We start from the raw sequence: 72,089 nt of genomic DNA on the forward strand, positions 1-72,089 counted from the left end.
GCTGGACTGTTCCCAAGAGGCACAGGGTCAAGGCTGATTTGCATATGGCCATGTCTGAACTGGGGTGGTCTGGAATGCAAAAAAACTATGGATTTAGGCCCAGATCTCTGTACTAGGGTGAATATATGACATTGTTCTGCGTTCTGTATATCAACTGTTGTTTTTACATTCCGCCCTTCATGCCATGTCTTATATCGTGTGTGCGCTGGGCGCGGGATTACGGGAAAAAAAGCAATCGTTGTGCCAAATATTTCATTGTTTTTTCTTCCCAGGTTCTGTACATTCCAGCTCCGGGTGTCCACCCTGCTCCCTTTAAATACCCCTGCATCCCATAATCATAACCCACCCTTACTCCTTAAAATACCCCAACACCCTTAAACACTAACCCATCTTAACCCTATAAATATACCCTGTACCCCAAAACCCAAACCTATCCCTAAGCCCTAAAAACACCCCTGTACCCCAAGACCCAAACCTAGCCCTGAACCCTATAAATACCCCTGTACCTCAAAACCCAAACCTACCCCTGAACCCTAAACATACCCCTGTACCCCAAAACCCAAACCTAGCCCTGAACCATAAAAATAACCATGTACCCCAAAACCCAATCCTACCCCTGAACCCTAAAATACCCCTGTACCCCAAAACCCAAACCTAGCCCTGAACCCTAAAAATACCCCTGTACCCCAAACCCTAAACCTAGCCCTGAACCCTTAAAATACCCCTGTACCCCAAAACCCAAACCTACCCCTGAACCCTACAAATACCCCTATACCCCAAAACCCAAACCTAGCCCTGAACCCTAAAAATACCCCTGTACCCCAAAACCCATACCTATCCCTAAACCCTAAAACGTTCCCTGCACCCCATAACCAAAACTATATCTGAACCCTTAAAATACCCAAACACCCCAAAACATATACCTCAGTACCCCAAAACATATACCCCTATACCCATACTTACCTTATCCAAACATTAAAAAAAATGCTATTGCCATTCATGCATTTACAACGAATTTCGTTGTAAATTTATGCGTGGTAAAAGCATGTAAAATGTAATGCCAATCGTTATAATGGCATTGCGGAGTCATGGTACTTTTGTAATGAAAGTATGCAGAGTGATGGTATGCGTAAAGAAAGTTGCCGAATAATGGGTGTTTACCCTCCCCCGGTAAGTACATTGGTGGCACGGCGGCCCACATCTCCAGCAACATACTCATATTTTTTCACCACCGATTTGAAAAATGCACAGGTCTCTCTCATTGATGGCCAGCACCGACATACACTTTTAGGCACACCTCACGCCACAAGTTCTAGAATTGCGAACTTTAGAGCTGGGGAGCTACGTTCGAATCTCGGAATCAGCCCAACATCTTGTGATTCCAGGCAAATCACTTTGTCTCTCCGTGCCTACCACAAATGAATGTGTTCTTCTGTAATGTAAATTGTGCTCATGCCATGTTCTCGAGTTCGCGCTATATAATATTTCAAGGAAAAATAAAGTAGGGCAACTCGAGTTCACACACTACTGAACGCGCACTCTTAAGTGCTTCAGCAGTGCACTGTGAATCGGTGCGTTTCACAGGCCTGTCACAGATAAGAAATGCTATCAAAACGAAATCCTACAAAACAATATACTACTGGCTGGCAGCAATTCATACCCGGACAACGTCGGGACGGGCTGCTAGCATAATACATAATTAAATAACGAACCAAACCACATTCACTGATGTCATCAGTGATGTCATTTGAGATGTCATCAGTGATGTCACTGACCATGTCATGAATGATGTAATATGTGGCATCATCAGCAGTGGATTGCGGGCGCGCGAGATGTAGTTAATACAACTAACTATATTGGAGGAATTTCAATTGTTTTGTATGAGTGAAATGTCCAGCTAACTATAACACCCCTAAAACCTATGTTTTTTTCAGTGAATTTCTATGGTTTTTTAAATGCTAATTCCTAACTATATCAGGCCTGAAACCTATGTTTTTTTCAGTGAATTTCAAAGGTTTTTTAAATGCTAATTCCTAACTATATCAAGCCTGAAACCTATATATATATATATATGTATATACACACACACACAGACACACACACAAACCCTCACACACAACCACACACAACCACAACCACACCCAAAACCACACCCACAACCACACCCACAACCACACCCATAACCACACCCATAACCACACCCACTACCACACCCACAACCACACCCACACACCCACAACCACACACACCCATAACCACACAACCAAACACACAACCACAACCACACACAACCACACACACACACAACCATACACACACAACCACACACACAACCACAAACACACAACCACACCCACACATTGCCGCTCAATGGTTAGAGCGGCAGACCCTGATGCAGAGGTCTAGCCCGGGACCAGGGTTCAATTCCCCACCTCGGCGGGTCTTGGGCTCAAAAATTCCACGGACCTGATAATTCTCGCCTCGGTGCCTATTCAAATCATGGAGTCCCACTCTGCAACTCTGGGCAATAGCTTGCTTAATCTCCACAACGGCCCCCACAACGCTAAGGATGCCTGGCCTCCACCTTGGGGGTGCCCAGGAGTGGACACCTCACAGGGAAAGCCAGGATGGGTTCCACAGCGGTATTCGTACAAGCGCCTTGAGACCCTTGCGGGTGAGTAGTGCGCTATACAAGTATCAATTTACAATTACAATTTACAATTTACAACCACAACCACACACACAACCACGCACATACAACCACACACACAACCACACACAACCAAAACCACACACACAGCCCCACTCACAACCACACACAGACAACCACACACCTAACTACACAACCACACCCACAATCACACACACAACCACACACAACCACGCCCACAACCACACAAAACCACACACAACCACACCCACGCACACACACCCACAACAACAACCACACAACCACATACACAACCACAACCACACACAACCACACACCACACCCACCACCACACCCAACCACACAAAACCAACCACAACTAACCACAACCACACACACAACCACACACACACAACCACAACCACACACAAACCACACATTCAACCACAAAACCACACACACACCCACAACCACACAGCCAACCAAACACACACACACACAACCACATAACCACACACCCTCAATCACACACCCACAATCACACACCCACAATCACACACACACAACCACACACACAAACACACTCACACAACCACCACACACACAACCCCAACCAGCCAGACAACCACACACACAACCACACACACAACCACAACCACACACACAACCACACACGCCACCACAACCACACACAACACACAACCACACACACAAAACCACACACACCACCACAACCACACACAACACACAACCACACACACACAACCACAACCACACATACACACAACCACACACACAACCACACACACACACAAAACCACACACACACAACCACACAAACACAACCACAAACACAACCACACACACAGAACCACACACACACAACCACCCACAAACATAACCACACACAACCACAACCACACAAAACCACATATAACACCACACACACACCTGCCCACAACCACACACACAACCACACACACAACCACACACACACAATGACACACAACCACACACACAACCACAAACACAACCACACACACAACCACACACACAACCACACACACAACCATAGCACCACCCACAAACATAACCACACACAACCACACAAAACCACATATACAACCACACACACACACACAACCACACACACAAGCACAGACACACACCACACACACACAACCACACACAAACCCACACACACACACAACCACACAACCTCACACCCTCCCACACAACCACACACACAAGCACAGACACACACCACCACAGACACACACAACCACACACAAGACCACACACACACACCACATACACAACCACACCCAAACACACACACAACCACAACCACACACACAACCACACACACAACCACACCCAGCCACACACAGAACCACAACCACACACATAACCACACACAACCACATACACAACCACACACACACAACCACAACCACACACACAACCATGGCCAACCACACAACCACATACACAACCACACCCACAACCACACCCACAAACACACCCATTCCCACAACCACAACCACACCCACAGCCAACCACACACCCAACCACACACGCACAACCACACACTCAACCACAACCATACACACAACGACAACCACACACACAATCATACACAACCAGAATCACAACCAGACACACACAACCACATACACAACCACACACAACCACACACACACAACCAAATATACACACAACCACACACATAACCACACACACAAGTACACCCACACACACAACCACACACACACAACCACACATATACACAACCAGACACACACAGCCACACACACACAACCACCCACAACCACACACACAACCACACACATAATCACACACACACAACTACACACACACACAACCACACCCTCACACACACCCACACACAAACCACAACCACACACACACAACCACACACACACACCAACCACTAACACAACCACACACACACAACCACATGCACACACAACCACATACACAACCACAACTACACCCACCCACACCCACAACCACACCCACACTCAACCACACATACAACCACACACACACAACCACACACACAACCACAACCACACACAGAACCACGCACACAACCACAACCACACACAACAAAACACACACAACCACACACACACACCCTGCCCCCGGCTGCTCACTGCCTATCCGCCTAGGTAGCGCGATCACAATCAGTTTCACTTTCACGCAATCGTGATCAGTATCACTTTCACGGCCACGTTTGCTGTGAAAGTGTTCCCGTTTCTAGTTTTAATCAGCATTCACTCTTGTTTCCCAGTGCTTGACAAGCCAAACTCTACAATATTTAATCAGCCTGCAAGTCTCCTGTCACCCATACCACAACCACACACAAACACACACAACCACACACACCACCACAACCACACACAACACACAACCACACACACACAACCACACACACCACCACAACCACACACAACACACAACCACACACACACAACCACAACCACACACACACACAACCACACACACAACCACACACACACACAAAACCACACACACACAACCACACAAACACAAACACAAACACAACCACACACACAGAACCGCACACACACACAACCACACACACACACAACTACACACACAACAAACACCCACAACCATAGCACCACCCACAAACATAACCACACACAACCACAACCACACAAAACCACATATAACACCACACACACACCCACCCAGAACCACACACACAACCACACACACAACCACACACACACTGACACACAACCACACACACAACCACAAACACAACCACACACACAACCACACACACACACAACCACACACACAACCACACACACAACCATAGCACCACCCACAAACATAACCACACACAACCACACAAAACCACATATACAACCACACACACACACCCACAACCACACACACAAGCACAGACACACACCACACACACACACAACCACACACAAACCCACACACACACACCACATACACAACTACACCCAACCACACACACAACCACAACCACACACACAACCACACAACCTCACACCCTACCACACAACCACACACACAAGCACAGACACATACCACCACAGACACACACAACCACACACAAAACCACACACACACACCACATACACAACCACACCCAAACACACACACAACCACAACCACACACACAACCACACACACAACCACACACAGCCACACACACAACCGCACACACACAACCACAACCACACACAGAACCACAACCACAACCACACACACAACCACACACACTACCACAACCACACACACAAACACAACCACACACAACCACACACACACAACCACACACACAACCAAACACACACCACAAACACACAACCGCACACACAACCCCAACCACACAACCACACAATCAGACAACCACACTCACAAGCACACACACACACACACACAAACACACACACACAACTACACACAGAAAACCACTCACACACAACCACACACATAACCACACACAACCACACACAACCACACACACAACCACAAACACACACACACAACCACAACCACACAGACAACCACACACACAACCATGGCCAACCACACAACCACATACACAACCACACCCACAACCACACCCACAAACACACCCATACCCACAACCACAACCACACCCACAACCAACCACACACCCAACCACACACGCACAACCACACACTCAACCACAACCATACACACAACCACAACCACACACACAATCATACACAACCAGAACCACAACCAGACACACACAACCACATACACAAACACACAACCACACACACACAACCAAATATACACACAACCACACACACAAGTACACCCACACACACAACCACACATATACACAACCAGACACACACAGCCACACACACACAACCACCCACAACCACACACACAACCACACACATAATCACACACACACACAACCACACCCTCACACACAACCGCACACAAACCACAACCACACACACACAACCACACACACACACACAACCACTAACACAACCACACACACACAACCACATGCACACACAACCACATACACAACCACAACTACACCCACCCACACCCACAACCACACCCACACTCAACCACACATACAACCACACACCCACAACCACACACACAACCACAACCACACACAGAACCACGCACACAACCACAACCACACACAACAAAACACACACAACCACACACACACACCCTGCCCCCGGCTACTCACTGCCTATCCGCCTAGGTAGCGCGATCACAATCAGTTTCACTTTCACGCAATCGTGATCAGTATCACTTTCACGGCCACGTTTGCCGTGAAAGTGTTCGCGTTTCTAGTTTTAATCAGCATTCACTCTTGTTTCCCAGTGCGTGACAATTTTTAGAAAGGTGACCCCGGGGGCGGCAGAAGATGTCTGACTGACCCCCCCTAGGTCCACCCCTCCTTCGAGAAGGAGCCGAGCGGTACGGAGAGGCCTCCGGAATGAGGGCCCTCTCCGAGGATCGTACAGCAGAGTAATCACAACACTACAAACGGACACCACACAAGAGGTCAAGTTCTTGAGCTTTTATAGAGAATAAAGGTTGCGGGTTCTTGGCAGTATATACAGATGGATCGAGGGATCCGTAAAGTCTCGACAAGGGGGGTAGGTAGCGGGACAGTCTAGCTTCTGGACGGAGGAAGGGATACCCTACGCACAGCTCTCAATCCTCGAGCCGGGGGGTTCCGAGAGGCTCGAGCCGCGGCAGCGCCAGCAGGCTTACAAGATGGTTCAGCAGGTAGGCCGCGGCAGCGCCAGCAGGCTCTCAGATGGTTCAGCAAGGGAGGCCGCGGCAGCGCCAGCAGGCTCTCAGATGGTTCAGCAAGGGAGGCCGCGGCAGCGCCAGCAGGCTCTCGGATGGTTCAGCAAGGTAGGCCACGGCAGCGCCAGCAGGCTCTCGGATGGTTCAGCAAGGTAGGCCGCGGCAGCGCCAGCAGGCTCTCAAGAGGGTTTCGGGTTACAGGAGGGATGAGTTCGTCTGGTGTCGGCCGTGACAGCGTCAGCAGGGCTTCCAGTCCAGGATACAACTGGCGTCCTACTCCGGGGCTGGCCCAGATATAGGACGGGGGTCCTTTGATGTCCGGACCCTCGCGCCTGGGGGCCAGAGGGGCCGGGATGATGGTGTCCAGACACCCAGCAGGGGGGTGGAGCCAGCGCCCAGGGAGGCCGGATGGCGATCGATACCAGGCGTCCGGGGACGGCTGGAGGCCCATCGAAACTCCTCTTCCTCCGGGGTCTGTCGAGTGGCCACTCGACCACCTGGGTGGATCTTGGTGCCTCGATGTCGGGGCTTCGCTGGGGGCCGAGGCTGGGGCCGAGGCCACGTGGTTGTGACGTGGTGGGCCCAAGATGGAGTCGGGCACGGCCTCGTGCTTAGGTCGTGATGGGCCTACGCTGGAGCCAGGCCGGTGATGGGGGACCGGGATGGTAGCCGGACCGGTGGTGTTGGGGCGTGCAGGATCGGGCCGAAGGGGCCGTCCGAGGCCCGGTGGAGGGCTGATGTTGTTCTGGGCCCGCCATGCGGGGGCGGTAGGACCACGCCAGGAGGCCGGGTCCAACACGCGTCCCCCCCAGCTGAAGGCAGGGGAGAGTCACCCATCTTCTTGGGGATTCTCCTCGCCGAGGCGGAAGAATCTGGAGAGGCCGTCAGCATTGGCGTGGTCGTTGCCAGGGCGATGCTCCACAGTGAAGTCCATCCCTTGGAGGGAGATGGACCAGCGCAGCAGTTTCTGGTTTTCTCCCCGCATCTGCATTAACCACCGCAGGGGCTGGTGGTCTGTCTGGACTCGGAAGTGGGTGCCGAAGAGGTAGGGCCGGAGCTTCTTGAGGGCCCACACCACAGCGAAGGCTTCTCTCTCGATGGTGCTCCATCGCTGTTCTCTTGCCAGTAGGCGTCGGCTGATGAAGGCCACAGGCCGGTCGATTCCCTCGGTGTTAACTTGTGACCGGACCGCCCCGATGCCGTGCTCTGAGGCGTCGGTTTGGACCACAAACTCCCTGCTGTAGTCGGGGGCCTGGAGCACAGGGGCGGTGCACATGGTGGTCTTTAGGGTCTCAAAGGCTGTCTGGCACTCGGGGGTCCAGTGCACCTTCTGTGGTAGCCTCTTTGAGGTCAGTTCTGTGAGGGGCCCCACAATGCTCCCGTAGTCCTTTATAAATCGCCGATAATATCCAGTGAGCCCCAGGAAGGCTCAGACGGCGGTCTGGGTGACCAGGGGCTCCCAGGCCCGGATGGCGTCTATCTTTGGTTGGAGGGGAGCCACTTGGCCGCTCCCTACTTGGTGTCCCAGATAGGTCACGGACCCTTGGCCTATCTGGCACTTACTGGCTTTGATGGTGAGTCCGGCCCGCCGCAGGGCCGTCAGGACTGTCCAGAGGTGGGTCAGGTGCTCATCCCAGTGGAGGCTGTACACGGTAATGTCATCGAGATAGGCGGCACTGTACCCCTCTAGCCCGGCCAGCACCTGGTTCACTAGTCTCTGGAAGGTTGCCGGTGCGTTCTTCATGCCGAAGGGCATCACTTTGAAGTGATAGTGGCCATCTGGTGTCGAGAAGGTCGATCGCTCTTGTGCACCCGGGGTAAGGCCAATCTGCCAATACCCTGCCGTGAGATCGAAGGTGCTGAGGTATTTGGAGGCCCCTAGGCGATCGATCAATTCATCCGCCCTGGGGATGGGATGGGCGTCGGTCCTGGTGACTGCATTCAGTCCCCTGTAGTCAACACAGAACCGGAGCTCCGGAGCTGTTCCGGGGGTGGCGGCTTTAGGGACCAGGACAACGGGACTGGCCCAGGGACTGTTGGAGGGTTCGACTACCCCCAGAGCCAACATCTTGGCCACCTCTGCTTGGATGCAGGCCCGAACCCGGTCGGGCACTCGAAAAGCTCTGTGTCTTACAGGCGGGCTGTGTCCGGTGTCCACATCGTGGACACACCACCGGGTGACCCCCGGAGTGAGGGAAAACAGATCCGCAAACTGCCCCAGCAGCTTCCGGCAGTCCTGTTGCTGCTCTGGGGTCAGGGTAGAGGAGAGCCGGACCCCTTCGAAGGAGCCGTCTTTCTCGGTGGTGCTGAGGAGATCTGGCAGGGGTTCGGAGTCGTCTTCAGCTCCGTCATCGGTTGCTAGCAGCAGGCTCAGTTCAGTGCGTGCAAAGTGTGGCTTGAGCCGGTTAGCGTGCAGAACCCGGAGGGGGTTCCTGGGGGACTCCAGGTCTACCAGATAGGTGACGGGGCTCTTGCGCTCCACCACTTTGAAGGGCCCTGTCCACTTGTCCTGGAGGGCACAAGGTTCGACCGGGGACATGACCCAGACCTGCTGGCCCGGCTCGAATTCGATGGACGAGGCGTTCTGGTCATACCAGCGTTTTATCTCCTCCTGACTAGCTTCCAGGTTGGCCTCGGCAAGTTCCCGGAACTTCCGAGTCTGATTGCGGAGGGTCAGGAGGTACCGGTAGACATGAGGTGGGGCATCTCGACCGGCTGTCTCCCAGCCTTCCTTGACCAGGCTGAGGGGGCCTCAGACCGGGTGTCCGTACAAGAGTTCGAAAGGGCTGAACCCCAGGGACTTTTGGGGTACTTCTCGGTAGGCGAACAGGAGGCAAGGTAGCAGGACATCCCATTTGCGCCGGAGTGGTTCTTCCAGGCCCTTGATCATCCCCTTCAAGGTTCTGTTAAATCGTTCCACTAGTCCATTTCCTTGGGGATGATACGGGGTGGTGAATTTATAGGTGACCCCGCACTGTTGCCATAGGGACCGCATATGCTTCGAGATAAAGTTGGAGCCCCGATCACTCACGACTTCTCGGGGGAAGCCGACTCGGGAGAAGATGCTCATGAGGGCCCGGCCCACCACGGGGGCCGTGATGGTTCGGAGGGGGATGGCTTCGGGATAGCGAGTAGCATGGTCCACCAGGACGAGGATGAAGCGGTGCCCCTGCGAGGTTCGAGGGTCCAGGGGCCCTACGATGTCTATTCCCACTCGCTCGAAGGGGGTAGTCACTACGGGGAATGGCTGGAGCGGGGCTTTGACTTTCCCCCCGCTCTTCCCGCTGGCTTGACAGGTCGGGCAGGTCCTGCAGTGGTTATGCACATCGGTGCGCATTCTGGGCCAGAAGAAACGGGTCACCAGGTGGCTGTAGGTTTTGTCCTGCCCCAGGTGCCCGGCGAGGGGCACGTCATGTGCTAAGTTCAGGAGGAAGTCTCTGAATCGGAGGGGTACGACCAGTACCCGGCCGGCCCCTAGCTCAGCAATCTTTTGCTCACTGTAGAGAAGGTCGTTGTCCCAATAAATCCAGTGGGACCCCGCGGGGTCTCCAGCTGCTTGAGTAGCGGCTTGCTGTCGGATCCCCTCGAGGGAGGGGCAGGTTTTCTGTTCCTGCCGGAACTGTTCGCGGGTGGGGCCACCTTCTTGGCGCCATTGAGCGAGTTCTGGGAGGTGTCCGAGCTCAGTGAGGTCTTCTTGGTCGAACCCTTGGGGGCCGTGTTCGGGGTCGGCGTCCTCAGGGACGACGGGTGGCGGAGGTGCGGGCCACTCTGGCTCCTCGGTCGGAGCTCCCCCCACTGGGGTGGAGGCTCGGGCGGTCATGGAGCGGGTGGTCGCACAGACCCACTCGGGAAGGCCTAGCATCCCCAGGTGCTCCCATCGCTCAACGCTAGCCCAGGGGGAACTTTCTAGGTCGTTCCCAAGGAGGCAGTCCACGGGGGCATCATCGCGGACAGTCACTTTCAGCACGCCGGACACTCCCCCCCACTCGAAGGGGATGCGGGCCATTTGGCACAAAGTCTCCGAGTTATCCGCGGACCGGACTGGGCACAGGACGTTAGGAAGGATCTGTTCCGGGGTCACCAGATGGCAGCGGACCGCTGTCACGCTGGCTCCAGTGTCGCGGAGGGCTTCGGTCCGGCGACCATTGATGGTGACCCACTGGAGGTATTTCTGGGTGTTGCCGGGGATCGGGCCTCGGGGGATCAGGTCGTGAGTTCCCAGGCAGGCTAAGGTCATGGCGGCGGGCTCCCACTCGGCCTGCTCGGGGTTGTCGTCCTCCTCTTCACTCCTTTCTTCACCCAGGGTGGCGGCCGCGATCTGGCGGGCTGGGGGACCGGTAGTGCCGGGTCGCTGATTCATCGGGCAGAGGGGGTCATTCGCATAATGACCCTGGCACTGGCATCTGTGGCATGTAACCTCCGGCCTAGGGTTGGAGACGTGGGGGTAGGGGAGGACCCCTGGGGGGCGTCTCGACCCCGGCTCTGGCCGCCTCCGCCGCCTCGTGGTCGGTGGTTCCCCGGGGATCCCCGGCCGTAGTCTCCCATCGGACTCCGGGGAACCCGGGTGCTCACCCATCTATCCGCCTCGACAGCGAGTTTTCGTGGCTCAGTCAGTTTGCTGTCGAGGAGGTGTTGTCGGAGTTCGATGAAGCAGTTATTGGAAAGGATGAGGTCGATCAACTGCTGGTAGGTGGTGACCTGGCAGCCCCGAATCCACCCTTCGAAGGCTCTACTGTAATAGTTCACGTACTCCACCCACGTGGTACCGGGGATCTTTCTGCAGTCTCGGAATCGCTGCCGGTACATCTCGGGGGTGAGTCCGTAGCGAGTGAGGAGGGCGGTCTTCATGTGCTCGTACGAGGTCATCTCGGTATCAGGGAGCTCCAGCAAGGCGTCTCTCCCTTCGTTGATAAGCTTCCCCCACAGGCCGGCGCCCCAGTCCTTGAGGGGTACTCGATGGGCGGCCATGGCGACCTCGTAGGCTTTGAACCACTGTTGGATGTCGTCGTTCTTATAGTACTCCTTGACGACATCCTTGGGTATGTGCACCTTCGTGTCCACCGGGGGGTGTGGGGTCTTACCCCCGGAGGTGGCAGTCTCGTTTGCCTTGGCTTTAAGTTCCATTTCTTTGAGGACGCGCTCGTGCTCGAGCATGAGTTTTTTTTCCTCGAGGGCTAACTTCCTTTCTGCCAGTTGGAGTTCTCCTTCTTGTCTGAGTCGGGCCAGATCCAACTCGTGGAGCCGGTTCCTCTCTCATTCTCGGGCGTCTTCGTGGGGGAGGCCCGTGTCTGGGTTTGCGGGTCTCCCTCCCGCTGGGTTTGTCTCATCCTCCGGGCCTCCGTTCGGGCCCAGGTTATCTTCACTCGGGGGTGGCGTCTCGCCGGCGTCCACCCAGGCCTGCAGGGCCGTTTTAAAGTCTTCTTTGGTGCTTAAGCCAGTGGTAGCGATGCCTAGGTCTTTGCAGAACTGCTTTAGCTCCTTGTGACTGTAATCTTCCATTTTCTCTTTCTGGAATTCTGTGCTCATGGTCGCAGTGGGTTTTTCTGGGTAGCGAGTGAATCACTCGCTGTACGATCTGCGTGGGCTCGGATCCCAGCGCTTGCCACCAATGTTAGAAAGGCGACCCCGGGGGCGGCAGAAGATGTCTGACTGACCCCCCCTAGGTCCACCCCTCCTTCGAGAAGGAGCCGAGCGGTACGGAGAGGCCTCTGGAATGAGGGCCCTCTCCGAGGATCGTACAGCAGAGTAATCACAACACTACAAACGGACACCACACAAGAGGTCAAGTTCTTGAGCTTTTATATAGAATAAAGGTTGCGGGTTCTTGGCAGTATATACAGATGGATCGAGGGATCCGTAAAGTCTCGACAAGGGGGGTAGGTAGCGGGACAGTCTAGCTTCTGGGCAGAGGAAGGGATACCCTGCGCACAGCTCTCAATCCTCGAGCCGGGGGGTTCCGAGAGGCTCGAGCCGCGGCAGCGCCAGCAGGCTTACAAGATGGTTCAGCAGGTAAGCCGCGGCAGCGCCAGCAGGCTCTCAGATGGTTCAGCAAGGGAGGCCGCGGCAGCGCCAGCAGGCTCGCAGATGGTTCAGCAAGGGAGGCCGCGGCAGCGCCAGCAGGCTCTGAGATGGTTCAGCAAGGGAGGCCGCTGTAGCGCCAGCAGGCTCTCGGATGGTTCAGCAAGGTAGGCCGCGGCAGCGCCAGCAGGCTCTCGGATGGTTCAGCAAGGTAGGCCGCGGCAGCGCCAGCAGGCTCTCAAGAGGGTTTCGGGTTACAGGAGGGATGAGTTCGTCTGGTGTCGGCCGTGACAGCGTCAGCAGGGCTTCCAGTCCAGGATACAACTGGCGTCCTACTCCGGGGCTGGCCCAGATATAGGATGGGGGTCCTTTGATGTCCGGACCCTCGCGCCTGGGGGCCAGAGGGGCCGGGATGATGGTGTCCAGAAACCCAGCAGGGGGGTGGAGCCAGCGCCCAGGGAGGCCGGAGGGCGATCGATACCAGGCGTCCGGGGCCGGCTGGAGGCCCATCGAAACTCCTCTTCCTCCGGGGTCTGTCGAGTGGCCACTCGACCACCTGGGTGGATCTTGGTGCCTCGATGTCGGGGCTTCGCTGGGGGCCGAGGCTGGGGCCGAGGCCACGTGGTTGTGACGTGGTGGGCCCAAGATGGAGTCGGGCACGGCCTCGTGCTTAGGTCGTGATGGGCCTACGCTGGAGCCAGGCCGGTGATGGGGGACCGGGATGGTAGCCGGACCGGTGGTGTTGGGGCGTGCAGGATCGGGCCGAAGGGGCCATCCGAGGCCCGGTGGAGGGCTGATGTCGTTCTGGGCCCGCCATGCGGGGGCTGTAGGACCACGCCAGAAGGCCGGGTCCAACAACAATCCAAACTCTACAATATTTAATCAGCCTGCAAGTCTCCTGTCACCCATACCACTCCATGCATTTTCTCCAATCCACGTAGATATCAGTGGTACAGACAAAGGTAACCAGGTTTCTTATCCTTCCTTCAAGCAATAACCAGAATACTAAACTGCATTTGTGCCCCACTTAGTTTTAAACAGCAAACAGTTAGTCTAATCGGTTTGTTTCACAGAGGTTGTGTCTTAGGAGAAGGGCAGTGGCACTCGCATGGCACTATTTGCTAGTGTGTCCAAAAGAGTTGTTAAAAAAAAGGTTTTATGAAAAATGGACCCTTCAGATTTCACCAGAATGCTACATTTCTGGTTTGTACATTTACCTTACCTATAAATTCCTGTAACCAGGACCTGTAAGTTAAATGTCACTAGCAAACTGCAGCTCCCATTGTGCTACTCCCAAAAATGTCATTGAAAAAATATTTACTAATTAATTCAAGCATTCCATCCGTCACTTCTTGTATACTTTTTATTGACAGTAAAAGATAGCCATACTTTGGGTGCTTTGGACCCATAACCACACGAGGCCATGGTCCCAATGCACTTGCTGCACAATTGATAGCTACACCTTTCAGAGGGGACTCTTGCCCTGCACCTTGCAGCCATGGGCCAGTGTTGCAAGGCCCAGAACAGCAGGCTTCCTCCCTTGGGCCTCTCAGCACTGGACCGTGGCTTGTTGGCCTTGGGGAGGATGGCCCTTTCCTGGGCCTTGCAGCTCTAGATCATGATTGTGCAGTGCATGGGAGAATGAACTAGTGGCCTAGTAATGTCGCCATGAGCCATGATGCAAGAAAATGATGCTGGACAGTAAAACACAGCCATCATCTGGGTGCATTGGATCCCTAACTTCCATGATCCCTGTTACCACAGCACCTGTTGCACTACTGATAGTTATCCTTCTGAGAGGGGCACCCCATGAGCCTCACAGCCTTATTCATGGGCTGGTGCCTCCTCCCCTGAGAGTCCAATCATGGCCGGCTGCGAGGCCCAGCTCTGGAAAAATGTCCTTTAGGCCCATGGAAGAGAGGCAAATTAAAAGCATCTCCTAATTCTTGTTCACTGGCTGCACGTTAAAATAAAGCCACCATTTGGAATATTGAGCACTTAGGGGCAGATTTACAAGCCCCTTGCAACACTTTTGTGACGCAACAGACGCATGAAAAAAAGACAGCAAATTTACAACGTGACGCATCTAGGGAGATGCGTCATGTTGTAAAGCCCTGCGTCACATTATACCTGCGTCAGGTAGAACGTATGCAGGTTGGGCGTTCCCATGCAGGAAAGCCTTGTAAAAGTGACGCCGTGAAATCTAAAAGATTTCACTGCGTGACTTTTAGGACGCCACTGCGTCAAAACCTTATGCCTGCTTGAAGCAGGCATAAGGAGTGATGCAGTGTATTGGGAATAGGCCGCAACTCGCGTTGCTGGAGTTGCATCGTACTTGTGACATGACTCCAGCAATGTGTGATTTTTTTATCGACAGATGCATCAGAATTTCTGACGCATCTGTCAATCCTTGCGTCATAATGCGCCGTATTGTAAATACCGCGCATCTATGGTGGTGCAAGGGTTTTTTCACACAGGCGCAGGGAAACTGACGCATCTATACAGATGCGTTAGCAGTTTCTCGTAAATCTGGCCTAGTGCCAGTGCACCTGCTGCACTACTGTTGGCTATGGCCCTGACTGACGGCTATGCCCAGGCAGAGAGGGAATATACAAGGCCCCTCTAATTTGCATAACGTGTGAAATCACAGGACATTACATCACAGGACATGGACTCTGACATGGACCCATGCACAGAGCCTTAGTACAGAGCTGTGAAGCAGCTTCAATAGGGCCCACGTTAAGTGCGCCCTCAAACATAGTGCATAGCTGAGAGGATTAGGGGAGGGAGACACTAACCTACTTACCTGCCAGCCCATAAGCATAGCTCAGAGGCTTAAGGGGAAGGGCCCTCCCCAAGGCCTTGCAATGCTATACCATTACTATGAGGCATAGGGTAGGTTCCTTCTCTCCCCTACACCTTACAACCAGGAGCGTATCCTCTATTAGGATGGAGGAGCATCGCCCCACTGCCCAAAATGCCCCCCATGGTTGAAAAATAAAATGGTAATAAAGTTAGTTTATTACCATTTTATTTTCCATCCTCGTCATTCTGAACTGAGTCTTAGGATGGGTCGGGGCCACTGCAGCTGAGTGACAGCAGGGAGCTGGGCACCTCAGTTTAAAGTGCGCATGTCTTTTTGGCCGGCTCTCTTGTGACAGCCAGCCAGACATGCGCACTTTAAACTTCTCCAACCCAGCTGTCTTAACACAGCTGGGTTAGAGAAAGCACAGGCCTCCAGTGCTCTTGAGAGCGCTGGGAGAGGGCGCTCTCGCCAATCCTGGCGCATCTCTCATGCTGGTTACCAGCATGATAGCAGCACCATGATTGCTTAAGGGAATTTACTGGAGCGCGAGGAGACCGGAGCGAGGAGGGCATCTGACATCGGTAGGTGTGCAGCTAGCAAGGTAAGTGTTTTACCTTTTTTATTTACACACCACTCACCTTGCATGCATGCACGTAAGACACCAGATATGCCCGCCCCCGCACTCTGCCTACATGCCAACTGCCGCTGCTCACAAACATGATCTAGTGCTGCGAGGCCCAGGAAAGGAAACCATAATTGGTGGGGCAGGGGGAGCTCTACAATCGGTCTAACAACAATTGAGTAGCAATGCAATCCCAGGGGAAGGGTATTCTGTCTGGTCCCCAGTCATCACAGTGTAGGCCAAAGACTGTGGCCAATTCTCCATTACCACTTCAGTGGACAAGTTGTGTATTTGTAGAAACACCACACATGTGGAACCACGTTGTGTGTGCAGAGACGTCAGGAGATATTCATTGGGAGTAGGGGAACCATGAGTCACATATCAGATTTTTGGTGCTTCATTTGAAATCTGCCATGTTAAAAGATAAGTCAGCGGGAGATCAAGTTTGTGAATGTGATTACTTTTTATACTATATTTAAGTTGGAATACCTTTACCACCTCCTGGAATAAGCCTTGACTGCTCACTATTGCACATTTTAAGCAAAAACTTTAGAAAATGAACTCTGGTATCCAATTAGAATGAAATAGTCTTCAGCTTTCAAACACCAGCGGTAAATATAAAGATCTACCATGCATAGTGTTCATTAAGTACCCCTACCTCAGGACCTGGTCCATGCGGTATGTTTTAACCTTAGATGAGTGAAACAAACAACATGTGCTAAAGCTAGGTAGGGCTCATAATAACAGAGTAGCAATTTCCTGGAGGACCAGCCCCTTCACCTTGTGATCGGTATCACTGACACCCAAGTTGTAGTCTAGTGAACTAGGTGGAATTATGGAGCTAGGAGACACATTCTTTAAATGCTGGCCTCCCAGTTGGCCAAAGTGTGTGATCTTGCGCAACCACTTTTCTGAACTGATTGCCATGGCCACTAGAATTATGAGGCTTCTGCATTTTTCACATAATTATAGATTGTCCGCATATGCCACATAATCCATCATCTCCCACATAGGGGCCGATTCCGATTCGGTAAACCAAACGTACGACCAAATCGAATCCATAGCCCTTTCCGTACGACTCGTAGAATTCCGTCCGAATCGGGTAGTACGATTTGTTTGACAAATATACGACCGAATCGTTGCGAACCTTATGAAAAGCAAGGGAAAATCCGTACGACACGGACCCTCACAATGAACCGTACAAATCGTAAACTTGATGTACGACCCAACAAGTGCGATCCGGACTGGGGAATGAGAACGCGATTCATACGGAAAACGTCGCGTATGAGCGATTTGTACGGAGAGGCACACAATCACATACACACCGCACCCCTGCAATCATGGGGTGTATGCACCGTACCCCTACGCACCGTACCCTGCAATCATTGGGTGTATGCACTGTACCTCTACGTACCGTACCCCTGCAATCATGGGGTGTATGCACTGTACCCCTGCAATCATGGGGTATACGCACCGTACCCCTGCAATCATGTGGTGTACGCACCGTACCCGGGGGGGAAATCTGCTTTTCCAGATGTTTTGAGCTCCCGTAGAAAAAGAGTCGTACGGAGTGTTGACGAGACAAATCATACTTGCTGGGTCAGGAAATGCTGCTTCGATCCGTGCAGACGTCGCAAACTACGTGTTACGAATGCGATTCATACGGATTTTTAAGTCGTATGGTCTTTCGTACGATTCGTACGGAGATCTGCTTTGGGTCTGAATCATACTTCATCGTACGTACGGGGACGTTTAAGGGTACGATTCGTACGGGAAATATGCTCCGTACGGCTATTTGTAAAGGATTTTACAGAATCGGAATCGGCCCCATAGTGTACCGATTTTAACAAAACAATATTCTAGCTGAAATTGTTCAAAAGTTACTATAAACACAGCAACATGTGAACAGTCAAAGAGCCTGTGCAAATCTTTGCCTGTGACCTTTCTGTAGCTTATTGCTACATTTGCATGTTAAGCTGGCACTAATGAGATGCAACTAATTCCTAGGCAGTGTGAACAAGTTTATAATGAAATAATACTATCATTAAATGTGCCACGGTGCACCACATAATTTTCCTTTTCTTACCACATAATTTACTCAACCTTGTCACACAATTTACCCTCCCTGGCTGCATAATTTCAATAGCCCTACTGCTCAGCTGCTCCCTTTGTGGCAAGATTGGGAGAATTTTTGTTCAACAAACTATGGGGCATATTATCAAGAATGGCGTTAAAATTATGGCTGCTCAAGCGGCGATAATGAGCTTGCTAATATGCCCTTGTAAATCCCCATAGAAGCCCAGGTTAACACCAGAACCTGGACTTCTGTTGGAATTCACAAGAGCATATTATCAAGCTCATTATCGCTGCTTTAGCGGCAGTTTCCTGCCGCTAAAGCGGCAATAATTTTAACGCCATTCTTGATAATATGCCCCTATGTGAGCTTGGGTAAATAATACTCTCTCACTCTGTGCCTCGTCCATTGAACTGACAGTATGGCAGCACATGGAAACAGTCTTAATGTGAAAGATAGACACCAAGGCGTACTTCCTGGCTCTGGCTCAGCTCGAGGTCCAATTGGAATCTCGATCCCAGAACGAGTCAAGCTTTAAAGTGGCTTCTGCCTGCCACCCTTTCTTTACTCAGGATGTGGCGTTATGGCTAGAGCTGCCAACTTTGAACTGAGGAACCGGTTCCAGTCTTGGCATCAGCTCAACATCCTGTGATTCTGGGCAAACCACTTAACCCCATGTGCCTAAGCAAAGAATGTGTCCTTGTTTATGTAACTGGTACTCATGTAAAGCGCTCCAATGCCTTCGGGTTGAGTTCACCAAATGTAAAACTGCAAAAATGGTTTTTGTTCAATAAACAACCTTTACAACGCAGTCATTACATTGCAACATCCTTTACATCACATGTCATTACAACGCAGCCATTACATTGCATGTCACTACAACGCATGTCATTACAATGCATGTCACTACAATGCAGGCATTACATCGCAAGTCATTACAACGCACACCATTACAACGCATAGTACCTTAACACTATCCGACACTTACCATACTGTTGCACTCACTGGAGTTAGAATAGTAATTATTACCCCTATACTATCCAACACTTACCTTAAATGTGATGTAATGGTATGCATTGTAATGGTATGCGTTGTAAAGGTATAATGCGATGTAATGGAATGCGTTGTAAAGGTAGTTTCTGAAAATGCGATGTAATGGCATGCTATGTAAAAGAATGCGTTGTAAAGGATGTTGCAATGTAAAAACTGCGTTGTAAAGGCATGCATTGTAAATGTATGCGTTGTAACTTCATACATTCGCAGGCTGGTACAAAAATAAACAAAATCACCTAAAGCCGTTATTTTTAGCCCTTATCTGTACATACTTCAAACAGAAAATACAAATAAAAAACACTTTTAATTGTTTTTTAAAGCAGCACAATTCCTGACTAATAATTCAATCAAACAAAGGCAAAAAAGTCATGTTACAAATGAATAAATAAAATACGATTTTCTTTAAAGTCCCATTTAGTAGCCTGTCCAGGCCTTTGCAGACACTCAAAACAACAACAAATGGAGGGCATTTTTCTCTTGAAAGGTGACAACCCTATTTGCATCCCAATAGTTAAAGGGGATCCTGAACATTCATGGCTCAGTACCCCTCCTGTGCAGAAATGCCCCCTTCCAGACGCTGACAAGCATCTCTTTCACCTCCATGGTGCAGGACCCTCCTGTGCAGCAAGGCCTCATCCCAGACACAAACAAACATCTCTTACAACTGCATGACGCAGGAGCCCTCTGGTGCAGCAAGGCCCCCTACCTGATGCTGACAAGCACCTCTTTAACCTGCGTGGCCCAGGGCCCCTCCTGTGTGGTAAGGCGCCCTCCCAGATGCCAGAGCTAGACTGGGAACCACAACCAGCCCTGGCAGATTGCTGTTCGGCCGGTCCTGGGAGCAGGGGTTGGTGCTAGCTAGAAGCACTACTCGCTCTTTTGTTACAGGAGGGCCGATATTGAAGTACTGCTGTAAAACTGGCCTCCACGAGCACAAAACTGGCCCCACCCCTCCGGCCCACCTGGTAAATGCCCAATGCCCGCTACGACCAGTCCGGCCCTGCCAGACACTGACAAGCATCGTTATCATCTGCATGGCTCAGGACCCCTGCAGTGCAGCAGTGGGTGGGGCACAAAGTGTCAGCCTGGAGAAGTGAAGCACAGAGGCAGGAGGAAAAGTCTCCCGGTGCAATCCCCTTAGAAATTAATTAGAGGAGGGCGGGGCCTGAGACAGCGGAACCTGCGATGCAGCCAACAGGCGCTGTGAAATGCAGCTCCCAGGGGGGAAAGAACAGGCAGGCACAATAGTGGAACCTGCAGAACTCAAGAAAGAGGACGGCGGTAAACAGCTGGTAGGTACCGGGCTCATCACGGACGGTACAGTGGTGGCAGAGGATACATATAACAAGAAATTGGCCTACATGAGTTTGGCGATGCCGTTGGGGTCTCATTTGTCCGAAAAAACGATTTGGAATTTGGAAGCATGACGCGAAAGGTGCACTGGGTTTTTTCAGGTGGGGGCAGGTAACCGCCCTCTGGGGGTTTCCTGGTTGGCGGGATGGTGAGTCACGTACCGGCATCTCCAGCCCTGGGGGAGGGGTGCACAGGTGACGGATGGGGGTGTGCTGGGTGCAATGAGCAGCGGAAGGAACTTCAAGGGAGAGATTGTGTTTATAGAATGAGGTCAGCGAGGGAAATGGGGAGGAGTGAGGCTAATGAGATGGTGAGTTGAAATGTCGCGGGGAGAATGAAACGGTACCTGTCATCAGGAGTTAGATTTGGAATTGTTGTTAAGTTTAATACAGTTCATTTGTATGTTTGCAGCCTTATCCTAATAAATGGCCTTTTACGCTTCTGTACAGCTTGGAGTGTGGTGATTGCACGAGCGTCTCTTCCACAGCTCTTCGGGGGCTGAAAGAGGGAGAGTTGCTTCTTCTTTGAAGGTTCCCTTCCCTTACACATGCCTGGGGGGGCCGAGGAGAGGGAGGCCCCTCCCCTGGGCCTCGCAGTGCTGCAGCATAGGCGCGAGGCACAGGCGGGGCTGGGGGGACACTGGCGCGAGGCCCATATTGGTGGGCTGAGTGCGGGCCCTGGACAGCTGCGCATGCCTAGCGCCAGCCCTGTGCTGTGAGCGTGAACATGGCCGTTGGCATCACTGCCTGTAGAGCCTGTAATGTCTCTCAGTGTATGCACTGCTGTTTGTACCACTGCCTGTATGCATGTAATGTTTGTGAGTCCGCGCCCAGCTGCTTGCCTCACTGCCTGTAGAGCTTGTAGAGTCTGTCAATGTGTGCACACTTATTTTTACCACTGCCTGTAGAGCCAGTAATGTTAGAGTGTGTTCCTAGCTGTTTGTGCCACTGCCTGTAGTCGAGCCTATAAAGCCTATAGGAGGGGGTGCTTCATCCCTTGTCCTGTGCCAGTGGGTATGTTTGCCACAGATGGGTCGTGTTAGTTCTGTTAATCTGTCACGTTGCAGAAAGGTTGTACATTTGAGCCATGACACCTTTTTAAAGCCATCTGGGTCAGAAGTCACTTGGCTGTGTTTTCTCTGAGCGGATTCCCACACCCTGGGGCAAATCTATACGAACGTGCCGCAGCGCGGCTCCACAAGCCCTTTGGCTGCGCCACGCTGCGGCACTTTCAGAGCACAGGAATGCAACATATCTACAATGATATGTGGCATTCCTGGGCTCTCCCCTGCGCCGGCGCAGAAACAGCTGCCATGCGCGGGCGCAGACACCCTTGCACCATGGTGCAAGGATGCCTGCGCCATGGGGAGATTGCTTTTGTGACAGCAACACCCATGTCCCGCGCCTAACACACAAAGGGGCAGATTTATGAAGGCCTGGTGCCGCCGGTGCGTCACTTTATTTGACGCAAAGGCGACGCAAATAATGCGCTCTATTTACAACGTGACGCATCTAGGAGATGCGTCACGTTGTAAAGCCCTGCGCCATAAGGAGGTATTCCTGCGCAGGGGGTGGCGTTCCTGCGCAGGAACGCCTCCTAAAAGTGACTGAGTGAAATCTATGAGATTTCACTCAGTCACTTTCAGGACAATGCTGCGTCAAAACCCTGCGCCTGCTTGAAGCAGGCGTAGGTCTTGACGCAGTATTGTGGAGATGGGTCATCCCCGAGCCTTGCTGGAGCTGCGTCGCGCTTGCGACGCAGCTCCAGCAATGTGCCACCTTTACGGCACAGATGCGTCACGCATCTGTGCCGTTTTTGCCCCATGGTGCGCCGCATTGTAAATGCGGCGCACCATGGGTGGCGGAGCAGCGGCGCAGGATGACTGGCGCATCCCTGGGGATGTGCCAGTCATCATAAATCTGCCCCAAAGTTTTGCGTGAACAGGTGCGATATTTACAAGCACAGGTTCAGTCATGCAGGGTGACTTTACCTGTGCTTGTAAATATCCTTTAGCAGGCTGCGCCACCTGATGCACAACGTGATGCACCAGCGGCGCATGGGGCTTGTAAATCTGCACCACTGCACTTTGATTTACTTCAATTACGTCATCATTGCGTCCCTTTTAAGTGATTCAGCTTCTGGCAATATCTTCAATATACAATCTGTGGATGTGAGACTTGAACCCCTCCTGCCTCTGCGGTCTCAGACTGGGGGCCGGTTTATGGAAACAGACTGGGGGCGCCTGGAACTCTTAAAGTGAGAGTCCAGGCGCTGGCTTCAGGGGGCTGGAGTGAGCAATGTTTGTTTAAGGAGGTTGAATTCCACGTGGCCCCAGGCTACAAAGTGTTCCTGAGATAACATGCACACTTGCACAGTATTCACATAATCAAGGATATCGGTACCTATCACACCTTTCATGAAGCCCGGATAGCTCAGTCGGTAGAGCATCAGACTTTTAATCTGAGGGTCTAGGGTTCAAGTCACTATTCGGGCGGAGGAGAATTTTTTTTTTTGTTATTCAGCAGATTTGAAATGGAGGTTTTTAACAGAAAGTGATTTTGCTTTTTACTCTTTTATTTCGATCGCTCTAACTTTTCCTCTGTTATCATTCGGGTTTCTTAAAACAAGTAGCGAATCCACCTATTATAGAAGTTTCCACTTACATTTAAGAATCAGACATTGCTTTCTGTCCACGCGGCCAACTGTGACGTCCAAAATTCTGCATTTAATACATTTATGGTCTCAGTGATTGAAAACGTAGGCAGAGCCCTCTGATCACAAGCAAACTTCTAATTTATACCAAACCACACGTCCTGTCAGTGCTGCAAGGGGACTGTGTCGAACTTTGTCACCAGTTTATATTGTATTTCCCTGACCACGATTGTCTGCTCACTTTTCGGTGGAACCCCTGATAATACTGTTTGTAACAATGTGTCAAGAAGATTTCTCCACTAGAGAGGGGAGATTTGTTTTCCATCTGATCCCACTTTTTATTTCCAGAACTTTCACTTTTTTTGCCACAACTTAGATTCAATGATAATAATAAAGTAATGAACTATTGTGAGTTACTTTTTTCCAAGGGAAAAAAAAGTGTTTCCGCCCGGTCTCGAACCGGGGACCTTTCGCGTGTTAGGCGAACGTGATAACCACTACACTACGGAAACCCATGTGAATGGCCAGGGGCACCTTTAGCTGCAATGAGAAGAGAGCCCTGCAGGCAGCTGGAGAGACGCAGAGGTATTGAAGCTTTTCTAAAGTTCTCTCACTGAATGCACAGTACTCAATGCTGCACAAGCATCGTCTCTCACTGAATGCACAGTACTCAATGCTGTACAAGCATCGTGTCTCACTGAATGCATAGTACTCAATGCTGCACAAGCATCGTGTCTCACTGAATGCACAGTACTCAATGCTGCACAAGCATCACCTCTCACTGAATGCACAGTACTCAAGCAAGCATCGTGTCTCACTGAATGCACAGTACTCAATGCTGCACAAGCATCGTCTCTCACTGAATGCACAGTACTCAATGCTGCACAAGCATCACCTCTCACTGAATGCACAGTACTCAAGGGTGCACAAGCATCGTGTCTCACTGAATGCACAGTACTCAATGCTGCACAAGCATCGTGTCTCACTGAATGCACAGTACTCAATGCTGCACAAGCATCGCCTCTCACTGAATGCACAGTACTCAATGCTGCACAAGCATCGCCTCTCACTGAATGCACAGTACTCAAGGGTGCACAAGCATCGTGTCTCACTGAATGCACAGTACTCAATGCTGCACAAGCATCGTGTCTCACTGAATGCACAGTACTCTGGGCTGCACGAGTAAGAGATCTCTCACTCAATGCACATTTCACTCATCGCTGCACAGGTGAGCAGACTCTCAGTGACTGCATGTCACTGAAAACATCAGCGCACGCGAGCTCTCACTGGATGCTCGTGCCTGAACCCTGCACAGCTGAAATACCCCTCAATGAATATGAGTGAAAGCTGCAGAGCTGTGACCTCTCTCACTGAACCCAGATCACTGACCCTGCACAGCTGAGTGCACTACACTCACATCTAATAGGAATCTCACTGAACACCAGTGACCGATGCACAGATAAGAGCTCCCTGTGCACACGGGTAGCTTTCACTGAATGCAGATCACTGAACGCCGCACACCTGAGGTCTCTCACTGAAGGGAGATCCTTGGACCTCTCCCTGTCACCCTGGCCTCGGTCTCTCTTGTAAGTGCATCTTTGTTTTGTTCGTTTCCTTACCTTGTGGTTTGCAAGACAGTTGGTTAACTTCTATATGACACTTTCCTGTGTTGTGGATTTTCTGTAAAAGCATCGGTAGGATGAATGTGAATATAAATAGCGCCTCAATGCAACATTCACACACTCACAGCTGCACCTTTGTAGTCATGAGGGGCTGAAAAGGGAATGCCCACGAGCGCTCCCTGGTGGTCTAGTGGTTAGGATTCGGCGCTCTCACCACCGCGGCCCGGGTTCGATTCCCGGTCAGGGAAAAGTGATGTTATTACTCTTTATTTCACAACTGTTCGATTGATTGTGCTTTAGGTGGATTTTTAAAATAGAATTTCCGGCTGAGGAGTCTGTTTTAATGGGAATCAAATAAAATAAAAGAATTTTTGAAATAAGATCTGGAGCTTTCGAGTACTCCCTTTGGTGCACCGTCCTTTTACACAAGAATTTCATGTTTAATCACACTGATTACTTAATGATGGGCCCAATATTCGAGGCATGGATAACACATAGTTAACATTTTTAACATCTTAGTGACACAGGGTTTTTTATTAATCTTTTGATTTCTGTTGACGCCCCCTCCCCCCTACTGAATGGGTCATTGGAAGCCCTGGACACTGACTGAAAGAGGTTAAACTAAAACAATACTCAAACTACAGAAATACATCAAATATGTATAGTAATTAAGAAATACTTTTGTTAAACCACAAACATAAATCGAAATTCTATTGAGAACGTTGCAGTTTTATTTTTCAGAGATAAACCGATAAACTGGGCTACCCCACAACTCTTTTTAGGTTTCGCCTATTATCATTCGCTTGCGAATGTAATAGGCGAAAATTCAAGGGCTCGATCGACTCGTCAAACCACTGCAGTTTTTCCACAGTGCATGTGAGGGTCACGTGAGCATGTGAGGGTCACGTGACCACACAAGCACGCGCATCTCCCTAATCCGCCTGCCACACTTCTCCTCCCCTCGCTCGCATTCCCGCCCCCCCCCCCCCACCAGGCTCTCCCGACCCCATCCGGCTTCCCTCCGGCCATTTGCCAGCATACACTCTCCTAGCGCATCGCGCTTTCGCACACAGGCATTAACTCCCACGAGCAGAAGGCAGGTATAGAGCGACATCTGGCATCCATCAATGAGGCCTGGCTACATTCTTGCTGGTGTTATCTTATCTCGAGTGCATAGCTCAGAGTCCCCCGGGGCAACCTCTGCAAATTGTAAAACAACACGAACAGGTTTCAACAGCTATCGGTTAGAAAACGGGTCTATTTTGTAAAGCACCGATCGCAATGATTTGTCGAGTGTGAACAATGAGACAACGCCTTTCACTGTAACGAGGCGGAGAGAAGGGCTTCATGGCGCCTGGGTGTGCGCCTCGAAGGTCCATGGAGCTCGCACACGCACTCTGCTGCAAGCAACGTTCTCGCGCGGTATCAAAAGGCATCCTTTCTCTTGACAGCATCTAAAAGTGATTTAGAGCTCCTTCATTTTCAGAGGCATCAGATCTCCAAACATTCTTAGTCAATCTCTAGTTTCTTTCTCTCATGCTCTCTCTCTCGCTCTCTATCCCTCCTTCTGTCTTTCTCTTACTTCACCTCCCCCTCAGCCTCCCCACTCCCTTTACATCTGCATACATGCCAACATTTTAGAACGAGAAAGTGGGAGATTTTGAGGTAAAAATAAGGTAAATATATTTTCCCAATTGACTTCTATAGAAGCAGAGACTTCAGGAGGGAGACAGTTATAATAAAGCACACGTTTTGCTTTACAAATCGGGAGTCTCCCGCGTGAAACGGGTCTATTGTCTTGTATCCATCTGGGTCTCTATGCCTTTTCTCTCTCTATCTGTCTTCATTTCCCTCGCTTAACCCTCTCTGTCTCCCTCTCCTCTTCTGTCACCCCTCTTACTCTTGCTTTGTCTGAACAGGCTCTGCCATAAGCTCACCGATCTAGGGGAGGAGATGTGGACACATGGCCAGAGCTGTATACCTTGGAAGTGGCAGAAACACTGCATACCTTGGCAGTGAGGGGAGGCGGGTCGGGGGCCAGGTTCCAGTTCCAGCATAAATCAACACACTGTAGTACTGAGCAATCATTTCATCTCCCAGTGTCTTCAAAAACATGAACCTGACCTTCTGTTACATTATACGGTGCTCATGAAAAGCGCTCAAATGCCCTCGGTCCCAGTAAGCAAAACAAATAAATAAATAAAAAAATATATATATATATAGTTCCGCTATATATAGAGTGACCCTAAACTATTGGAGCGCTTTTAGGCTCGGTGAGAATAAAGTTGTTTGCCCTCTTTCACAGGATGCTGAGCCAGCGCAGAGACTCAAACTTGATTCCCCAACTCCAAAGGCAACAACTCTTGCAGTAATGCCACACTCCACAACAAGCACTGGCGTTGCCAATAGGTCTCGCAGTAGGAAAGTTGGAGCTATTGGTTTTGTAAATGACATTTTATATTTATATATCGTTATTGGCATTGTCAATAACAATATATAAATATAAAATGTCATTTACAAAACCAATAGCTCCAACTTTCCAAATGCAAAACCTATTGGCAACGCCAGTGCTTGTTCTTTTAAGCTCCTAAACCGGCCTCTGTAATTTCCTCGGCGCAGACAGTGCCTCAGTGAGGCCAACAGCCTCCACGACACTCTGGCTCTACTTGTGCTGCTACAACTTCATTTTTAGCCTTTAATTTAAAATCCCTTCACAGAGAATTTTAATTTACATTTTAATCTCTAAGGGGCAGATTTACAACAAAGTAACGCAGCACGGTGCAGCAAGTCATTGTGCTGCGTTGTGATGCGTTAATTTGGAAAGCACAGAGATGTGACATATTTTCAAGAATATGTCGCATCTCTGTGCTTCCCTTGCGCTGGCGCACAAACTGCAGCCATGCACCGGCGCAGGCACCCTTGCACCATGGCGCAAGGATGCCTGCGTAGTGGCGAGATTGTTTTTGTGCAGGAGGGTGCCCCTTCCTGCACAAATACAATCACAAGAGGCTTTTTCCTCTTTCATTGTAAGAGGGAAAAACGACGAGAAATGAAAACATTTCTCCTTGTTGCGCCTTGCTACGCCACCTCTAGGGTGGCGTAGCATTCACACGCATCTCCAGATTTACGATTTCTCGTAAATCTGGAGATGTGCTTGTTCCATGGGTGTTGCGTGGGAACACCCACAGCAATACCCATGGAACGCCCCTTCCACGCACAGCGCTGCGAGTGAAGGGGTGATATTTACAAGGAGAGGAGAAGTCACGCAGAGGGGCTTTTCCTCTCTTTGATAATAAGCCCCTCAGTGTGATGAATGCCCAGCTGTTATTACATAATTGGTGCACAGGGTTGATGACAGCAGAACGCTCAATGAACGCCCCTATCTACAGGAAACAACATGCGCCAGCCTTATGTACCAGCCTTATGTGCCAGCCTTATGCGCCAGACGCCTCTACAGCAGCAGGTTCAATGATTCACATGAGATTATCTCATATTTTGCCAGTTCTGACAATTTACAGAAATCTTTAATAAAACGCGACCTGCCGTATTGTGCACAGAAAACCCTTACAAAGCAGCACCCTGCAGAGGCGAGTTTAAAGAGCACTAAGGATGAGTGAGGTGAACCGGGAGTAAATGTGATGTGTGGCGAAGACCCCCGTTCTGCCACCCGTGGGCACAACAGGGTCACTCCGATGAATGCCAGACTACTATGATGTAACTGGGGCAGGGGCTGGTGTCTACATGAAACCATGCACAAGCACACGACAAGCACGAGCACACGACATGCACGAGCACAAGGCATGCACGAGCACACGACATGCACGAGCGCATGACATGCACGAGCACATGACATGCACGAGCACATGACATGCACGAGCACACGACATGCACACGAGCACATGACATGCACGAGCACACGACATGCACGAGCGCAAGACATGCACGAGCACACGACATGCACGAGCGCATGACATGCACGAGCACACGACATGCACGAGCACAAGGCATGCACGAGCACACGACATGCACGAGCGCATGACATGCACGAGCACATGACATGCACGAGCACATGACATGCACGAGCACACGATATGCACACGAGCACACGACATGCACGAGCACACGACATGCACGAGCACATGACATGCGCGAGCACATGACATGCACGAGCACATGACATGCACGAGCACACGACATGCACGAGCACACGACATGTACGAGCACACGACATGCACGAGCTGTGTCAGACGCTTCAATGGCAACAGTTTGAGCAACTGGAGATCACAGAGTGTGGAGAAGTGTGGCTCACTGGTTAGAGGAGGCAGACCTGGAAGCGGAGGTCAGCCCGGGACCAGGATTCAATTCCCGGCTCGGCGGGGTCTTGAGACCTAAAATGTCCATGGACTCGACAATTCTTGCTCCGGTGCCTACTCGATTCACGGGTTCACACTCTGCGACTCTGGGCAATAGCTTGCTTAATCTCCACAACGGCCCTTCGCGGTGGGATGCCTGGCTTTCACCTTGCGGATACCCTGCTGGGGTTATCTCACAGGGGAATACCAGGACGGGTTCCCTAAGCAAGCGCTTAGAAATCGCTCGGTGATTTTGCGCTATATAAATTCCTGTACATTTACATATACATTTACATTTACAGAGCAAACCTCTGTTAAAGGCTCATTTTAGGAAGGGAAATGTGATTTAAGATGAAAATGGACAGGTCTGGAGAATGCGTTATCAATCCCGCTGCCCCTCGATGCTGTGGAGGGGAATTAGCTCAGATGGTAGAGCGCTCGATTAGCATGCGAGAGGTAGCGGGATCGATGCCCCCATTCTCCAAATTATGCCTTTTACTCATTTAATTGCATTTATTAGTTTTTCAGAGTGTTATGTGATTAAATGCACTTTTACTCATTTAATTGCGTTTATTGGTTTTTCAGAGGGTGTTATGTGATTAAGTGCTCATTTAGTTGCTGTTATTAAAATAAGAAACTTCTCCTGCAATTTGTTAAATTTGCCAAAACCAAGCGTCGGTGTTTGGAAAATGGTTCATTTGGTTTTGCTAAACGTAGTGTGTAAAGAGGAAAAAAGTTTATTGGGGACTAGTATGGGCTTCTCATGGAGACAAAACCGAAGGGGGTGGGGGGGACCTGTGCTGTCACCAACTGAACTATCTTCCAAATAATCCGAAGGTGCAGCAGCGAGGAAACCGTCATCAACCGTTACCAATAAAGAGCAGAAATAAAACAAAAAGCATTTTTAATTTGTATCCGTTCACACTTTATTAAAACCTTTCTTTTCCACACTGCTTTCCCGTCTGTGTGTCTCCTTGTAAGTTATCCGGTGTGAAGGGCGCTGGAGTCCGGTCCACACTGTGTGTGTTACTGTTGTGCAGCCACAGGAGAAAGGTGATCACACAGGCACAGGAATGATAAAACACCTGTGTGCAGCGTCACGTGCCGCCAGCACCGCCTAAAGATAATGTATGGATATCCACAGGAGAAAGGTGATCACACAGGCACAGGAATGATAAAACACCTGTGTGCAGCGTCACGAGCCGCCCAGCACCGCCTAAAGATAATGTATGGATATCCACAGGAGAAAGGTGATCACACAGGCACAGGAATGATAAAACACCTGTGTGCAGCGTCACGAGCCGCCCAGCACCGCCTAAAGATAATGTATGGATATCAGCAGAGACCAGGAGAATGAAAACAGGAAGGGAGGGGTATGTTACGGATACAAATGCTCCTCTGCGTAAGACCCAGAATAATTGGAATCAAATAAGAAAATCCTCAGGTCCCACCGAGATTTGAACTCGGATCGCTGGAATCAGAGTCCAGAGTGCTAACCATTACACCATGGAACCGCCTGGACACTGCTTGCGTCACCGCTCAATCATGTAAGGATGCGGCGTCAGTCACTTGCTGACTTTCTATTGGTCAATAGTGTCTGCTTAAACATCCAACATAAAAAAGTCAATTTTACTATTCAATCCTTAAACAGGACACACACAACTTGTTTTTAACCAACACATGGAAATGACTCTTTGATGCGTTAAACTGTCCTTTTAGGGCAGAGCTTTAACGTACTCTTAAAGGAGTGCAGGGCCGAGAAACGGCGGACACAGGAGCTGCCCACAGAGGAGAGAATAAACAAACTTCCTAAATGCTCATCTCCTATAAATCAACACAGCGCGAATTAATGTCACAACACAGACTCTGAAAGCGCCTCTTCCACAGCAGGGGCGGAGCAGGAAAGAAACGAGCATTTCACACGGTGAGAGCCCAGGGCACGGGTGCCTTGTAATCCACGCGCTATTGATATAATCTGTACTCTTTGTTGTGTGATAAAAGGCAAACATCGATTAACCCTTCACAGTATTGATCTGTAGCGTTCATTAATACTACAGCAGCTGAACAGGAAGGGCTGGGGCGGGAACAGGAGCTGAGGGGTCGGTGTAAACCACAGAGGGCTTTAGACTGATAGAAAGCAAGAGAGATTATTAGGACTTTCAGAGCCATTTTAGTTTGGATGGAATAAAATACATTTTATAATGTTGCATTAGCAAAAAGCTGTACTTCCCATACCGGGAGTCGAACCCGGGCCGCGTGGGTGAAAACCAGGAATCCTAACCGCTAGACCATATGGGAAGCTGTCAGTAACCCCTGTGGCTCAGTCTCTGTCCCATCACTCTGGTACATTTATAGTCATACTATCATTCCCATAGTCTGACCATCAATGGGTCACAGACCCCCCCCCCCCACTCCAGACAAACCCGAAGGAATGAGGGGTCAGGATTTGTGCCACAACCTGCTCATGTCTCATTATTTACAACCCTGGAACTTCCCCAGACCCAGGACCAGAGGACAGCAGCAGCCCCCACATTGACTCTTACTGCCCCCCCCAGGAGCCAGACAAAGCCAGGCCCCTCTCCCCAGGACACTTCACTCCTGTGTCTCCTCACCAGGCTGAGGGCCCCACAGACCGCTCTCCAGTGACCGGCCAGCTGCTTCCTTGGTATCTTCAGATGCTCAGGTTGACCGCCAGGGGGCAGCACCGCCACAGCACTCACAGCCCACAGGGCCCTGGAGCAGCAATGGGGCATCAGCAGCCTTGACAGGGGCAGACCCCGAATAATCCCGCACAGCATTCTGGGAGAGCGGAGGGAAGAGCCTCTGCGGTGTGTGTTTACAAAAGTAAACATCTGGGGCCTCATTTATGAGGCCGTGCGTCACTTTTACACCGCCGGTGCGTCACTTTTTGTGACGCACCAGCAGCGTAAATAATGTGCCTTGTTGCACCATAGTTACAAAGTGACGCATCTAGGTAGATACGTCACTTTGTAAACCCCTGCGCTACATTATACCTGCGCCAGGTATAATGTATGCAAGGGGGGCGTATTGACGCAAGGAAGGGTCGTAGAAGTGACGCAGTGAAATCTATAAAATTTCACAGCGTCACTTTTAGGACGCCGTTGCGTCAAAATCTTGCGCCTGCCTCACAGCAGGCGTAAGACTGATGCAGGCCCTTTCACATGGAGCTTGCCCCATGTGAAAAGGGCGCATTGCTGGAGTTGCGTCACTTTTGTGACACACTCCAGCAATGCGTCACTTCTGCGCTTACAGATACGTCAGAAATACTGACGTATCTGTAACTCCGAGCGCCATGATGCGTCATACATTAAATATGACGTATCATTGGTGTCACAAGGAGGGCGGAGTGAAAAGTGACACATCACTGTTTTCACGCAGCGATGCGTCACTTTTCATAAATGAGGCCCCTGGGGCCTTATTTATGAAGGCCTTGCGCCGCAGTGCGTCACTTTTTCCCATTTTAAAAGTGGCGCACCGGCGGCGCAAGGCCTTCATAAATAAGGCCCCTGAGGTTAAAAGCAATAAACACACATTTGTAATCATTCTCTGCTGTGTTGTTCCTTTCTGACATCATTTCAATTTAAAAGAACCGAATGGAAAAACTTATTTTTTTTTTAAATCGGGTAGGATAAGATACGACTGAAGCATGGGAGGGCAGGTTAAACATTCTAAAGTACAACTGATTCCATATTTATTCATGTCAAATGTAAACAAGTTATAAATCAAAATATGTATCTATGTTTACACCGGATGTAAAAAGTGTGCACTAATAGGGTCAGGGTGCAGTTTATTTCCCCCATTTCTTCCTTTCATACATGTGGGTCCCCAAGTAAGCTTTCGGCTGCTCTGTCTTGTTATTCTGAGTCAGGTGTTAAAAGGGGGGCCTGGTCCCTAGTTTGGGGGCCCAGAGTACGGAGGCCCCGGGGCACCAGAAGTAAACACCCCTCCTTGATACAACTATGGCCCAGTAACCTCTGATTGCCCTCTGACCCCTCAGACTGGATTCCTGCAGGCCTCTTTTATAGAGGAGGTGGGACTGACGTTGAGGCGATGCTGCTGAGGGGCAAAGGGCTGACAATGGCTCCGCATTTCAACCCAGTCTCCTCCTATTATCATCTTTGTTACACCCACAGCATATAAGAGCTCTGATAGGTCAGAGGGGACAGCCCTCTTGTCACCTTCTGGTGTTTAAACAGATCCTATTACAAGGACCAGCCCCTGAACTTTAAGTAAAACCAGCCCCTGGTGTCACAGAGCAAAAACATAAAATGTTACACCTGATGAAGTTTAACATATATATAACTAGATAACATAACCACATTATTAACTTGTGGATCCCATGGTGATTACCATTTTTATAATTAAAATGCACGAACCGCAAAAACACATTTAAGTATTTAATGCTACAAAGAACATCCGAACTAAAAAAATAACTCTTAAAAGACCATAACACATGTTACCCAGGATCTACAGCAATAATGTATCCAACAGTAAACACGAAACACCCTAAATAAATAAAAAACAAATATACCAGGAAACCTACGGTGTTTGAGCGCTACATATATATATATAACTATATAACATAACCCCATTATTAACTTTTGGATCCCAAAATAATAATTGTAAATATATCATGAAAATCAGTCAAGACTCAGACGTTTCCCTGTTAGTTAAATATTTGTCGGGTTTGCAGCTTTATCAAGTGTTAAGACACAGAATAGTGCCCAGTCCAGAACCACTTCTAATGCCATATAGCGCCTAGTCATGTGTAACCAGCCTAGCCTTCGATAGCTCAGTTGGTAGAGCGGAGGACTGTAGTATAGTGACTCTCATCCTTAGGTCGCTGGTTCAAATCCGGCTCGAAGGACTTTTGTAAACTCTTCACTTTTTTCCCCTCTGCTTCACAATAGAAAGCGCCTCTTTCTCAGACCCTCATATGCCTGGGCTTTTCCTGCCTCCTCTCTTCACCTTTACAGCACAGCTCTCTCCTCCGGCTGGGGCGGGAGGCTTGTGGGAGAGTCTCCCGCCCTCCCTGTGTGCAGCCCCCGCTGCAATGCCCCCTCATCAGACGGAGCCGGGGGCCCCTGGGCTGAAGAGCCAGGCCGGGCCCCGTCTGGAGCAGCCCTGGGAGCTGGTTGTGGTGACTCTGGCATCAGGGGATGCTGCTGAGAGCGTCTGCTGGGAGGCGAGAGGGCTGCTGTGAGGTGTGAGGGAGGAGTGCGTTTGTGTGTATTGTGGGAGGGAGTGTGTGTGTTGAACCTGTGGCCCCTTGCGTTGGTGTCGAGGAGCTGGAAATGAGACCCATCAGTCACAGGCGGGACAGGGCGGGTTGAAGCCGCGACAAGGAGCTGCTTAGCGACTGTGCACCCATCAAATCCTCGTTAGTATAGTGGTCAGTATCCCCGCCTGTCACGCGGGAGACCGGGGTTCAATTCCCCGACGGGGAGATTCACTTTTTTTTAAACTAAGCAAACGTTTTAACGATAGAAAACCTTTTTTAAATGCAATTTATAAAGTTATACTGATATTACAATTTGCTGATTCTTTTTATTAATGGCCACACCTTTACATGTTAAAATATTTAGAAGTCTTTTACCTTTTGGACTGCATTTGTGCCTTTTCTTTTAAGTAATTGAAAAAGTAAAAAGTAATTGAGGCTTATTATTTATATAAACATATATGATATTAAAATCAAAGAACTACATGGAAAATGCATTTTAACGAGTATTCTTCATGCTAAACAAATAGAATGATGGGGCGGGATCTGAATGGGGAATTGTTTTATACGAAGGTGTCACATTTATCTATTTAAGCGTAAAAGTTTAAAACTTACAGACACATTGTGAAAGTAAAAGTGCCACTGGGCGGACGTGCACGCCCCTCCACCCTCCTCAGAGATCTTATATTCCCAGGTCCAGCATGAGTACCTAACACAGGTCGGTGTTTACCCTCTATATTGGGACATGATAGGACTACAGGTCCCTGCCTTGTAAGTAAAACCCTATCCAGTAGGGAGACAAACTGGCATGGGTGTAAATTCAGGACAAAACTTTGGGAGAAAAGTAACGTTTTACAGACACATCAGAGGAGGTCGCGCAATAGTATATAAGTAAGCCCATCAATATCCAAACATATTCTTCCATTTGCTAACTTATCCATCATGTATCCTTCCTTCCATCCATCATTTCATTCATCTATCCACACTTTCACTCATCCTTCCACCACTTCACAATATCCATCCGTACACTCATCCATCCACTCTTCCAACCAACCATCCGTGCACTCATCCATCCAGCCGTTTACCCTTTCACCCATCAGCCATCCTTTTACTTACTCATTCATCCACCCAGTCATTCATCCTTCCACTCATTCACCTTTTCAGTCATCCATCCATCCTCCCTTTCTCTCTCCATTGACCCTTTCACTTAGCCATCAATCCATCCATCCACCCATCCATCTACTCATCCACTCATGAATCCATCCATTGACCCTATCACTCATCCATCCATCCTTTCTCTCATCCATCCACCTTTTCACCCCTTCACTCAACTATCCATCCTTTTGTCCATCTACCCTCCTTTTCACTCACTCATCCATCCTTACATCCATCCTTCCACTCTTCTTCTTAGAAAACTTTATTCGGTTTGCATAACACAACCATAAAAGCAACAATAAAACAAGAATACATCCAAATTATATGTTATAAAATCATCATAATGCAAATTTTATAATTACCCTACTAAATTGGAAGGAAACGTAACTGTACCTTCCATAGCTGGCCCATGAAGTGATGCACCAACGGAGCAACATTATTTAATAAATACTAAGAATAATTTAACAATAAGTTCGGGCATTTATATAGAGCACTACTCACCCAGAGGGTCTCAAGGCGCTAGAGGGAGGGGTTCACTATTTGTCGAATAGCCAGGTTTTCAGTTCTTTTCTGAAGGAGATGTGGTTCTAAGTAAGGCGAAGGTGGGTGGGGAGTGAGTTCCAGGTTTTGGCAGCCAGGAAGGAGAATGATCTGCCACCCATGGTGGTTTTTCGGATGCGCGGGACTGCGGCGAGGGCTTGATTGGATGATCTTAGTTGGCGGGTGGGAATGTAGAAGGACAGCCGGGTGTTGAGGCATTCGGGTCCCAGATTATAAAGGGCCTTGTGTGCGTGGGTAAGAAGGCGGAAAGTGATTCTCTTGTTGACGGGAAGCCAGTGGAGATTTTTTAGGTGTCCGGTGATGTGCTCTTGGCGCGGGATGTCTAAAATGAGTCTTGCTGACGCGTTTTGGATACGCTGGAGCTTTTTCTGCAATTTTGTTGTAATTCCGGCGTAAAGTGTGTTGCCATAGTCTAGTCGACTCGTGACCAGTGCATGGGTGACAGTCTTTCTTGTCTCGAGGGGGATCCAGCGGAAGATCTTTTTGAGAATGCGAAGGACGTTGAAGCAGGAGGACGATACGGCGTTGACTTGTCTGGACATTGAGAGAGAGGAGTCTAGAATGAAGCCAAGGTTACGTGCATGGTCTGTGGGTGTGGGTGCTGATCCCAAAGCGGAAGGCCACCATGAGTCGTCCCAAGCTGAGGGGGAGGATCCTAGGATGAGCACCTCCGTTTTGTCTGAGTTGAGTTTTAGGCGGCTCTGTTTCATCCATTCGGCTACTTCTTTCATACCTTCGTGAAGATTGGTTTTGGCGGTGTTGGGGTCTTTGGTGAGTGAAAGGATTAGCTGGGTGTCGTCGGCGTAGGAGATGATGTTGAGGTTGTGTTGACGTGCGATGGAGGCGAGAGGACTCATGTAGACGTTGAAGAGGGTGGGACTGAGTGAGGAACCATGAGGTACGCCGCAGATGACTTCGGTGGGCTCTGAGTAGAATGGGGGGAGTCTGACTCTCTGGGTTCTCCCAGCTAGGAACGAGATGATCCAGTCCAAGGCTTTTCCTTGTATGCCGATGTTGTTGAGGCGTTTTATGAGGGTGCTGTGACAGACAGTGTCGAAGGCGGCGGAGAGGTCGAGTAGAATGAGGGCCACTGTTTCTCCGTTGTCCAGGAGTGCTCGGATGTCATCGGTCGCCGCAATGAGGGCGGTTTCGGTGCTGTGTTTGGCTCGAAAGCCGTTCTGTGAGGGATCCAGGGAGTTGTTGGATTCAAGGAAGGCGGCGAGTTGGCTGTTGACGGCTTTCTCGATTACTTTGGCCGGGAAAGGGAGGAGGGATATGGGTCGGTAGTTTTTCAGTTCTGAGGGGTCTGCTGTGGGTTTTTTCAGAAGGGCGCTGAGTTCGGCGTGTTTCCAGATTTCTGGAAAGGTGGCAGAGTTGAGAGAGCAGTTGATGACATTGCGGAGTTGGGGAGCGATGATGGAGTCAGCTTTGTTGAAGATGTAGTGGGGACAGGGGTCAGAAGGCGAGCCAGAGTGGATTGAGTTCATGAGGCGAATGGTGTCTTCAATGGTGATTGGGTTCCAAGAGCTGAGGTTGTTAGTTGGAGGGGTGGGATCTGAAGGGGGTGGGGCGGGTTGGTCACTGGGAGTATTCTTGAGGCTGTTGTGGATGTCGGCAATTTTGTTGTAGAAGAAGGAGGATAGCGCATCGCAGAGGTCTTGGGAGTTAGTGATGTCGTTGGATGCTGCGGAAGGGTTGGTGAATTCTTTGACGATATTGAAGAGTTCCTTGCTGTTATGAGAATTGTTGTCGAGACGGTCCTTGAATGCTGATTTCTTGGCGGATCGAATCAGTTGGTGGTGTTTGCGGGTGGCTGTCTTGAGGGAGGCCATGTTGTCTGAGGTTGGTTCTTTTCTCCAATTCTTCTCCAGGGTGCGGCATGTCTTCTTGGATTTTTTAAGGTCATCACTGACCCAGGGAGCCTTTTTGCTGGATGATTTCAACTGGTGTTTTTTCAGGGGTGCTAGTTCGTCCGCACTGTGGGTAATCCATTGCCTGAAGTTGGTGACCGCTTGGTCAGGGTCCATTGCTAGGGTGGGAGGGTTTTGGTTGAGTGATGTGAGGAGTTGGTCGGTGGTGATTTTGTTCCATTTTCTCCGGGGAATGGGTTGTGGACAGTTGTGGGTCAGGGTGGTTTTGTAGCTGAAGTGAACACAGCTGTGATCCGTCCAGTGGAGAGCTGTAGTGTGATCGAAGGAGATGTGCTTGCTGGAGGTGAAGATAGGGTCGAGCGTGTGTCCGGCTGTGTGAGTGGGGGTGTCAACAAGTTGTTTGAGTCCGAGATTGGACAGGTTGTCCAGAAGGGTGGTGGTGTTGTTGTCGAGTATGTTTTCAAGGTGGTAGTTGAGGTCTCCTAGAAGAATGTAGTTCTCGGAGGCGAGGGCGTGCGGGCTGACGAAGTCTGTGATGTCGTCGCTGAATTGAGATCTCGTGCCTGGAGGCCTTTAAATGAGGGTGCCTCTAAGGGTGGTCCTGGGGTCGGTGTGGATCTGAAAGTGGAGATGTTCGGCGGTTGCAAGATAGTCGTCAGAGCTGGTTGTGATTTTGATGGTGTTTCTATGGACGATGGCGATGCCTCCTCCAGTTTTTTTATTGGTGCGGTCTTTTCGAATGATCTTGTAAGTGTCCGGTATAGCTATGGCTATGTCGGGGGCAGAAGATGCGTTCATCCATGTTTCAGTAAGGAAGGCGACGTCAGGTGACGCAGTGTCGATTAGGTCCCAGAGTTCTGTTGCATGTCTGTGGACTGAGCGGGTGTTCAGTAGGATGCATTTCAGGCTGTTGAGTTCGGAGCTGTGTGTGGAGGAAGTGGGTTTGGTGAGGGTCCTGAAGCAGTTGAACTTGCAGGAGAGGCAGGTGAATGGGCCGTGGGTACGTCCTGGGGTAGCTTCGCAGCATAGTGGGGTGCGTCCGGGGTTGAGGGCGAGGAGAAAAGTGGCATCATATGTGACTCTAGAGGGTTGGGAGTGGCGGGGACCAGGGGGTCTGGCGCTGGGCACGGTCCAGGCACGGACGGGCGTAGACGGGCTTACCTTTGGCGCACCTTCGGCGTGAATTGGGCGCGATCGCTGCGCGTGAACGCTGCGCGCAAGAGTATCTGTCATATGTGGATAGTGAGGGGGGAGGGGCGAGGGAGGGGCAGCTGGGAGGCGGGTGTGGGTCGGATATCCGGTCAGGTAGGCACAACAATCTCCACAAAATGGCAGCGAGCCAAGGCGGGCACATACATCAATCAGAGCAAAGCAATTAAAATAATCGTACACCCAAGAGACCAGCAGGCAGCGCAGCACAACTGAAAAGCGCACTTTGTCAACTAGCGCTATAAAATGTTCAGCCAGGCGGAATACAAATAAGCAGCAATCTGGCCCTTTTGCGTTGCGAACTTAATTGAATAACGAGTAAATAATAAATTAATTAAATAATGTCGAGGCGCGTTAGTCAGCAAGGCGGGGTAGCGGTATGCAGTCAGGCTGGGAGCGCTACGATACCGTGCAATCAGGCAGGGTCGGGAGCAGTGTGTGGAGCGGCCCCGTCTGAGAGGATCAGGGCGGTCACAGCGAGGCCGTGGGAGCGATGGCCTTACTGTGTCAGTGGGAGGGAGGGGCAGCTGGGAGGCGGGTGTGGGTCGGATATCCGGTCAGGTAGGCACAACAATCTCCACAAAATGGCAGCGAGCCAAGGCGGGCACATACATCAATCAGAGCAAAGCAATTAAAATAATCGTACACCCAAGAGACCAGCAGGCAGCGCAGCAAAACTAAAAAGCGCACTTTGTCAACTAGCGCTATAAAATGTTCAGCCAGGCGGAATACAAATAAGCAGCAATCTGGCCCTTTTGCGTTGCAAACTTAATTGAATAACGAGTAAATAATACATTAATTAAATAATGTCGAGGCGCGTTAGTCAGCAAGGCGGGGTAGCGGTATGCAGTCAGGCTGGGAGCGCTACGATACGGTGCAATCAGGCAGGGTCGGGAGCAGTGTGTGGAGTGGCCGCGTCTGAGAGGATCAGTGCGGTCACAATCGCATACAAACTAGTAGCAGCAGACGAAAGGAGTGTTACAGTAAAAGTGCATAGTGCTAGAAAGTGCTTCAACTAGAGCTTTAGCCAGTACTCATTAAAATGACATATGCCTAAAAATACTTCGAACAATCACATACAAAATAGTAGCAGCATAACAAAAATATTACAATAAAAGTGCATAGTGCTAAGAAGTACTTTAGCTTGGACTTTAGCCAGTACTCTTTAAAGTGACATATGCCTAAGTAAACATTCGGGTTCTTGCAACATATAATAAACATATTTCCATCCCGACAAAAAAGTGTCATGTGCTTGTATACAGTTTCACCATGGCAATTGATTAAAATATTATGGATTTCCTGGCTGCTCTACATTTCAATATATACAATGCAACCCGAAAGCAAATATCCGTATTCTCAAGGGCACATAGTAAGTTCATTGCATCCACTGTTGTACGAACGTTATATTTTAAAAAGATAGGCTTCAGGTAAAATTTCCGTAAAAATGTATAAAATTTACAGAAAAGTAAAAAATGACAACAACTCTGGCTAGAGGTACTATCACATGGACATATCATAGTAGATCGCTCTCCTATTTCTGGGAAGGATACCAAGTGATGTACAATGCCCAGCCTCAGGCGTATTAAAACAAAGCGATGGGACAATCTGGACACATCGGACAAATAAGCCTGAAAACCACTTTCGAGTTCAAGTTGCCTATAAAACACAACAGTCTTTTGGGTCCTAGTTAGTTTCAGTCGCTCTCCCCTCTTAAAGGACAAGAAGGAATCCTTAATTTCCTTCTTTGAAAAGGGGATTGTGTATTCGGACACCTTTAAAATATTAAAATCAAACAGTATACCATACCAATGTATAATATAACTCAGCCATGGGATGCGGGAAGCGTACTCTAATTTAAGGCAATCTTGAATTATTTTCTGAGTGAACTCTGTCTCACTCTTATACCAGATCGAACGCCACAAAAGTAGAGGGCGTAGAGCTGCTAGATCCGATATATAATTAAGGCCGGTTTCTTGGTGGATCAAATCAGTAGAGGCCGAAGCCGGGACACTCAGGAGTTGTTTTAAAAAACAATTTTCGTTATTTTGAAGTTGGTCTGTAGATGAATGGCCCCATATTCCGGCTCCAAACAAGGCTGAGGAAACACATCTAGTGTTATATATGGTTACCATATTCTGTAATCTACACCCCTAATTTGCTAGCAAAACGAAAAATTCCATTTGTGTTCCTTATCATTTTATGTCTAATGTTTTCTTGCTTCCCTCCCCATTTACTATTATGTTCATAAGTAACACCAAGGTAACAAAAATATGTGACGGCTTCTATCTTTGAACCTTCGAGAAAGAAAGGCCTTAGTGTCTTCTTCTTCTTCCCGCAAACCATGGTATACATTTTTGATTTATTAATTAAAAGTTTCCTATCCTTTATAAAATTTACAAATTCATTAATAAGTCGCTGGAGGCCTAGAGGGGTATGGGAAATTAAAACAGCATCATCGGCAAATAACAAGACAGATACCACTGTATCGTCAATTTTAGGTGCATCTGCCGAGATGTTATTTAAAATTGTAGCTATTTGGTTGATAAAGAGGGAAAATACCACAGGGGCCAATACGCACCCCTGCCTTATACCTCTTTTTACAGGGAAGAAAGGGGTTCGCTCACCTGTGGGCCCATAACGCACACTGCATGTTAACCTCTCGTATACTCTTGCCAGGAAGAATACTATCTCCTCAGGGGCTCCAGATTCAAGCAACACTTTCCATAGCAGGGCATGGTCCACCAGATCGAACGCGCTACTCAGGTCAGCAAAGCACAGAAACAAGTTACCCTCCTTGGCAACTGTGTACTTGCTGATGAGTAGATCCAGATTTACACATTGTTCGATCGTGCCTAAACCCTTCCGAAATCCAAATTGGACTGGAGTTAATACTCTGTAATCTGTGGCCCAGGTTTCCAGTCTTTTTAGGAGTACCCTGCTCATTACCTTAATAGAGGAGTCCAGTAATGAGATTGGCCGGTAATTACAGGCCTCTGTGCGTGATCCCTTTTTATGTAATGGAACAATGATTGACTGTGCCCATGATACAGGAAAATTCCCCATAGCTGATTTGTTAAAAATTATTGTTAGGATTGGTGCCCACAAGTCCATCAGATCCTTATATAGATCTATTGGGACGCCGTCCGGTCCCGGTGCTTTTCCCCCTTTGCTATTTATCAACCCTTCCTGCACCTCTTCCACATCGATTAACAGCGGTAGTCTTGGCCACGTATCATCATTATCTAAAAATAAATTTAAATTAAAATTTAACGCCAACCTATCCGGGTTAAAAATATTAGAAACATGTTGGATCCATTCGGTGTAATTAACGTAAGATGTTAATTCGGGTACACAGTTTTCCTTTAAAAAAGGGCTACTAACAGTTTCCCAAAAGAGTTTGCTGTTTTTGGTGTCCGCAGCCATATTTAATTGGTCCCAGGCTGCAGTTCTCAGATCTTTTTTATGTGTGAGCAAAATTATTTTATAACTTTTTCTAAGTTCCTGGATTAACAGTTGATTACGAGGCTTAGACCCTAACGCCATTTTAAGTTTCTGTAAAGCCTGGGTGCATTTTGAGTCAAACCACCTTGTGCCACCCTGTTTGTCTACTCTAGGGATTTTTGTTAATACACTCTTGATTACATTATTTATTTCTGCAAAGTTAGTTAATAAAATTCCAGGTATAACATCCTTATTTAAGCAACAATCAATAGCATCCCTGCATCTGGTGACCACCTCTGCTTGAATCTTTGGTGGATCCACACTAGCCCACTTTATTCTCATCCCATTGGGCCTAACAGGGACAATATCTACAAGTCGGTCCTCATTGTTAACTTTTTTCCCGCCCCAATCTAGTAGTGCTATAGAGATGCTATTGTGGTCGCTGACCACCTGCTCTGTTACCCAGAGATCAGTAAAAAAACTATGTTCAGATAATGCAATGTGGTCTATGTTACTATTCCCATTCCTCCCAGTAAATGTTGGGCATTTGATATGGCCTTTAGTCATAGAGCAATCTAAAAGCTCAAGGTCGAATTTTGCCATAAATGTATTTATAGCCATGCCATAATCACAATGCGAAAAATGTAAAGTATTGTCATCATTTGTAAAGGGGGTACAATGGGACTTCATTAATCCACAAGAATTGGTTAGTGCCGCTGGGCAAACACGAATATTAAAATCACCCGCTCACAGAATAACTACGAGTTTTCTGGAGAGATTTAATACTCTATCTATTTCCTTTTCTAATGGGCCTAATGGTGATTGTCTTTCCTTAATAAAATTATTATTATAAAAATTTATTAAAACCAAGTCCTTACCCTTCGGAAAGGTTAGTCTCAGGACTTGGCTATTATTGCCAATTGATGCATAACTTGTAATTTTACACCCCACTAGTTTTGTTGATATGAGCAGCAATAACCCACCTTTGGCTCTTCCTGTTTGGGAGGGTACAGCACTTAAGCAGAAAGAGGTATAACCCTCCACTACAACCTCTTCAGTACTCCGTGTCTCTTGTAAGCAGATGAAGTCACTACCATCTCTGATGAAATCCTGCCAAAATGTGGTATCCAACTTTCTCTTCAGGCCTGCGATGTTCCAGGTTGTTAATGTGTACCCTTCTTGTCCTAAACCAACCGGGCCCCCAATAGACTCTACATTTAGATCTAAAATTAGACATTCGTTTAACTGCTCGTCCCCATTTACCAAACGCTCTGCAGTAGTTACTGTACCTGGATTACAAGTCACGCTATCTTCATGGGTTCCGTCGTCCCTACTCCCCAAATGATCGCCTATGTTAGTAATTAGGCTATTTCTTTCAGCCCAACCCATTTCAGGGGTACCATCTACTGTCAACTGGCCCGTCTTGTGACCTGGGGTACCCTTTCCGAGACTTTATGTCAGTCATTTTCCTCCATCATTGTCAAACATTCAAATCTGTTAAGCAGCGGGATGAGGAGTCGCATTGGATGAGCTATTCGTGGAAAAGGTAAGTAGTTAATGTTAAGGTTGGGGCCCAGCATTCTACGTTCAGGTTCTAGGTGATTGGCCCATAAATGTTTATAGAAATACCCCAAAGGTAGTAGTGTCATATTATACTCTGTACATGATGGTGGGGGGGGCGTTAATTAAAGTTGCATGCGCCCAGTTTGGTGACCTGAAACTTATTATCACACAGTCCCCGTCAAAAGTATTAGGAGCTGGGCCTATCCATCCCACTCTTTGAGTAAGTAATATGTGTTCAGCACTAGATATGGGATAATTACAATTGTTAGTCATCCAATAAAGGGTTTTGTTCCTAAGTGTTTCTTGCGTTTCCGTTTGACCTTCCTGCAATTTAGGTACATTACAAAGGACAGTGACGTAGGTACTACATTCTGGGGGTAAATTCACTACCCGGGGTATGTCACTGCGCTTTGAAATTCCTGAAGGGCAGGAGCCCTTCCTCTCTTCCATGTCAGTTTTCCCTGTAGACCCAACCCCGCCTTGGGCGGTTGCCCTTGTCTCCTTAAGTGGGGTATGTTGTATCCCCTGTGTAACTCCCTTACTATTGCTCGGTGCGTTATTCTTATTGTTTGAGTCATTACCAACAGACGATGGACCCTTGTTGGTATTTATGGCATTAGTGATCCCCTTATATATAAGTTCTGATCTTTCTATTTCCTTCCCCCATCTTTGTTTTTATTATTTGGGATGATCTTTGGCAATGCCCCGTTTGAAGTGGATGCTCGTGGTAGCAAACATTGCTTGACGCCAGAAATCTCACTGCGTTCTGCTATTTTTACTATTTGTTCTTCCATAGAGGCCATCCTGGTTTCAATATTTAACATCTTTAGACAGATAGGCCCTAATAAAGTAGAAAGCAGAGTCTCCATACGAACCCAGAATCTGGCATCCCCACCTCTGTGTTATCCTCAAGGGATTGGGCATCTATAGCATTAAGCTGATTCACACCCTTATCACCTCTTTGCCCAGCAGGATTTTGTGTCACCTTCCGATATGTGCGGCTACTTTTACCCCTTTGTTTATTTGTAAGTTGTTCATTGATAACATGTTTCATTTTACTCTTTGCTTTCTGCCCCCTGGTTCGTGCTGGTGGGCTATCGATGTTTACCCCATCCATAGTTACTAATTCACTACGTGGGTAGATGTCTGAACCCTCCAGTACTACCAAGTCACCAGTTTCATGTGATAAAGAATCTTTATCTGACGGGGGCAACTGCAGAGTAGGGGTAGATGAAAGCCTGCTACCCATAAGGGAATGTTCTATCAATGCCAGGTCTTATTTTGAACTATTCCCATTATTCACGGCTCCAGGAAGTCCTGCATAAGAGTCCATGAGTAAAGATTCAGAGAAGTTAGCCAGGGCCATAGATGTATTTACTAATTGGGTAAATGGGAGAATGCTTGGAGGGAGTGAGAGGCGTCTCTCGGTGTTCTCTATGACTGTAGCCACAACCACTATAGTTTATTGTAGCATTTTGTCAAACGCAGTCAAACTTGGGACAGGGGTGGTGATAGTTTTCAGCCTAGTTTGCGACCACGATAAAGCAGGAGTTTTTTTACCCATTCTTAACCCCTTAATTGCTGCCGTCGGCCAACGGTCGTCACGGCCACTACCTCCCCAGTGCTGCGCACGACCGTTGGACGTCCATTCAGCACTAGTTCCAATGGACAGCGCAGCACTGGGGAGGTCTATTTACAACGCTTTAAAGGGGTTAATAAGGTTTGGGATATAGCCTTCAGGGATGTAGAAACAACCAATACAAATACAAAATAGTAATAGGGGACAATAAAAAATATAAGGTCAATATTTGAGGATCAGATCTGTTCCATTGCCATTTAGTCCTACTGTACTGTCTGCAATGATGATTGTACTGCCAAGGGACATGGCCCTGCCCGGCCTCTCCCGGCCCCGGACGGCCACAGACGGCCCGCCCTTTGCCCGGGCGCTGGCTGTAGCGTCACCGGTGCGCTGGTGTGCTGCTACTGGGGCACCTGGGATTTGTGGTTAATTACAGCCGTTCCCCTCACGGCACTGGAAAACACTGCTGCACTGCCCCGCCGTCGCCGTTTCCCACACGGCCGGAGCTTCCACCGGTAAGTGCTGCTTGTTGTTGGGACCCCCAGAGCACTCGGCGCTCTGATGTTAAATAGCGCCTCCGGGCGCTGGCTGTAGCGTCACCGGTGCGCCGATGTGCTGCTACTGGGGCACCTGGGATTTGTGGTTAATTACAGCCGTTCCCCTCACGGCACTGGAAAACACTGCTGCACTGCCCCGCCGTTGCCGTTTCCCTCACGGCCGGAGCTTCCGCCGGTAAGTGCTGCTTGTTGTTGGGACCCCTTCCACTCATCTGTCCATCCATTCACACTGTCACTTATCAATCCATCTATCAATTCACGCATCCATCCACCCATTCACTCGCCCATCAGCCATCCTTTCACTTATCCATCCATCCTTTCACTCATCCATCCACCCATTTACCCATCCTTCTACCCTTCCACCCATACATCCATTTACCTTTTCTCTCATCCATCCTTCCACTCACTCATCCATCCATCCATTCTCTCATTATCCATCCATTCACCCTTTCATTCATCCATTCACACTTTCCCTAATCCATTCAGCCATCCACCCAGCCCTTCAATTACTCACTCGCCCACCTTTTCATATGAATTATAAACTGAGCCCTTGACTGCAGAGTTGCAGATAGAAGAGGCCCATCAAGAATTTCACCCTTGCTGTAGTTCCTAAAGCAAGGGGTTGGGTGGGGGTAGGGTTCACTATGCCCCTGAACATAGGCAATCTGAAAAAGTAGAAGTCATGAGTCAAGTTTGCGAGGCGGCCCCATCAGGGAGCTGAGGCATCATGCAGGGGAACAGTGCTATTGCCCAATGCCCAAAATTACAGACAAAAGCCATCCATAAAAGGGATTGTCACAGACTAGGGATGTGAGATCCAAATTCTGGACAGTCCATGAAATTTACAGACGGTTGGTCACCCTACTGTCCAGGGGAGGCGCTCATGCACATGCATGTCTGGGAAACCTGGGGCTGCCCTCCTGCAAGGTCCCTGAGAAGAAGCTCTGACCCACGCATTGTACTTTCTATTTTTCTTGGTTCATTGGTCACTGATATTTTTAGGTCGAGCCTGGGCAGCGAATGCGCTGGTCTACGATGCATGCTGTTCTGGAATTTGTACTTGGAGTCCCGGCCACTCTCCGCCCATATTTGTCATTGGCCTGTACCATTGTCCTTCATAAATGCTGGCTCCTGATTCCTTAATAGGCTTGTTAGTCCCTCCTTAATACTGCCTTGTCCTCATTTGTAAGCTCCCATTAGGACTTGCCCTTTTAGTTCGGTTGTTACACAGTAGGTCTTTTTTTAGTCTGCAAGCCAGCCGTCACCACTGCAGGTAACAGCGGTGGGGCCGCGTGAGATGGAATTTCGAGAGTCTCTCAATATCCCCCCTCACCTGGCCCCACCGCCCCAGCGCTCTCACCTGCAGTGGTCGTGGCTGCTGTAAGCACTATTTTCTTTAATGAGTTTCTCCTACTGCGGGCACTACATGCTTTCCTTCAACATTCAGCGCGTCATGCGTGCTTTCACGGGACGCTTTTACAAAAATAAGCACCCCTTACAGCGCTTTCATTTTAATAGCAGCCGCTGATGTTTCTTTAGACACGGCTCGTCTAAAGAAAGGGGCGTGGCCTCTATTAACATGAAAGAGCAGCATGGGGCGTTTGTAAACAACAAGCATTTGCAATGCAATAGGTCTCGTATTTTATACATTTTGACCTATTGGTATTGTAAATGACAATGCCTTTTATTATTGCAGGTTTTTTAAACATATAAATAAAAGGCATTGTTATTTACAATGCCAATAGCTCAAAATCTCGCAATTGCGAGACCTAGTGCATTACAAATGCTTGTTCCTCTCTAGTTTGTAGAGTAGAAGCTGCCTTTATAATGTGATACAAAATATCTACCTTAAAGGCCTGTAGAATGTTGACACAAACAAATTAATTAAAAGTTACTGAAGCTACTGAAAGTAAAGATTCTTTTGTAACGTGTGGAAAAGTAAATTTTGCCATGTTGTATGTGCCTACGTGTTCCCCATGTTATGTCATATGTGCATGATCGATATGCATGTATTCCCTTCTGATCAATTAAAGACGCAATTACAGTTGTGTCCATCTCTAGTATGTCAGTTTCCAGTCCTCGTGAATACAACGAATATTAGGCCTATGTAAAGCTACGTTGCCACGTTTTACAGTGTGCACGTTAATTCATTGAATTATCCCCGTTTCTAGGCCTCAAAAGGGCCCGGACTCAGATTCAGCTCCTGTTTCCTGAACCCTCTCCAAGGAGCGATACAGCCCCCACCTGTATCCCTGACCCTTAGCTTACTTTCATGCCTCGCAGTGCCCGGCTCGGCCTGGCTCTGCCTCCCAGTCTGCCAAGAGTATGTTATGTTTCTAGTTATCAGTCCAGCCCTCCTTCTCTGCATTCCTAAGCTACTGAATCGCATCAATAGTTTCCGTCATGGTCTAGCCTTTATGTCTCCATGTAAGAGAAATACTGTATTAATATTCATAGAATATTCCTCGCACACGCACTACAAGTAGAATTATGCATGCACCAGTCTTAATGTCTGTTAGCCTTTACTCTGATAACTTTTGGATTCTATCAACATGTACTCTAAACACCAGATACTAGATATGCCTGGGTACATGTCGCTCTGACACTCCAGACTTTAGTCTCCTCTTCTAGCGCAGAAGTCATAGCCCCCAGTTCTCCCTAGTAACACGTCATTGCCAGTTTGCGCGCACCACTAGGTTAGAGGTCCCAGCTGCTCAGACAGCCTCCTCCATGTTTCCGCCCCGTTTATGACATATTCTGTTACGTTTGTATCACATGTCTATGTATACGCCCTGTACACGCCTTCTTGTTGCATCAGTTTTGCCCTTATCTTTCGCGACTGCTACAAACCCCGCCTACTGCTAAGCCTACTGTATTGAATGTAATGTATTTTGTTTAACTATATATATTGTGCCCGGATATTAAAGTTTGCTAGCCAATTCCCAGATCCTGCCCGACAGCTGTCGGGCCCTGCCATCCTACTCTTGTACAGGCTGTCCTGTTCCTGTCCTTTATGCTTGATTAAAGCCTGTCAAACTCCAACTACCTCGAATCTTGACTCTTATTTATTGAGCTACCTGTTTATTGATTATAGTCAAAAATAGATCCGGTAATAATTTATTTATTTACCACATAATGGCGCCCGAATAGGGACTTGCCCTTTCCCCACGCGCCGGAGAAGCCACGCAGGCCCCCTGATCCTCTGCAGCCGTGACGGAACCATACCGTGCACGTGCAGATATTTCTGCTTCAAGTATCCCTCAGGCCCACGGAGGAGACGGAGGTTGCGGTCCAGCGTCCAGACGAGGCGGTGGAGGAACGCGGCGAGTCCCGACCAGAGCCCAAGCCGAGAGTCCAAGGTCCGAGGTATCCGGAGGCCCACCTGTAACTGAAATCCGAAGTTCGTCCGTCCGTCGTCGTAGCAGTCCAGTCCAGTCCGAGGCCTTCCGTTCTTGCTGCCCGGTGAGTACCGTTGCTGGGGTAGTATCTAGACAGGGTCAATTAATTTGTCTCTGGTCCGTGGGTTTGGGTACGCAAATCCAACACGAAGTGTTCACTTAGGTGGGCGCGGGTCCTGACGTGTCTCTTTATGGGACCGGTAAGTTTCGTACTGTTTTAGCAGTGCATCTAGTCATTCTAGTAAAGTTTCTGTTCTAGTAAGTTCTGTTCTCGAGAAATTCATGTGTTCTGTTCTCAGTATTTTAGGTAATATTCTGTCCGAACTGTTATGTTAAATGTTATTACATGTGTTTTCAATGTCGTGGTATGAGTGATTTGTTTTCTTAAAGTCATTATTGTGTTTATCGTGTATTGTATTGTGTCTAGACTCCAGTCTAAGTTATGCCTCTGTTCACGAAATTACGTCAGTTAAAAACTAGAAAAGGTCTGCTCGAGGAAGCAGTTCCTGTCCCGCCTAGGGACAGTCCAGGTCATTTTATGTATCATAAGCATGGCATAAGTGCCATATTGTATCTAGATTTATGGGTGGAGTACACCAAAGAATTAGAAGAAAAGTATAGATGGCCCGTATCAGGTACGTGGGATGCCGAGTGCATCATGCGAGTAGAAGAAGCATTATGGAAAAAGAAAGCCAGACAGTCCCAGAAAGATGCCATCGAGTTATGGCGCAAAGAATCTCATAAAAGAACCGAAAAAGAAATCAGAAAGTCTGAATTAAGTAGGGAATCCTCAGAAAGAGCCCAAGAAAGGGAATTAATTGAAATAGGTGAACGAGTAAAAGCCGAACAGTCAGACAGACAGAGAAATGCCCTCATTAAGGGTATGTATCCTCTTCTTGCCGAGGGCTTGCCAAAAGCAACCCCGGAAGCACCATGTAATTTTCCGCCGCCATTAGTTCCGATTAAGCTACGTCACAAACCGACCGCAGCTGATATTTTTCTCTCGTCCTATTTGGACGACACAGTCCCGGAATATGCGAATCCTGTTCCGCCTGCTCCTGTAAATAATGTAATTCCTGTTCCTCCAGCCACCGGGGCACCTGTTACAGCACCTGTTACGGTACCCCCGGTCCAGCCCATAGTACAAGTTCCCGCTACATCGGTCACTCTGCCAGCACGAAGAGTATCAGTCGACGATTCCAGTTTAGGGGCCGCGGGGGGAGGTCCTCCTGGTACCCCGCCGCCACACAAACGTGTAACGTTAGTCGAGTTACATGAACATGCGTTACAGCGTACGCCCAAACATCAGTCCGTTGCAGATATCAAGCGAGCTCTTACCGAATGCCGTTATGATCCAGTCCCAGGCGATGATAATATGGTTATATATTCATTGCGCGTAAGACGGGTGACCGAGTATTTGGACACCCTACCGAATATGAAAGAAGATCTAGACAGAATATATCGTTTCATCCGTACAGGGGATGATCCAGAAAGTATTGGCGAAATCATGTCTCAAAGGAAAGCTGAGATTCAGCTCATGCTATTAAAGTTTCTAATCAATTGTTTAATAAGGGAACAAGATTATCCGACTAAAGATCCGATCGAAATGAGAGTTCTGACAAAGTGGAGTTATCATATAGCCGAGGGAAGACACAAGACACTCAGTAGTATAGAGAGTATGTACAAGAAAATTCGTAAGGAAATAATAAGGTTGCACCAGCAACGTAAAACAGCACAAGTGTCCGAGAAAGAAGACGACTCTCCTACCGAAGAGGTAGAAGACGAGAATACCGCCAGAATAGCGTATGTAGGTAAATCTAGACTTCCAGACCGACATTCACGTCTAGAACACAAGAAAGTTTTTCCTCTTCCAGCACCAGAACAAGGTTCTCTTGAGCAAGTATTTCAAGCTACCGATCACATTCTGAAATCACGAATCGGTTATAGTGAACTTAGTACCATACATGAACAAGAACTAGCCCGATCAGCAGTCCGATGGATTACTGATTCTACCACTTTTCCAGATGAAATAGTGGCACAAATGTTTCTGAAACTACCCCCAGCCGAGCAGCGACTGGTGGGTATGTATATGATCCAGCACCTCATTACACTGTATGAGGGACAACAATCTGAGTCCGGTCCCTATGTACACAGTCAAGTATTAGGGAAAGACAGAAAGTTGTTGATTGATACAGGGGCAAGTAGGACTACTATCAGTCATGACGAGGTTCCAGGGGCTCCGCTCTCAGGCTCTAGAAATGTTTCCCTTGGTTTTTCAGGAAAGCCTATTGTTAACGAGATTTCAAAACCAGTTTCTCTAGGAGTTGGTCCATTGTCCCGAACTACTGATTTGTTACTTACGAAGTCATGTCCAGAAAATTTGTTAGGCATTAAAACATTGAAAGAATTAGGTGCAGTAATTTGCTGCTCCCCAGAAGGAATCCGATTGTTTTTGCGTGACTTTAAAGGTCACTATGTATTACGTGATTTTGATCCAAGATTACTAAATGTTCCACAGCATTTATGGGCGCAAGGTCCAACTGATGTAGGTTTTATGCAAATCACACCCCATCGTGTGACCCTCAAGCAAGGTATAGTCTTGCCACGAATCAGACAGTACAGATTGCCACCTGAGGCTGTAGCAGCCTTATCCAAAATTATTGACGAGCTCATTGCTCAAGGAGTGGTTGTAGAAACTGACTCCAATGTATGTAATTCTCCTATCATTCCAGTCATGAAACGTACTGATCCAAATGCACCTCCAGTATATCGATTAGTGATTGACCTTCGAGAACTTAATAAATGTATCATACCCCAGTACCCAGTAGTCCCAGATATCTCATCCCTATTGACAGCTATTGATTCTGAAGCTACATTTTTCACTGTTATAGACCTCAAGAATGCATTTTTCAGTGTTCCCATTCATCCAGACAGCCAGTACCTTTTTGGTTTTTGTTTAAATGGAAGGAGCTATAAATTCACACGAGCTCCTCAAGGTTTCACAGAAAGTCCTAGTATTTACAGTCAAGCACTTAAAAGACAACTAGACAATATTCACATGCCAACTGACACTGCCCTGCTCCAGTATGTCGATGATCTACTGATCACAGCCCGTTCTGAGCGTGACTGCGAGCGAGCGTCACTTACAGTTCTGTATTTCCTAGCCGAGATGGGGCACAAGGTGTCCCCTTCGAAGCTACAATTCTGTATCCAGCAAGTGATCTACTTAGGCCACTTACTGTCCAAGTGGGGTAGGCAGTTGACACCAGACCGTATCCAGTTGATAGCGAGTCTTCCACCGCCCAAGACACAGAAGGAGGTACGAGCTTTTATTGGCCTCACTTCTTACTGCAGACAATGGATTCCTCAGTATGCATTTCTAGCAAAGCCACTGATACAGTTAACGACACAGGAGGCAGCCGTATCGACTGTCCTCCCTTGGACATCTGAACATACACTTAGTTTTAATGAATTAAAGAAAGCCTTATGCCAAGCACCTGTTCTAGCTACACCGAACTACAGTAAGCCTTTTACACTTTTTGTCACAGGACGTGATGGTACTGCATTATCTGTTCTCACACAAGATCAAGCAGGACAGTACAAGCCTTGTGCTTATTTTTCGAGCACATTAGATCCAGTAGCCCAGGCTTTGCCTGCGTGCCTCAAGTCAGTTGCAGCCACAGCTCTAGCAATCAGACAAAGTGATTCCATAGTGTTAGGACACTCCCTGACAGTACAAGTTCCACACTCCGTGGAAGTTCTTTTAAACCGAACACAGACTCAGCACTTGACCATTGCACGTTTAACAGGTTATGAACTGACACTGTTCCAGCCACACATAGAAATCAGACGCTGCAACATTCTAAATCCTGCTACACTGTTACCGTCAGTTACTTCAAATCCTGCCACACATGACTGTGTGGAAGTTATTAACACTATGAGTAAGCCAAGACAAGACCTGACAGACATTGCATTACCTGATCCCGACCTGACACTTTATGTGGACGGTTCATGTATGAGAACAAGTACAGGAGAACTAGTAGCCGCGTATGCAGTGACTACTGACACTGAAGTTATTGAAACGCACCGTATTGACACCCTGTCTGCTCAAGCAGCAGAGCTAGTTGCTCTGACCCAAGCCTGCATACGTGCTAAGAACCTGAAAGTAAACATATATACAGATTCACGTTATGCATTCGGAGTTGTACACGACTTCGGAGTACTCTGGCAGGAGAGAGGTTTCATGACTTCTCATGGAACCAAGATTCAGCATGGTCTCCTCATTCAAGCTCTGTTAGATGCAATACATTTACCGACAGCTATCGCTATCATGAAGTGCAAGGCACATACGAAAGTTACTGATATCATTTCCCAAGGAAACGATCTCGCAGATCGAACAGCCAAGTTTACAGCTCAGACACCAGACATTCCAGTTAACAAGACACAGACATTCACTCCAGAACAGACTACATGTATGACAGTTAAGGACCCTACACAAGATGTCATAGACATACAGTTACATGCTACTCCCGAAGAAATCAAGAAATGGTCCGAACAAGGAGGGGTCCAGACAGATCAGGGATGGGTGACGAAGGGAAAAGCCACATGGTTTCTCCCCGACTCTATGGTTCAAGTCATTATCAATACCGCACATAGTCCAGCACATCTAGGAGAAAAAGCCACGTTAGATAGTATACAGAACCTTTGGTTCAACAAGCATTTACGAGCTGCAGCCAAGCAGAAAGTCCGTACTTGTATGATATGTTGCCAATTCAATCCAGGTAAAAGTGTCCCGGTGGAACAAGGTGGATTCCAACCCCCTGACCACCCTTTTGAAGTCCTCCAGATGGATTATATTCAGATGGAGCGATGTCGAGGTTTCAAGTATGTTCTTGTAGTTGTATGCGCTTTGTCCAGGTGGACAGAAGCATATCCAGTTCCAGATTATACAGCAGCGACCACTGCCAAGCAGTTGGTTCGTGAATTCTTTCCCCGTTATGGACTCCCTAGGGTCGTGTATTCTGATAACGGCCAGCCATTCTCATCTGAGTTAATGAAACATGTTTCCCTTTTGTTAGGGTACCAGTGGAAGTTCCATTGTGTGCGCCATCCTGAAGCAGCCGGTCTCGTAGAGAGACATAATCAGACCCTGAAAATCCGTATTGCCAAGACATGTAAAGAGAAAGGTGTAGACTGGCTAGTTGCCCTGCCAGTTGCTCTATTCTTCATGAGGATGGTTGCACATTCCAGATCAGGTCTGTCCCCTTATGAGGTCATATTCGGCCGCCCCCCAAACATGTGGGGTACACCTAGACCCCGCAGTATTACAGATGTTTCCAGTAATATGTTGACAGATTACCTAGCTTCCTTGATGTCTGCCCTACACTCTTGTCGTTCCCAGGTTGCCGCTGCATTTCCAGACAATACCGAAGTGAAACCGCATGAGGTCATTCCAGGCGACCTCGTCCTCGTAAGGAACTTTGATCGTTCAAGTCCGCTGGAGCCTCGTTGGAAAGAGCCGCGACTTGTCCTCCTGACCACCCGCACGGCCGTGAAGTTGGAAGGCCGCAAGAGGTGGGTCCATCTGTCCCATGTAAAGAAGTTCCATGGAGTTCGAGAAAAAACATTCTCAAAGAACTGTTCCATTTCTAAAGACTGCCTGAAACCAGACTTTGATCTGAATCCTGAACTGAAAGTTCCTCTGTTAGAGAAAACTCCGCAACAGGAGTATAAGTTAAAGCTCCGGTCTAGTAAAATAAGTCAGCCAGTTTAATTGTCTAAGTCCCTCTCGGGTGAAACGGTTAGACAGGTATCTGACATGTATGAGATAGACCCCCATAGTGAGAGAGTTAGTCAAAACTCTATAAGATGTATCGTTTTTCTAAGTTTTATATTGTTTCTAAGTTTGATGGTTACCTGCACAAGTTATGCATTACATTTATGTTTTCCAGTTTCTCATGTAAATAAGTTTTCTAATGCTACAGTAGAGCACACATTTAGTGATCTGCCTCCTCACGAGTTATCCTATCGTCTTGCCATGAGAAATAATACATTTATAAGAATGTTACACTATTCACACCAGACCAGCAATGCCACTAATTGTTGGGTGTGTGGTCGACTCCCCCCTTACCAGACGCCGAAGGGAGTTCTGCCACTCTTTCCTTATCTGTTTTCACATAATGGTTCGTGTGGAGCATGGTCCACGTTAACGTCATCTTCAAATGATATGTCCCTTCTGAATAGAACATGTTTTCCAGACAAGCAAGGTCTCTCCCATAGAACAGGGTTAGATCTAGAAAATGAAGTTTATAATTTAGGTAATGATTCTTCGAATTTTATGGTCCTGAATGTTCAGTCCGATACTACTCCAGACTTACCTGCTATTTCAGTACTACCAGTCAAAGGCGAATTATGTGTCAGAAAGAATGGTTCCGCGCATGTAGGACATAGTGATTGTACTACTACTGTCGAGTATAGTGACAGTGGGAAATCTATTCTCAAAGCTTCACGTCATTCTTATTTTGTTTGTGGTCAGACCGCATATGTTCGTCTGCCCCTCGATTGGGATGGAACATGTTACATTGCCTTCCTACTGCCACCAGTTTTTCTAGCCCCATCTGATTATCACAGAAACACACATCTAGTTCACGTCAGACATAGAAGGGAGATTGAGTCCCCAATTGTCGATCAAACTGAAACTGCTCTAGAACAGTACACAGACTTCAATAAAGGTTTCTTCTTCTTTATAGGACCTATCCAGAATAGTAAGTTAATCCGTAGGTTAACCAGAACCCTTGAAGCAGTAGTGAATGAGACTACTTCTGCTCTAGGTAACTTAACCGAAGAGCAATCTGCTATGAGATTTGTCGTGCTCCAAAATCGTCTCGTTCTTGACGTCATACTGGCCAATAGAGGAGGAGCATGTAGAGTCATCGGATCTAGTTGCTGCATTTTCATTCCTAATAACGCGCCGTCTGTTTATTCAGCTATAACCAGACTTCATAAAATTGCCCATCAGTTACACCAGAATCCAGGCACCTGGACATGGTCCGGTTGGCTCTGGAGTATTATATCTGCTTGGGGATGGAAAGTATTATCATTCCTAGGTATTGCAGTAATGATCATATTCAGTTGCTGCCTCTGTATACAATGTGGCCCTGCGATTTGCGGCATGTGCGCTACCTCTTGTATTCCTAGTCCTAAGTCCCGTTCCAAGACAATTCGAGACGAGCAAATGATGCTATATGAAATGATAGATGGTATCATGAATATAGATGTTTCCTGATGGAAACGTAGGGCACAAGGAGGGAATGTGGAAAAGTAAATTTTGCCATGTTGTATGTGCCTACGTGTTCCCCATGTTATGTCATATGTGCATGATCGATATGCATGTATTCCCTTCTGATCAATTAAAGACGCAATTACAGTTGTGTCCATCTCTAGTATGTCAGTTTCCAGTCCTCGTGAATACAACGAATATTAGGCCTATGTAAAGCTACGTTGCCACGTTTTACAGTGTGCACGTTAATTCATTGAATTATCCCCGTTTCTAGGCCTCAAAAGGGCCCGGACTCAGATTCAGCTCCTGTTTCCTGAACCCTCTCCAAGGAGCGATACAGCCCCCACCTGTATCCCTGACCCTTAGCTTACTTTCATGCCTCGCAGTGCCCGGCTCGGCCTGGCTCTGCCTCCCAGTCTGCCAAGAGTATGTTATGTTTCTAGTTATCAGTCCAGCCCTCCTTCTCTGCATTCCTAAGCTACTGAATCGCATCAATAGTTTCCGTCATGGTCTAGCCTTTATGTCTCCATGTAAGAGAAATACTGTATTAATATTCATAGAATATTCCTCGCACACGCACTACAAGTAGAATTATGCATGCACCAGTCTTAATGTCTGTTAGCCTTTACTCTGATAACTTTTGGATTCTATCAACATGTACTCTAAACACCAGATACTAGATATGCCTGGGTACATGTCGCTCTGACACTCCAGACTTTAGTCTCCTCTTCTAGCGCAGAAGTCATAGCCCCCAGTTCTCCCTAGTAACACATCATTGCCAGTTTGCGCGCACCACTAGGTTAGAGGTCCCAGCTGCTCAGACAGCCCCCTCCATGTTTCCGCCCCGTTTATGACATATTCTGTTACGTTTGTATCACATGTCTATGTATACGCCCTGTACACGCCTTCTTGTTGCATCAGTTTTGCCCTTATCTTTCGCGACTGCTACAAACCCCGCCTACTGCTACGCCTACTGTATTGAATGTAATGTATTTTGTTTAACTATATATATTGTGCCCGGATATTAAAGTTTGCTAGCCAATTCCCAGATCCTGCCCGACAGCTGTCGGGCCCTGCCATCCTACTCTTGTACAGGCTGTCCTGTTCCTGTCCTTTATGCTTGATTAAAGCCTGTCAAACTCCAACTACCTCGAATCTTGACTCTTATTTATTGAGCTACCTGTTTATTGATTATAGTCAAAAATAGATCCGGTAATAATTTATTTATTTACCACAAACGCAAGGCTTGGCTAAGAGAGATACCAGAACAGCGAAGGATGCTAGCTGAGCCACAAGTAATTTCAGCATGTCACATTTAGAAATATGTCTGGTACGTGCTGTAATATTGCAATTATTTCTATGGAAAAGTACTAGGGCTAATACATTGCATTACAGTGGAAAGTACCGAAAGCTGCTTAATTAAGACACGTGGACAGCAACCGTATATTTCGGACAATAAATGGTGCCTGCACTGCCGGGTCGTCACTTTTTTTGATGCTCCAATGGCTCAGGCGCCTCAATCACATCTATGAGGCAACACAAAGTCACTTTGTGGGGCGTCGCATGGCCTCATAGATATAGAGTAAGACAAAGAAGCGCAAGTAACTGTGTTGCCGTACTCTGCGGTAGGAATCATTCCATGGGTGTTGATGCTGGGTTTTCCCATGCAACACCCATGGATTTTGGTGCTGCCCCAGATTTACTTAATCACATGAACCTGGGGCAGCGCCAAAATCGTACACCTTCACAAAGTCAGCATAAAGAGCAGAAATATTTGTATTTCTCTTGAATTTTTCCTCTTTCCATGTGTACTGTGTTTTGTAGCCTACTGGGGAAATGCCTGATGGAATAAAAGGCCTGTCTGGCTCTGCCAAGGACAGCAGACACTCCCTAAAGGGGAAAGGTGTCTTTCCTTAGTAGGAATGCACCAGTGATTGTGATTGGCCAAGGGTCACAGACACAGCCCGTCATAGAGTGAGCATGTAACCCTGATGCCCTCTCACTCTGCTCTGGAGCTTACACCATCTGCACCCTTCCTGACTAGGCATTATCTCTTATTAGACACCAAAAATAAACACCAGCAGTGTGGGCCCTAGCGTCGCATTAGTGCGATTTACTGTATATCTTTTAAACTTGTACGCCCTACTTTTCGTGACCTTACATTCTTATAAGCAACAACTATCGAGCAACCAAAATCGAGGTGCTTTTTCATGACATTCTACCTCGACACACGGATGAGATAAATCAGGGAGGCACTATACTACCCAGGGAAAGAGACTGATTCCCCAGGAAGACACTGAACCAGACGGTAAACTAAACACCATTCGAAATATGTGGTACTGGGATGCAGAACCCTGATGTAGTCCTCAGGGGCGAAACGCATTGACTGGGCTGATTAGTAAAAAGTGTTGTTCTGAAAGATGAACAGAAGTTGGATTATGAAACGTAATTTCAAGACTCTTGAAAATTGAATATTGTGGAATTGCATCATATTGGATATGGTGTTGGACTTTTTGATGGCTTACAGCTAGGCTGAAAATAAATTAACATAGTTTAGACTCGCCAAAAAAGCCTCGACACTGGTAATTGTCTCTGAAACACACTGCGAAGAATTAGCTTCCATCTTTGTCGAAACAGTGCGTGCAATTTATAGATCCTTTTTGCCTACACCTTTACCCACCCCTGTTAGTGCTGAGTCAACTACCAAACTCACGGTGATTCCTGAAATCTCCCATGATGAATTCATTAGACTATGTGGGAAAATCAAGTATGGCTCCCTTGCTGACCCCTTAAAACCTGCCCAATATAGGGAGACACCGGCGCTTGTGCTTAACCCTCTTCGCCAGATAATTAACTCCTCCTTTGAATCAGCCGTGATACCGGCAAGATGGAAACAGGCATGGGTATCCCCCATTATTAAAAAACCTATGTTGGATTCCACCAAACCTGAGAATTTCAGGCCTATTTCCCTGCTCCCTTGGCCAGCCAAGGTGGCAGAATCCCACGTCAATAGTATTCTTATCAGCTTTCTCTGCTCTAACAATACTCTGGATGCCTAGCGGCATGGCTTCCGACCCGGTCACAGCACTGAGACGGCACTTTTGAGTATGACGGAACATCTGCGGACCATCCTGGACTCTGGTCAAACGGCGGCACTGATCCTGTTGGATCTGAGTGTTGCCTTCGCCACGGTCTTGCATGCAGTTTTGTTACATCGCCTGGAAGAAGCCGGTGTCGGGGGACTCGCTCTGGAGTGGTTCAGAGCCTTTCTAACAGGAATATCCTTTCGGGTTTCCACTCCCCTGTTCCTTTCCACAGAACGACCCATTGAGCAGGGAGTCCCACAGGGCTCGGCACTCAGCCCTACGTTATTCAATCTTTACGTACAGCCTTTGGCTGCGGTTGCTAAGCTATGGGATCTCTCAATGGTCTCATATGCTGACGATACGCAGCTAGTGGTGGCACTGACAGAGGATTCCGTTTTGAGTGCCACCAGGTTTAAGAGTGGCCTAATGGCAGTGGTTAATTGGATGACCTCTAATTATCTGCAGTTTAATGCGAGTAAGACTGAGGTTTTATTAGTGGGAAAAAACGCTTCTGCGTGGTGCGAAAAATGGTGGCCCAATACTTTGGGGAACTTTCCCAACTCAAAATCAGAAGTGAAAATCCTTGGGGTCTGGATAGATTCCTCTCTCATTCTTAGCACCCACACCAAGAAAACGGCAGGCACATGTTTTGGGATCCTACGGAATCTCAAACTTATTTTAAAAAATGTTGATCCTCCTACCCGCCAGCTCATAGTGCAATCGACTATTCTCTCTCGCTTGGACTATGCGAGCTCCTTGTTGTTAGGGGCCAACCAGGCAGAGATTGGAAGAATGCAGCGGGTGCAAAATGCGGCAGCAAAAATTTTGGTTGGCCTCCCTCGCTCTCATCCGGTTGAGGGCACCTTAAGTAAACTCCATTAGTTGCCTGTGGCTAAACAGATTCAATTTAAGGCTCTCTGTCTCTCATTCAAGATCCTAAAACTTGTGACTCCACCTATGCTTTGTTCGTTACTTACGACGATCTTTGCAGTCGGAAGGCCAGCACCTGGTTGCGGTCCCTGGGGTGAAACGCTCTCGGATGGGCGGTCACTCCTTCCGCTATCTGGCTGCTAAATTATGGAATGCCTTGCCGTCCCAGCTGCTTGGCTTAAATGATCTCTTGACTTTCAGGAAAGCCATTAAGACTTACCTTTTTCCCTCAGACTAAATCCTAGGGCTTGTCATGTTAGGGCCTGCCGTGCTTTGTAGAGGCAGCTGCCCTCCTTGCTATTTGACAGCGCCGGGACGCCCCTTGGCTGGGGTAGCTGAGCGCTATATAAAAACTTGTAACATAACATAACTCCTTTTTAATTGTTTTGGGATTTTTTCTTATTAGTGCCATGCTGTGACCTTTTAACCCTTTAGTGTCTGTTGTCTTAATTGGACTGAAATAGACTTTATGAATTAAAAAATGTAACCCATGTGCTATGGATCCATTAATAATGTAGAATGATCCCTGTCTGAGAAATACATGTTCTTACTTTCCTAATGTAAACGCTTCAGCCTGAGTGAAATAGGAATTACACTTTTATAAAGTTGACAGACTCAGGGCATCATTTACAAGCCCCTTGTGCCCCCGCTCCATCACTTTTTTTGATGCAGCGGCGGCGCAATCAGTGCACCACAATGTGCCATATCTACAAACTGACGTTGCGTCCAGTGTATCAGTTTGTAGAGCACTGCGGTACATTATACCTGCGTCAGGTATAAAGTATGCAGGGTAGGTGTTTCCACGCAAAAAGCGGTGTAGAGCGGGCGCAGTGAAATTTACATTTCACTGCGTCACTCTATGATTTCACTGAGTTAAAATCCTTTTGCCTGCTCCAACCAGGGCCGGACTGGCCATAGGTGGGCACTGGGCAATCCCCCGGTGCGCCGCACCGGTCGGGCCGATTTTGGGCCCCTGGGGGCCGAGTTTGTTACAGGGCCGTTTTTGCCTATGTGTTCTGACGCATTGCTGGAGTTGCATCAGTTTTAGGAGCAACTCCAGCAATGCATCACTTTTGCGCCAACAGATGTGTCAGAATTTCTGACGCATCTGTTAATCTGTGCGCCATGGAGCCTTGTATTGTAAATATAGCGCATCCATAGTGTCGCATTTGGTGCGCGCGCAAGGAAACTGATGCCTCAATGCTGCAGCGTCCGTTTCTTGTAAGTGAAGCCCTCAATGTGTGATCCTCTCCTACAATATTATGCAGAGGTGTGTGGTGGATGTTTCCTTCTCTTTGTAGTTTTGAATCAAAGGAAGCAGGCATTTGCTGAAAGAAGAATATCTGAGTCCGGAGACCCTGCCATGGAGCTGTGGAAAAGTAAATTTTGCCATGTTCTGTGTCCCTACGTGTTCCCCATCTTATGTTATATGTGCATGATTAATATGCATATGTATTCCTTATGACCGATTTAAGACGCAATTACAGTTGTGTCCACCTCTAGTATGCCAGTTCCCAGTTTTCGTGAATACAACGAATATCAGGCCTATGTAAAGTTACGTTGCCACGTTTCACAGTGTGCACGTTATTTCATTATAAAGTCCCCGTTTCTAGGCCTCAAAAGGGCCCGGACTCAGATTCAGCTCCTGTCTTCTGAACCCTCTCCGAGGAGCGATACAGCCCCCACCTGTATCCCTGACCCTTCACTTACTTCCTGCCTCACAGTGCCCGGCTCGGCCTGGCTCTGCCTGCCAGTCTGCCAAGAGTATGTTATGATTCTAGTTATCAGTCCAGCCCTCCTTCTCTGCATTCCTAAGCTACTGAATCGCATCAATAGTTTCCGTCATGGTCTAGCCTTTACGTCTCCATGTAAGAGAAATACTGTATTAATGGTCATTTAATATTCCTCAACACGCACTACATGTAGAATAATGCATGCACCAGTCTTAGAGTCTGTTAGCCTTTACCCTGATAACTTTTGGATTCTATCAACATGTTCTCTAAACATCAGATACTAGATAGTGTTTAGGTACATGTCGCTCTGACTCTCCAGACTTTAGTCTCTCCTTCTAGCGCAGAAGTCATAGCCCCCAGCTTCTCCTAGTAACACGTCATTGCCAGCTTGCGCGCACCTCTAGGTTAGAGGTCCCGGCTCCTTAGGTAGCCCCCTCCATGTTTCCGCCCCATTTGTGACATATTCTGTTACGTTTACATCACATGTCTATGTACACGCCTCTTGTTACACCTACTTTCAGCCTTATCTTTCGCGACTGCTACAGGCCCTGCCTACTGCTACGCCTATTGTATTGAACATCATGTATTTCGTTTAAGTATATATATGCTTGTACACTGTTATTAAAGTCCCCACTTCTTCGCCACTTCCCCCTTACCCCGTTGTGCAGCGCTGCCATCCTATTCCTGTGCAGGTTGTCCTGTTCCTGTCCTTTATGCTGTATTAAACCTGCAAACTCCAGCTACCTCGAATCTTGACTCTTATTTATTGAGCTATCTGTTATTGTATATCTAGTCAAAAATAGAGGTATTATTTATTTATTTACCACATAATGGCGCCCGAATAGGGACTTGCCCTTTCCCCACGCGCCGGTGAAGCCACGCAAGCCCCCTGATCCTCTGCAGCCGTGACGGAACCATACCGTGCACGTGCAGATATTTCTGCTTCAAGTATCCCTCAGGCCCACGGAGGAGACGGAGGTTGCGGTCCAGCATCCAGACGAGGCGGTGGAGGAACGCGGCGAGTCCCGACCAGAGCCCAAGCCGAGAGTCCAAGGTCCGAGGTATCCGGAGGCCCACCCGTAACAGAAGTCCGAAGTTCGTCCGTCCGTCGTCGTAGCAGTCCAGTCCAGTCCGAGGCCTTCCGTTCTTGCTGCCCGGTGAGTACCGTTGCTGGGGTAGTATCTAGACAGGGTCAATTGCATTGTCTCTGGTCCGAGGGTTTGGGTACACAGATCCAACACGAAGTGTCCACTTAGGTGGATGCGGGTCCTGACGTGTCTCTTTATGAGACCGGTAAGTTTCGTACTGTTTTAGCAGTGCATCTAGTTTCTGTTCTAGTCCGTTCTGTTTTCGAGAAATTCATGTATTCTGTTTTCGGTATTCCAGGTAGTATTTTGTCCGAACTGTTATTTTAAATGTCATTCATGTATTTCAATGTCGTGGTATGAGAGTGGTGTTCTTCGGTAATTATCGTGTTCCTTGTGTATTGTATTGTGTCTAGACTACAGTTCAGTCATGCCTCTGTTCTCAAAATTACGTCAGTTAAAAACTAGAAAAGGTCTGTTAGAAGAAGCAGTTCCTGTCCCGCCTAGGGACAGTCCAGGTCATTTTATGTATCAAAAGCATGGCATAAGTGCCATATTGTATCTGGATTTATGGGTAGAGTACACCAAACAGTTAGAAGAAAAGTATAGATGGCCCGTATCGGGTACATGGGATGCCGAGTGCATCATGCGAGTAGAAGAAGTATTATGGAAAAAGAAAGCCAGACAGTCACAGAAAGATGCCATCGAGTTATGGCGCAAAGAATCTCATAAAAGAACCGAAAAAGAAATCAGAAAGTCAGAATTAAGTAGAGAATCCTTAGAAAGAGCCCAAGAAAGGGAACTAATCGAGATAGGTGAACGAGTTAAAACCGAACAGTCAGATAGACAGAGAAATGCCCTCATTAAGGGTATATATCCTCTTCTTGCTGAGGGCTTGCCAAAAGCAACCCCGGAGGCATCCAGTAATTTTCCGCCGCCTTTAGTTCCGACCAAGCTACGTCACAAACCGACCGCAGCTGATATTTTTCTCTCGTCCTATTTGGACGACACAGTCCCGGAATATGCAAATCCTGTTCCACCAGCTCCTGTAAATAATGTAATTCATGGTCCTCCAGCCACCGGGGCACCTGTTACAGCACCCGTTACGGTACCCCCGGTCCAGTCCGTAGTACAAATTCCCGCCACATCAGTCACTCTGCCAGCACGAAGAGTATCAGTCGACGATTCCAGTTTAGGGGCCGCAGGAGGAGGTCCTCCTGGTACCCCGCCGCCAAATAGACGTCTAGGGCCAGTCGAGTTACATGAACGTGCGTTACAGCGTACGCCTAAATATAAGTCCATTGCAGAAATCAGGCGACTTCTTACTGAATGCTGTTATGATCCAGTCCCAGGCGAGGATAGTATGGTTATATATTCCGTACGTATAAGACAGGTGTCCGAGTATTTGGTCACCCTACCGAATATGAAAGAGGATCTAGACAGAATGTATCGTTTCATCCGTACAGGACAAGATCCAGAAAGTATTGGTGAAGTCATGTCTCTCAGGAAATCTGAGATCCAGTTTATGTTATTAAAGTTTCTGATCAATTGTTTAATACGGGAACAAGATTCCCCGACTAAAGATCCGACCGAAATGAAAGTTCTGACAAGGTGGAGTGATAATATAGCCGAGGGTAAGCACAAAACACTCAATAGTATAGAAAGTATGTACAAGAAAATACGTAAAGAAATAATAAGGTTACACGAACAACGCAAAGAAGCTCTAGGAAGCGAGAAAGAAAATGACTCTTCTAGTGAAGAGGTAAACGACGAGAATACCGCCAGAATAGCGTATGTAGGTAAATCTAGATTTCCAGACCGACAGTCACGCCTGGAACACAAGAAAGTCTTTCATCTTCCAGCGCCAGAACAAGGCTCTCTAGAACAAGTATTTCAAGCCACCGATCAAATTCTGAAATCACGAATCGGTTATAATGAGTTAAGTACCATGCATGAACAAGAACTAGCCCGATCAGCAGTCCGATGGATTACTGATTCTACCACTTTTCCAGACGAAATAGTGGCACAAATGTTTCTGAAACTGCCCCCAGCCGAGCAGCGACTGGTGGGTATGTATATGATCCAGCACCTCATTACATTGTATGAGAGTCAACATTCTGATCCAGGTCCGTTACATGATATCCTGAACGAGTTACTCCAGTATAGATGGAAAGGTTTAGGTACCGATTTAATTAGTGTCATTCTAGAACAGCGCCACAAATATAGAACGTTTCTGAATCCGCATTTTGTTCATGTCTCACCCCCGGAAAGTAAACCGTTTTACATAGATAGACAGCATCCGTTACGAGAAGTACACCCAGTTAGGACAGCGGGTGGTGAAATGCAACGAGTATTTGTTTACACCCCAGTTACCAAGATGGAACTCTTAGAAATGAAGAAATTAATTCCCTGTCACGACAAAGATCCAGCAGGGTTCCACCGAGAATTAAAAGACATGCTCCGTATGGGAGAATACACGTATCCAGATATTATTAAAATGCTAAAAGTCCTGTTGCCTGCGGGCATATATGAAAAACTCAAGGAAAAAGATTGGGAGGTGGGAGAGAAAAAGATTGATTGGACAGCTCTAGAAGCTGAAGATAAGATACGAGTACCAGGTACCGGTCTTGGAGATAAATGTAAAGAATTACCTGAACTGTTAATACAAGTTTTGCCTAGATTATTAGCCACTAAAAAGGAAGACTGGGATGCAATCTCAGCCTGTAAACAGAAACAAGACGAAGACACTAGTGATTTTAATTCTAGATTTGAGAAATGTTTTATAATAAACAGTGGTTTGAAAACGAGTAGCGAGTCATACCCTCATCTTTTTGTTACTAAATTAGTCGAGAATTCAAGTCCACAAGTTAAGAATCGAGTTTTGAAAGTCGAAAGTACGTGGCAAGCTAGTACCCCGTCCCAGATGTTACAGATGCTCCAGTATCACCAGAATAGAATCAGAGAAGAACAAGAACACGAGAGAAGACGTATGAAAGACACGAAAATGAAAGTACTAGTTGCACAATCTGTTCCTCAAGACAGTCAGAAGAGGGGTCCGAGTCAAGCCAGTCATCCTACAGCTCCCGTTAAAGGGACATGCAATTATTGTAAACAGCCAGGTCATTTCATAAACGAGTGTGCAGTTCTGAAACACAATATAGCCACTGGTAAAACTAAAGAAAGACCACGTCCGCCTAGACAAGAACAAGTTTCACAGACTTCTCAGCCACAGAATGCACAACAGACAGTTCCAGTACCGCAGCCTATCGCTGCAACACAGCATGTTACACAGCAGATGTACCAGTATGCACAGACAGAGTATCCAGAGTATCAAGCGTATTCATGAAACAGCCTAGAGAGGGAGGTAGGCTTGCCTCTCATCGAGATTCCTGTAGATCAAGAAGGTCCCTATGTTCATAGTCAAGTATTAGGGAAAGACAGAAAGTTTCTGATTGATACAGGGGCAAGTAGGACTACTATAAGTCATGACGAAGTTCCAGGGGCTCCGCTCTCAGGCTCTAGAAATGTTTCCCTTGGATTTTCAGGAAAGCCTATTGTAAACGAGATATCAAAACCAGTTACTCCAGAAGTAGGTCCATTGTCCCGAACTACTGATCTATTACTTACGAAGTCATGTCCAGAAAATTTGTTAGGTATAAAGACATTAAAGGAATTAGGTGCAGTTATTTGTTGTTCCCCAGAGGGAATACGTTTGTTTTTACGTGACTTCAAGGGTCACTATGTTTTACGAGATTTTGATCCGAGATTGTCTAATGTTCCGCAGCATCTATGGGCGCAAGGTCCAACTGATGTTGGTTTTATGCAGATCACACCCCATCGTGTGACTCTCAAGCAAGGTATAGTCCTGCCACGAATCAGACAGTACAGATTGCCACCTGAGGCTGTAGCAGCCTTATCCAAAATTATTGACGAGCTCATGGCTCAAGGAGTAGTTGTAGAAACTGACTCCAATGTATGTAATTCTCCTATCATTCCAGTCATGAAACGTACTGATCCAAATGCACCCCCAGTATATCGATTAGTGATTGACCTTCGAGAACTCAATAAATGTATTATTCCCCAGTATCCAGTAGTCCCAGATATCTCATCTCTATTGACAGCTATTGATTCTGAGGCAATATTTTTCACAGTAATAGACCTCAAGAACGCATTTTTCAGTGTTCCAATTCATCCAGATAGCCAGTACCTTTTCGGTTTTTGTTTAAATGGAAGGAGCTATAAATTCACACGAGCTCCTCAAGGTTTCACAGAAAGTCCTAGCATTTACAGTCAAGCACTTAAGAGACAACTAGACAATATTCACATGCCAACTGACACTGCCCTGCTCCAGTATGTCGATGATCTACTGATCACAGCCCGTTCTGAACGTGCTTGCGAGCGAGCATCACTTACAGTCCTGTATTTCCTAGCCGAGATGGGGCACAAGGTGTCCCCTTCGAAGCTCCAATTCTGTGTCCAGCAAGTGATCTACTTAGGCCACTTACTGTCCAAGTGGGGTAGGCAGTTGACACCCGACCGTATCCAGTTAATAGCGAGTCTTCCACAGCCCAAGACACAGAAGGAGGTGCGTGCTTTTATCGGCCTTACTTCTTATTGCAGACAATGGATTCCTCAGTATGCATTTCTAGCCAAGCCACTGATACAGTTAACGACACAGGAGGCAGCCGTATCGACTGTTCTCCCTTGGACATCTGAACATACACTTAGTTTTAATGAGTTGAAGAAAGCTTTATGCCAAGCACCTGTTCTAGCAACACCGAACTACAGTAAGCCTTTTACACTTTTTGTCACAGAACGTGATGGTACAGCATTATCTGTTCTCACACAAGATCAAGCCGGACAATACAAACCCTGTGCTTATTTTTCGAGCACACTAGATCCAGTAGCTCAGGCTCTACCTGCGTGCCTCAAGTCAGTTGCAGCCACAGCACTAGCTATCAGACAAAGTGATTCCATAGTATTAGGACATTCCTTGACAGTACAAGTTCCACACTCCGTGGAAGTTCTATTAAACCGAACACAGACTCAGCACTTGACAATTGCACGTTTGACAGGTTATGAACTGACACTGTTCCAGCCACACATAGAAATCAGACGCTGCAACGTTCTAAATCCTGCTACACTGTTACCGTCAGTTACTTCGAATCCTGCCACACATGATTGTGTGGAAGTTGTTAACACTATGACTAAGCCAAGACAAGATCTGACAGACATTGCCTTACCAGATCCCGACCTGACACTTTATGTGGATGGTTCATGTATGAGAACAAGTACAGGAGAACTAGTAGCCGCGTATGCAGTGACTACTGACACTAAAGTTATTGAAACACACCGTATTGACACCCTGTCCGCTCAAGCAGCAGAGCTAGTTGCTCTGACTCAAGCCTGCATACACGCCAAGAACCTGAAAGTTAATATTTACACAGATTCACGCTACGCATTTGGAGTTGTACACGACTTCGGAGTGCTCTGGCAGGAGAGAGGTTTCATGACTTCTCATGGAACCAAGATTCAGCATGGTCTCCTTATTCAAGCTCTGTTAGATGCAATACATTTACCGACAGCTATCGCTATCATGAAGTGCAAAGCACACACTAAAGTCACTGACATTATTTCCCAAGGTAATGATCTAGCAGATCGAACAGCCAAGCTTACAGCACAGACACCAGATATTCCAGTTAACAAGACACCGACATCCACTCTAGAACAGACTACTTGTATGACAGTTAAGGACCCTACTCAAGATGTCATAGATATCCAGTTACATGCTACTCCCGAAGAAATCAAGAAATGGTCCGAACAAGGAGGGGTCCAGACAGATCAGGGATGGGTGACAAAGGGAAAAGCCATATGGTTTCTCCCCGACTCTATGGTTCAAGTCATTATCAATACCGCACATAGTCCAGCACACTTAGGAGAAAAAGCCATGTTAGACAGTATCCAGAACCTTTGGTTCAACAAGCATTTACGAGCTGCAGCCAAGCAGAAAGTCCGTACCTGTATGATATGTTGCCAGTTCAATCCAGGTAAAAGTGTCCCGGTGGAACAAGGTGGATTCCAGCCCCCTGACCACCCTTTTGAAGTCCTCCAGATGGATTATATTCAGATGGAGCGATGTCGAGGTTTCAAGTATGTCCTTGTAGTTGTATGCGCTTTGTCCAGGTGGACAGAAGCATATCCAGTCCCAGATTACACAGCCGCGACCACTGCCAAGCAGTTGGTTCGTGAATTTTTCCCCCGCTATGGACTCCCAAGGGTCATGTATTCTGATAACGGCCAGCCATTCTCATCTGAACTAATGAAGCACGTTTCCCTGTTGCTAGGGTACCAGTGGAAGTTCCATTGTGTACGCCATCCAGAAGCAGCCGGTCTCGTAGAGAGACATAATCAAACCTTGAAAATCCGTATTGCCAAAGTCTGTCAAGAAAAAGGTGTAGACTGGTTAGTTGCCCTGCCAGTCGCCCTATTTTATATGCGCATGGTCGCACATTCCAGATCAGGCCTGTCCCCTTATGAGGTCGTATTCGGCCGCCCCCCGAACATGTGGGGTACACCCAGACCCCGAAGTATTACAGATGTTTCCAGTAATATGCTGACAGATTACCTAGCTTCCTTGATGTCTGCCCTACACTCTTGTCGTTCACAGGTTGCCGCTGCATTTCCCGACAATACTGAAGTCAAGCCACACGAGGTCCTTCCCGGCACCCTGGTCTTAATCCGGAATTTTGATCGTTCAAGTCCGCTGGAGCCTCGCTGGAAGGAGCCGAAGTTAGTCCTTCTAACCACCCGCACGGCCGTGAAGTTGGAAGGCAGGAAAGGCTGGGTGCATCTGTCGCATGTTAAGAAATTTCACGGACTCAAAGACACTTCTACAGACACTTCCAAATCTGAACATTGCCCTATTATCAAGGACTGTCCCGCTAATGACTTTGCCTCAAATCCTCCCCTGTTAGAGAGAACTCCGCAACAGGAGTATAAACAGAAGCTACGGTCTAGTAAAATAAGTCAGCCAGTTTAATTGTCTAAGTCCCCCTGGGTGAAACGGTTAGACAGGTATCTGACATGTATGAGATAGACCCCCATAGTGAGAGAGTTAGTCAAAACTCAATCCGATGTATAGTTTTTCTAAGTTTTATATTATTTTTAAGCTTGATGGTTACCTGCACGAGTTATGCATTTAATCTATGTTTTCCAATTTCTCATGTAAATAAGTTTTCTAATGCTACAGTAGAGCACACGTTTAGTGATCTGCCTCCTCATGAACTATCCTATCGTCTTGCTATGCGCAACAATTCCTTTATCCGTATGTTACATTATTCACAC

At 47.9% G+C, this 72,089-nt stretch overlaps 6 non-coding genes across 6 annotated transcripts; 3 read left to right on the top strand and 3 right to left on the bottom strand.

Annotated features, from left to right (window-relative positions):
- Positions 1-24,524: 24,524 nt before the first annotated feature.
- Positions 24,525-24,597, bottom strand: TRNAV-AAC (transfer RNA valine (anticodon AAC)). Its single transcript has one exon. It is a non-coding gene; the product is annotated as a tRNA-Val (tRNA).
- Positions 24,598-25,883: 1,286 nt separating this feature from the next.
- TRNAE-CUC (transfer RNA glutamic acid (anticodon CUC)) lies at positions 25,884-25,955 on the top strand. The gene has a single exon. It is a non-coding gene; the product is annotated as a tRNA-Glu (tRNA).
- Positions 25,956-31,501: 5,546 nt separating this feature from the next.
- Positions 31,502-31,573, bottom strand: TRNAQ-CUG (transfer RNA glutamine (anticodon CUG)). Its single transcript has one exon. It is a non-coding gene; the product is annotated as a tRNA-Gln (tRNA).
- A 712-nt stretch (positions 31,574-32,285) lies between these two features.
- TRNAE-UUC (transfer RNA glutamic acid (anticodon UUC)) lies at positions 32,286-32,357 on the bottom strand. The gene has a single exon. It is a non-coding gene; the product is annotated as a tRNA-Glu (tRNA).
- A 2,504-nt stretch (positions 32,358-34,861) lies between these two features.
- Positions 34,862-34,947, top strand: TRNAY-GUA (transfer RNA tyrosine (anticodon GUA)). Its single transcript is given in 2 exon segments — positions 34,862-34,898; positions 34,912-34,947. It is a non-coding gene; the product is annotated as a tRNA-Tyr (tRNA).
- Positions 34,948-35,455: 508 nt separating this feature from the next.
- On the top strand, positions 35,456-35,527 carry TRNAD-GUC (transfer RNA aspartic acid (anticodon GUC)). The gene has a single exon. It is a non-coding gene; the product is annotated as a tRNA-Asp (tRNA).
- The last annotated feature ends 36,562 nt before the right edge of the window (positions 35,528-72,089 follow it).

Source organism: Lissotriton helveticus, chromosome 1_2, assembly GCF_964261635.1.
Source record: "Lissotriton helveticus chromosome 1_2, aLisHel1.1, whole genome shotgun sequence".
Taxonomy (NCBI): Eukaryota; Metazoa; Chordata; class Amphibia; order Caudata; family Salamandridae; genus Lissotriton; species Lissotriton helveticus.